At 42.0% G+C, this 72,089-nt stretch overlaps 1 protein-coding gene across 1 annotated transcript; it reads left to right on the top strand.

The window, feature by feature from the left end:
- The first annotated feature begins 29,042 nt into the window (after positions 1-29,042).
- On the top strand, positions 29,043-53,314 carry LOC121605355 (thiamine transporter 1-like). The gene is made up of 7 exons (XM_041935235.1): positions 29,043-29,161; positions 30,283-30,343; positions 39,759-39,881; positions 46,436-47,192; positions 51,326-51,518; positions 52,641-52,782; positions 53,162-53,314. The coding sequence occupies exons 1-7, from the start codon at positions 29,043-29,045 to the stop codon at positions 53,312-53,314; spliced, it is 1,548 nt and encodes a 515-aa protein (XP_041791169.1).
- Positions 53,315-72,089: the final 18,775 nt, after the last annotated feature.

The raw sequence follows: 72,089 nt of genomic DNA, 5'->3' as shown, positions 1-72,089 counted from the left end.
TGTTCGAGATTAACCTTATCAGCCAAATGTGTCACACTGTATGGAAAAGCTCCAATCTCCTCAGATCTTAATCCAATTTATTTGTGTATAAAAAATGGCTGGAAGGAAGTTCAGTATGCATCATATAGATCAGCTGAAGGGGACAGATGGCTTGATTAACATCGCATGTTACTGCCACATCTGTTATCGGACATCGTCTGCGATGGCGAATGATAATGCTATATGAAAAAAATAAGACATGTGACATGATGTAATCCCAACAATGATTGGCTGTAAAGAACATTATCTTTAGATTTTACACACATTCCTCCCTTTAGTACTTAAGGGGGCAGTCAGGGGAGAATTTGAAAGTTACTGGTTTGTGATTCATTGGATAAATGCATAAAGTTTTGTTCTGTGTTATTTTTACATTGTCCAGTTACATCATACTTATTGTATACCTTCAATTCAAAAGCAAAAGTGCTCCAATGAAGCACATTGTTTGTCAAGATTCATTAATTCCAATCTAGCAAAGAACCCCGCTCCACTCCCCAACCACAATCCTAATACTTCCTCATCAAATATTAAGGTTAACCTACAGCTGCATGTTATGATGCATATTTATTGGTTTGAGAACCTACATTCTTTGCTGCACGAGTGTAAAAGCAGATCTAAAGGAAGGTTAGACCTCTACCCCTGCTGATATGGAAAGACGGAGAGCGTATCCTTGCTGGCCAAGGCCTCACTTAGTTTATTCTAAGCAGCAGGGAGCTCTTTTTTTTGTCCAGTGTTTGTGCCCCCTTTATCTCCCTTCCTTTTATGTGCTCATTTGTTGATTCCTATCAAGGACAAGATGAAGAGATAGAAGGTTTTTTTTATTTTTTTCCCCCTCCCTGATAACATATTCTTTGTGCAGAGCTTGTCTTACCCATTTTATTCTATAGAGCGAGCCAGCAATCTGATACAAAGAAATGCATTGCTTCTTTGCAATAATGGGAAGCATGCTTCCTGATATTACTTTTTGACTTTCCAGTACCCTTTTTGCTTGGGTATAAATAGATATCTATTTAACAGTAGATCTCTATACATCCTTTTGCACAGAGACATGTGTAATGCATTATGCTTGAAAAAGAGAGTAAATTTGTATTGCGTCTTTACACTGTCTCTTGCTTGTAATAAAGGAGGGGTAGCAATTACTTGCAATGCCCTTGCCTACAGTTGTCTTCAAATACTTGGGAGTCATTTTTATAGTTGATGGCAGGAAATAGTCTTATTAACATGCCATGTGGGAGTGGCAGTTCTGTGTGCGAGGTTAAAACTGTGATGATGTGCATCAGTTGCCGGCTCTCTCTCCATTTTAAAACTAGGAACCAGAGAGTCACTTTTTGCATAATTGCTCGGAAGTAGAGTTGCTAGACTGTTATTTTCAGCTCGACACTGACTATATTGCTTTGCCCTCTGTCTGTTTTCAGGTCAGTGCAGCAACATGGGAGGCAGCAAAGCCAAGAAGCGACAGAAGACTTTTGAGACGCAGCCAGCGCTTGAGATACTTCACGCGGGGAAGCATCCAGAGGCACCAGGTTGATTGGCGTTGTTTGCGTCGCGCTGGCTTTTACTGAGAGCCTGGTGTGTTGTGCCAGCCAGCTGTGCAGCCACAACCGCCGCCTCAGTAAAATATGCAATCATCAGCCATATCTCTGCCCCCCCGAGCCCTCATTTGATGGTAGCCTTTTAATGAGGAACAAGCCAAACGACTTACACCCGTTGCGTCCTTGCCGCTAACCTTTATGCAGAATAGATGCACTTCTGACATACAGTGTGACTGGAGGATGCAAAGACACAAGGCATTGTGGGAGCTGTGCTCCCTCAAGAGGGGTGTTAAAACACCAAAGGGGTTTGGTCTCACGCCGACAGAAGGCATAGCAGGTGGAGAAAGCAAACCTTTTGACCAGTCAGCACCCCTGTCGTCCTCCCTTCATCCCTCTCAACCTTTCTGTCCCTTTCAGAGCCTTTTTCTGTCTGTCTCCTCTGCATTTCTTCATCTCTTCTCCCTCACATGTAGCCCTCATGGTCTCATGCGGCATACATTAAAGCTCTGCAGACAAGCTTGAACGCTCAACTCACTGAGTGACAAGGACAGATTGCCACCTATTGGTAATGAACGGTCATTGGTGGCAAACAGTAAATGTAAAGGTGGCATATTTCAAACAAACTTGAAATCACATGCAACTGTAAATGTGTGTGTGTGTTTGTGTGCATGGATGTTGGGCGGAGCAGGTTTGCGTTAGGCTACTTGCTGCTGCTGTTTCACTTTGTAATTTAGCAACCTATCTCAGCCGAGACCACACCAAACACAAATTAGCATAACAAATAATTTCTCCTCAAATTGATCCTTTTGTTTGCAAGCGAAGCAGACAGACATCATCGCTCACAGCTCGCTGAAGTGTCATTATATTTCTATATTAAGATTCTCCTCTACCGCAGCAGCTCTCTCTCTCCTCTTCTTACACTTTCAGAAAGTATAGAAATTAAAAACTTAACGGCTCTCCATTTAGCCGTCCTATTTCTCATGGGGCCCTTGAACTAATCTGAAGCCTGGGTGGATTTTTCTACCCTGGAGGAGTGTGTCATTGGACTCTCATTTGAATAATATTACAGTGGATAAAGAAGTGCCATTATGAGCAAAGAGAGCCTTAATAGCACACCACAATCAAATCACAACATTGCAGGAGGCCACAGTTGGCACCGCAGTGCCTGGACTCATTTAGCAGGCCTTTTAACTCGGCTCCTCTCCAGCTTGCCCGCTTTAACCTTCTAAGCCGGTCCGTCCCGCAAATCCTTACTTCCACACATAGTTGTGTTTCGCTATTTTGCCAATTCAGTTGGTGAGCTCAAAACACAATGTCACCTAGTTCCCCCAGTTCCTGTTACACTTTTAATCCTGTCTCACCAAATCATTCACTACAAACAGCTGTAGAGCATGTATCCACCACAGCTCGTGCTGTATATGTGACAGTACAATCCGATTTCTACCTTGTTGTTGTGCACAAAATATCAAAGTGTATTATATGATGACAACTGATTTCAGATGAATAATACAGGACTGATTTGTAACTGCAACTCTGATTGAAACAAACTGCAAAACCTTAATTTGGTAGTTTTATTGTTATAGACAGTGGTGAAAAGTACTTATTTACAGAACTTAAGTGCAGTTTTAAAGTAGCTGTACTTCACTTGAATATCGCCATTTTTCTTCTTTGAAATTATGGCAACATAATTTTCAATTCTTCTCAGGTGGTCAAGAATGAACCCTCTACATCAGGTTTAACACTGTTGCTTTTGTGGTAGAGCGGTGGGCAATAAATGGCAGGACTGGTGGTTTCATCACAGCTCCTACTGGCTATCAGTCAGTGTCATGAGCAAGGCACTAAACCTCGAATTGCTCCTGATGCGTTTAAGGGACAACTGTAACTCACTTTGGACAAAACAATTTGGCAGGTTAATGTGATTGAATGTTATGTAATGCCACTTTTCCTTAAGAGAATGATCTGTGTACTTTTCCACCACCACTACATGGTTAACACAGGAAATATGCACCAGTCGCCACATCCTCACATCTGACATGATGTTAAATTGCTGTAAAATGATCCCCAGAGTGCTGTCACATTTTCAGAAATATATTCCGGACAAATGAGAGAGAGACTCAAAGCGAGACAGAGAGACAGGAAATGTCAAGGATACGAGCTGCACACGGTCCAAACAATCAAGCCACGAGAGGCAATATGCGGGGCAGAGTGAGGCACTAGTTTGAAATAGCTAACAGACGCACTTCACAGCAGACTAGACGTCCAGTCCATGTGCAAGAGACACAAACATAAGTTAGAAAAGAGAAGAGAAGAAAGCACAGCTTGTCATTTTTACATGTTGATTTATTTGTACAAATAAAACATATAAGGTGATGAGTGAGCTTTAGTTGGGTTGTTGGTAGGTGGATCTTGTTACCTTCAGACACAGCCAGGCTAGCTGTTTCTCATATTTAGTGTATGGGCTAGACAGCAGTACTCATTTTTCTGTCTAACTCTTTGCAAGAAAGCATGTAATAGTTCGCAAAATGTCAAACTGTTCTTTTAACAGAACAGAGGGTGCCTCTTGTTTAATTTTCTGATTGTAAGAAGCCCAGTCACACAGAAAGTGCAACAATACTGTTATCAGTTCAGGTGCTAAATTAGGCTGCTATTCCCTGTTAACAGTTTGGTTTTTGGTTGAGAGGGTCACTCAACCCAATGAGGATGAATGCACCTGTTGCAATGTCCATTTAAGAAACAAATCTACCTGCAGACTGTGCGTTGGTTCAACTGACTGAATTATCCAGATCAGTTTTGAGCCAAAGCAGCATGGCTGTCGACGGGTAGGCCGGTCCACCAGTTTGGCCCAGACTGAACTATTGGATTGCCACTTATTTTGCACAGACATTATTGTTTTCCCAGAGGATGGTGATCCTGAGTTTTCCCCAAACACCTCCATGTTGATATGTACGGTATTTAGTGGTATGTCTTGATTGGACTGGATTAAATGTGGTACAGGTCGAGATATCCATGGCGCCCCATCATTGCCATGAATTTAATGATTAGCTCACCTTTCCATCTAATGCCATCAAACTTTATGTTAAGTTATAATTATTCATTTATTCATTAAGATGCTAATACACTAAACCATGGTGGTGAACATGGTGTAGCTGCTACACATCATCATATGTGCATTTTCATTCTGAGCATGTTAGCAAGCTGATGTTAGCATTTCACTCTTGGTCCTGTTAATTTTTTCTCAGTATTTTCACAGAGCCACTGTATGGCTGATGGCACAAGCTGTGGTTGCTAGGAGATGGGTGCTGAAACTGTAAAGCCTGTATAACTATTATTAGAGGGGGAGGGTGTGAGAAGTGGGGGGGCGGCGGGGGCTGAATGTAATCCGTCCTTCATTAATGTCTCCCCCATGCTCACTCACGAGACGCATGTCTCTTTGGTATTTAATAGTAAACAGAGAAAAAAAGACATGCGGGTTGGCCTGTGGGAAATTGGTGTCACTCCCTCAAATTAGCCGGTGCTTTGTGAATATGAAAAGAATAATTTGTGGTTGATCACTTCTGCCAGCAGGTTTGTTCCTTGCATAATTTCCTCCCATCTTTGGACACTCCGCTGGAGTCGTTTGACATTTCTGGGTCACGTCTTGCTGCTGAGGCATTTTTTAGGGTTCACTGGTAAATTGATACATGAAGGCGGCATGTTTCCGCTCGCTTCATAATAGCTCCATGGTTCCCTGGCTGGAATGAGGGAGCAATGTTTTGAATCCAGCATCACATTGTGGAGGTAATATGAAGATGCCCCAGGGCAGCGTCACCTCTCCTCCTCTTTTTCTGCCTCCCTGCTTTTGTTTAAATTTCCTTCTTTTCTTCCACAATACATACCAGGACACCACGCACAGCAAACACAACAGTAAAGCCTGTATCGTCTTTCCTTTATTAAAAATGCAGACAGGACTTTGTCTTGAAGCCTACCTCCCAGTCAAGGATATCCACTGCAAATCCCATCCAGGGACACAGCAGAGACACCACACAGATACACAAACATACACAGGCACCTCTGTCTGTTATGCACAGACTGTCACGGTTTGTGCTAAAATTCAGAACCACAGACGTTTGCAGGGATCTTAGAGTGCGGAGTGACTGGTCGAGCTGCAGTAGATGGGAAAGGCAGAGCAAGCGGTTGCAGAGAGAAGAGGAAAGGTCAATCTGTCTTTAGATTGCTCTTTCTCTACCGTAGCAAGTAATCAAATTGCCTTCGATTATATTGGAAGGACAGAAACAAGTACAGTAAAAGCCTTTTTCTGAGGATCAGAAATGATCAGAGACTTTTACTAAACAACCTGGTGTATATATAATATAAAATCAGAGATGTGTGAATTTGCTCGATAGTATGTGGTCTTGTGGGACCGGACTTCTCCTTTTCCTCAAGAGAGAAAACTTCAAAGCAGCTCATTACAATTTCAGCCTAACTGGGCCAGCGCTAGCCCAAAGGTTAGACAAAGTGTGCCTGTGACCACAAGACTCTCAATTCAGTTCCCATTGTTGGGTGGGGAAAGTCTGGACCATTGCAAAACTATTGAACAAGGCATTTCATTCTGTTGTTCTGAGCTGTTCACTGAAAAAAATGAAAAACATAGTTCCTCTAATTGTTCATTTTCATGCTGTATATGTGTTTGCACCAGATAGATATGTACACAATGAGCTTTGGCTTTATCACATATTCTTGTGTTATTAAAAACATAAATTCAAGAATATAATCTCATAGATATTTTATGAAAGAACTGTGTGGATATAATGTGATTACCAGTAAGGGGATATTCTCACTTCCTCTGTGTCTCAAGAGAGAGACACATGCACGGTGAATCAGACGTCTCCCGTCCCTTATTGTAAGCTTCGCTACCCAAACGTATGGAGTCTGATGCAAGTGCAACTTCCTGCTGTCCGGCCTGGTGAAAACATGCTGACTCATGGGTTACACACCTGTGCTGTCCTTTTCCTTGTCACATCACCCAAGTGAGTAGGATTGTTAGAGGACAGGTGAGCCTGTTTTGACTGTAGAAGAAATCAATGTTTGACTCCACCTCTGGTCATAAACATAGCAGAAGCACTCTGTCATAGGGAGGAATGAGCTCATGCACGAAGACCAACAGTTGTCACAGTCTGTCTCCCCAGTGTTTGTTTTCCCCAGGCCGCTTTATCAACTTTTTTCCTTCCATTCCACCAGATGTATTCAGACTTGACCTCCTTTCCTTATCACCTGACTCGCCCACCCATCCACACACCTGCTCTCACATCTCAATAGTCCTGCAGATTCCTGGGCGACTCCACCCTCTCCTCACCTGCACCTCATTCCCTCATCAACCTTCACTACTTATGCCAGCTCAGACTCTTTGTTCCTCTGTTAGTTTGTCCAAGTTGCTGTTTGTTATTTGTATTGTGTTTTTGCTTCCTGAATGTTCATGTGGACCTACAGCTACCTGTCTGTCAACTTGCCTGCCAATCTGTCTACAAGTATCTGCTTATAAGCTTTTTTTTTCCTCATTAAAGCAGTGAAATCAATTTGGGTTCAATTCTGTATTTGAGCTCTGAGTGTGACAATATGTACTGACCAGTCATGAACCCCGCAGATGCCATTTCTGAACCTCATGACTCGATTTGACTACCTGTGGATGAGGGTTATTAATAAGGATTATATATATATATATATATGCATTTTTGAAAAGGCTTTTTGTGAGGCAGGCCTGTCTTTGGCATGTGGAGTGTCCTCAAAGCCTTATCTAAGGAACTCCTGCATCCCTGTGTGGATCCAGACTCACCTCCAGCCGTCGTTCTCGCCTGCTAGCCTTCAGTCTGCTAACCCTCAGCCAGCTGGGCTCCCGCCCGCTAACCTGCTGGCATCCTGCCCGATAGCTTCCAGTCTACACCTAGGCCTGTTCGCCTACAGCAGGTTAGCACCCAGCCAATTCTCAGCCCGCGATCAGACTCAGGTGTCTGAGCTTGCAGTCTTCCTGCCTTGGGTAAACTCCCAGGTTGCTTTACAGCCAGCTAACCATCTGCCATCTCCAGCTCCTGAGTCGGCTAGCCACGTTGACAAGTCAGCTAGCATGAAACCAGTCAGTTTCCTCCCTGATCCTGCCCTCTTCTGGAAGGAGGGAAGAAGGAAGCATGGCTCCCATCTTTATCTTGCCTCAGCGCTGTCCAGTGCTCCTGCCGACATCTCGAAAGCCCCTGGATCAGCCTCAGCCAAGTCTGCTCCTGTCTTGTGGTTCAGTATTTGGCCTATTTGATTTCTTGCAGAGGGATGCATACTGTAGCGGACGTTTAGATTCAGAAAGGTGAAAAGTGCCAAATTCAGATGAAGCTAAACATTCAATTTTCCCTCTGGGCTAAATTACTGACTTGGAAAAGGGCGACCTGTCAGTATGGATGATAGCAGAAGTGTAAAGAGTGAACACAGAACAGAATTTTCCATCTATTGTTATATATTTGCAGGAGACTGTGTGTGGCCTGTGTGGACAGACCTGCCTAAGCTGGTCTTGCATTTACTTTCAAGCAAGCTGTGTTAAGGCCGGATGGTGTATTAAATTTCACAATGAAAAATCTAAAATCTTTTGAAGAACTTTAAATATTAGTTTGCTTGCACAGCCAATGACCTGGCAGACGGGCAACAGTATATTTTTGCGCTGTATTCAGATGCTGGCAGAAGATTTTCTGCTAATTTCATAATCTGAATAAAGACAAGCACTTTCTTAAACATAACATGTAGATAAAAAAAAACTTAAATGCTTATCAAAATGTGTGGACTACTCCATCACCTAATAATGACTCGATGAGGGATAACTATTTCTGGCACCATCATCATCACCATGTATGATTTTATTCATTTCTTTCACGCCATCTGGCTACTATTCATCTGGACAACATGAGGCAGCCATCAACACGGTTTTGAATTAAAACATTAATATGCGTAAATTACTTGAATTTACATGAGCACATCTCACCCAAAGTGAAATTTAATGTCTATGTTGGGGTGTGAATGATCAGCATTTTAATTTGATGGCTTTTGAAGGTCTGGAATATGAAATAATCAGAATATTCACTTCATGAAAAGAACTCAATTTCAGTGATTATGAATCATCAACCTTGCTTATTCATATTCACAACTTAGTTCAGATTAGTGACTATTATTGCCCAGAAGTGTTATTCTTTTCTTCGTTCCCGTTTCCTCTCAAGAGCCACTTTTCTGAATTTCTTCCAAATACTCTTTTAATTTATCTCCACTCCCCTGTCACATCAGAAAACCAAAACAAAATAAAATTGCTTAAGTCAAAGGGAAACACATGTGAAATGCATACATCTGTGTGCCTCGAGTCAAAGAACCATCTGTAGTGCACTCTCTGTCCTGGACTGCCCTTTGGACACCACTGAGGAGGTATGTGAGAGGAGGATGCTGGCCAAGCTGACATTGATCATGTACAACCCCTCCCACCCCCTGCATGACACAGTGGGGGCCCTTGGCAGGAACAAACTGCTGCATCCAGTGTGTAAGAAGGAACGCTACCGCAGGTCCTTCATTCCATCAGCAGTCAGACTATTCAACTCCAGCATCACCTAGTCAACAGCTCCTCACCTTGGAAGTGGGGAGCTGCCGGGGTGGTGGTCCCTCTATTAAAGGGGGGCCGGAGGGTGTGCTCCAACTACAGGGGGATCACACTCCTCAGCCTCCTTGGCAAAGTCTATTCCAGGAGAGAGGAGAATTCGGCCGATAGTCGAACCTCGGATTCAGGAGGAACAATGCGGTTTTCGTCCTGGTCGTGGAACACTGGACCAGCCCTACATCCTCTGCAGGGTGCTTGAGGGTTAGTGGGAGTGTGCCCAACCAGTCCAAATGTGTTTTGTGGACTTGGAGAAGGCATTCAATCGTGTCCCTAGTGGCATTCTGTGGGAGCTGCTTTGGGAGTATGGAGGACTGGGCCCTCTACTACAGGCCGTCCGGTCTCTGTATGACTGGAGCAGGAGCTTGGTTCGCATTGCTGGCAGTAAGTCAGACCTGTTCCCAGTGCATGTTAGAGTCCAGCAGGGCTGCCCTTTGTCACCGGTTCTGTTCATTATTGCTATGTTCATTATGGGCCGGAGGGAGTCTGGTTTGGGGACCACAGGATCTCATCTCTGCTTTTTGCAGATGATGTTGTCCTGTTGGCTCCTTCGAACTAGGACCTCCAAGTCCGAGGCCATGGTTCTCGACCGGAAAAGGGTGGGGCTTGCCCCCTCTGGGTTGGAGGAGAGCTCCTGCCTCAAGTGGAGGAGTTCAGGTATCTTGGGCTCTTACAAGTGAGGGAAGGATTGTTGTAAGGATGTTGTACCGGTCTGTTGTGGTGAAAAAGGATTGAGCCGAAAGGCAGAGCTCTCGATTTACCAGTCAATCTACGTTCCTACCCTCACCTATGGTCATGAACTTTGGGTCATGACCGAAAGAACGAGATCTCAGATGCAAGCGGCTGAAATGAGTTTCCTCCGCAGGGTGGCAGGGCGCTCCCTTAGAGATATGTGAGGAGCTCTGTCACTCAGGAGGAGCTCAGAGTAGAGCCGCCCTGCGGGAACGCCTTGGGTTCCCCCTAGAAGAGCTGGAGAGAGGGAAGTCTAGGCATCCCTGCTGACACTGCTGCCCCCGCGACCCGGCCCCAGATAAGCAGAAGAAAATGGATGGATGGATTTACAATTTGTGCAATATTGCATTTTTTTTTTAATGTTTTGCATATTTTATTCTTCTGTGCAATAGTATTAACACTATTTATTATTATTATTAATATGAAGGCAGCATGTGTTATGGCTCAGGCAATGAGGACTAGGACCCAGATGCAGAGTGGAAAAGTAACAAGATTTATTCAGAAACAAAGTACAACTAAAGACGCCAAAAACGGGAAAAAGAGTACGATGAACAAAGTATCAACCAAGAGAGATACAAAAACACAAAACGCCAGAAGGGGAATAAGATACTAAACAAAGTCACAACAAAATATCAAGACAGAAAAATACTAGGAATAATTAACTCGGGGAAATACTCGGAAATGCAAAAGCTGGTACGTGGCTAGAATCTTCCTCAGGAGCGAAACAATATGTGCTACGTGCAGGAATAATCTGGCAGCGGAGGAGTGCTTGGACTGGGCCTAAGTAGCCAGTGCTGATTGGGTTGATTACTGTCAGGTGTGGTAGTCAGCGGCGCTCCTGAGGAAGATCAGCCCCACCCCTACTCATGCACCTGTGGGCAGAGGGAGAGAGAGAGTGAGCACAGGATAACAAAATAGATCGTAACATAACAGCATGCATTTTTTTCCACAGTTATTGCAGCAATGCATTTTTTATATATATAGTTTTTCTACATATTTTTTTCTTTCTTTTATATAGTCAAAAAATTCATTTGGTTGTATAATATGTACATATATATAGTCTGCTATTACATGCTGCTGTAGTGCCCAAATTTCCCCAGCTGGGGATAAATAAAGTTTTATCCTATCTTATCTAATCTTATCTTATCGTATTAAGTGTTATCAGCTTTTCTTGTGTGTGGTGCACAGAGTGAGTGAACCATACAAAGAAACTTTGCTTAGTTTCCGTAGGAGTGCACTTCCTTTCACTAACATGATGGCAAAAACACACCACCTATACAGTCCTCTGCTTGGCTTGGCTCAGGTCTCCATCCTGTGCCTTTTAATACAGGGCCCCTTCAGGGTCTGGGAAGTGGGAAGCATTTAGGTGGTTGTGTCAAAGCTGCACATCAACAAAGGTTCACAGCAGGTGTCTGGTTGTTAATACATTGCAGAATAAAAGGTATGGGTCACTTTTGGTTCATGCGAACCTGCTATCTGATGGAAAAATGTAGCCTCTATCGAAGCTATTGCATTTTCAGAATAGTCACCTACAACTGGAAACCCATCAACAGGTGAGTATAAAGCATTTTTATACTTCTGTCAAATTTACAGTGCAAAGTATGATGTGTGATGGAGTTCATGATGTGGCTGCTGAACAGCAATGTTTAATGTAAGATACCTCTGAGTTTATTTCATTATCCATAACCAATTATTAGCTAATTCATTGTAATACATTGTTGGCTATGCTTTCTTGCATTAAATCAATCGGCAACGTTTTATTTTAGACCTTCATTATTTCCTAATAATTTCCTGGAAAAACTACAGAATCTGATATGAATTTTAAGGAAAACTGAGAAGGTTTAGAGGAGCCTGATATTTTAGTTAGAGACTAGCTGTTCTTGATTTTCTGAGAAATGTTACATTGAAAGAATTGCTCCATTTAATCCCAACTACACAAATTGTCCATTTTCTGCTCGTTCAGCTGACCTGCTGCATAGTGACTAACACATCTTATAGGTTACGCTCGCTAAGCAGTTGTGTACCAGTTCAACACTGCCTCTATTTTACCTACAATTACTGACATTTTTAGAACATTATTAGGATTTTACAGCCCTGTAACATAATACATTACAAATTGTTCGTGTGCAATCAAATGCATGTTTTACGTTCTTTGGGACAAAGTTCTCTTTAGTTTTTCTCTATCGCAACAATTTTGTGTGAGTAATGGACGATTTAGTTAACCGTATTTTTAGAGAAGCTTTCACAGCATTGGTTTGTGTAACTGTGTGTGTGTGTGGCCACACACCGAGGGCTGCTTAAACTGCTTTTTTCCTTTTGACTGCTGTGTGGATGGAGGCAGTTTTAAGAACCACAAAGTGGGTTGAATTGAGATATTAAAAGAGCTCCGACCCTCAGGAGGTACGAGTTCAAACAGGAAGCTTGGCCACGCCGGACCCATGTCTAATACAGTGGCAAAATAAAGGTGCTGCCAAGCCTCATGCTTCTTCGGTGCGTCTTTATCAGATGAATTGACAAGGGCAGCGCTGCTTATACTTCACACAAATGTGGCAATGCCTCTAAGTGCTCGTTAAGAATTATTGCAACTCGTGCAGCTCTATCTCTGTCAGATCTATAAATAGTATCTCCTGACAAATTGAGGTTGCTCTTATCAGAAAATTGAGATTTCACTGCTTTGAGGGTGAGATGTGAAGTGACACATCAAAGGGCTTCTGGGCTGGGTTGAGTGGGGTGGTGGGCTGATGGCAGTAGGGGAAGCACGTCTCGCTCAGAAAAAGGAGAGCCAGATGAATATGGAGCTCGGGATGAACTGCTCGCCGTCAGCTGGTGACATGCGATGATGGAAGAAATGTGAGAAGTTGTCAAGGGGGTGTGGCAAGAGAGGCAACGATTCATTGTAGAGCATAAATTATAATACATTAATGTTGCTTGATGGAGTCCAAGTCAGATATTTTATGAGTTACTATCGCAGTTATACATTATAAATGAGCCTGATTTTCTGTTCCTACAACCTTTCTTATTTTACTCAAAATACTGCCATCTGCTACTAATTTATACAAACTAAAATCCAGTTATTGTATTGTTTGTTTTTCGCTTAATTAATGATGGGGCCAAGTACTGTGGTACCTGTTATGTAGCAGGATTGCTTCATTACTGTAGCTAGAACCCCGTAGCATTCGTTTTGACCTGACAGCATTTTACTCAGCGCAGTTCAGGAGATAATTCAGTGATTCTGCTTCATGAGACTGATGACATCTGTCAACACCCAGGTAGGTTGTGTTGACGATTCTGTCCTCACCACTTTCGAGGCTGTGATCCTGTGCCTCTCTGCTCACTAATAAGGTTGCAATGAACATCTCTGATGGCAAATGTCAAGCCTCCAGTGTAGAATGTACAGACTGCAGGCCTCCTTCTGTGGCCCCATTGCAGACACAGCCCTAAACTCAAACCCCCTACCCTCATTAAAAGCAAACCTATAAGAGTAAGCAAAGTCACACAGTTAGACCAAAATCAAAACTCAAAATCAAGAGTGCCTAAGAGGGCTTTACAATTTGGCCAACAGGCGGCCACACTCTATCCTTACATTCTCAGTTGGATGAGAAAATGGGCTACGAGAGCGGTCAGCTGTGAGAATGGTCGGGGAACCTGCAGCCTAAAGTTATTAGCCGTTAAGGAAAGAAGCACGGGTTTCTGACCACTGCAAGTCAATACATCTGCCAGACCGACAAGCAAAACCCCAAAATGTACAGTAATGGGCAAAAATTAGTATAATAAATCTGTATAAAAGCAAGATTAATGCTGAAATAATGTGTCTGCTGCACTTTGGGGAGAGGCTTCTGTAAAGGCAAAGCTGGAATTTCTCATGCTCCACACTGGAAAATTGCGTCAGCAGGATACCGAATTACCAACACCTATTGTTACCATAGAAACCCATGTGGATACTGAACTTAATAATGACTGGACACACAAATCTGACCTGATCACTTATGATTAACAGTGCATACAGTCTGTCTTAAAGATCTGATTTGAGAAACAAATATGATTTGTCTGCAGCCTGAGCAAAGCCAAAGGTCTACAGCCATGTCAGCAGGTCTCTGTCCATCTGAGGCTGACAGGACTGTCATTAGTCATAAAGCAAAGTATTGGGTTGGTGATCACCAAAGGATTGTCAATGTGAGTAAGGAATATTATCCTGTGGGATAGTTTTGTGATGCATGCATGGAACAATGTGTCCACAGAAGTTTTTTTCGTAGTATGCATAATTCTGGTTATGATCTGCTCCATTCGACTGATAAGAGCTGGAAGTCTGTACCTGTGTCAACAGAGGTGCAGTATATCTCTGCTCTACTCTATTCATAGTGGTCAGTGGCTCTCGCCTCTCTGCTGATAGTGGAACAATCTTTAGCCTTCATCTCTCTCTATCTCTGTTGGCCAATCCACCAACTGTATTAAAAACTGCTCAGGCAAAATGTCAGCCAAGGAAGCAGTTGTCAGTAGCCTTAAGCATATGAGAAGTGTGTGTGTGTGTGTGTGTGTGTGTGTGTGTGTTTGCACCAGCGTGTACATCACATATATCTGTGTTCCACAGAATAAAGATCAAAATGTTCTTTTATGTGCTCTGAATTATGTATGAAGAAAGGCAGGCTACACTGTACCATCACTGATAACATGCATGCGCAGAGGTGCTACAAGGGCTGTGTCATCTCGCTAATAATTTCAAATGAGCTTGGTTAACTAACTCGCACTGTAGAAATGAGATCCCTGTGGGTGGTGTACTTCGAACTACTAATGAGAACATGCAGCTAAGGACAAGACAAGTTTTCTATGGACTTTGATTACTTTACAAGGGTTTGCAATCAGAGGCATGTACATGTAAGGGACGACATGCTTGGTGGCTGTATGACATTATGACTATGTGCTCATAGTCACAGTCTACATTAGTGTGCTGCACATCCTCATTTTAACAGTTCACTTGACAGTGGGTAATCTAAAAAGACTTGATTCTGCTAAACATTGGATTGCATTCACAGCCAGTGTTTATTTCCCATATCAATGCATGCATATTGTACAGTGTGTTTTTATTGCTTGATATCTGTAATGTGATTTAGGCTTACAGACTTCGCCTTGCACTAAGTGTGCAGTGGTAATAATGAAATGCATCTCCATAAAATACTAAAGTTACACAGTCCACTTAAAATGCTTAATGATACATAGATGTGGGTTTGTGCCGTAGATTGTTGAAATTTAAATCCCATGAAAAGCACTAGTTTTTCTGTGTACTTATTTTTGTTTATTGAATAAATGAAGTATTGTCACTGCTGGGTCATTTTGCACTGCGAAATATTCTTCTTTTAATAGTTAATTCTGTTGGTTAATACTTGGAGAGGCTGACTCAGCTTCAAATAAGAAAAACAGTAAGTCAGCATGTGTCTTTGTGGGTAGGTTACAAAGATTGTCTGGCCATATGGCAACCAATGAAACAGTGAAGCAATAAAAAGACTTCCTGTAGTAATCACTGCTCAGGTTTTCAACTTGTCATGTAGCCTTGAGGTTGAACTTTGAACTATTAAATGAAAATAGATATATACATGCAATACAGAGAGTTATTATTGTTATTATTATTATTATTCTCAGTGTGAGGGCTGTTGTAGCTCAGAAATACCTTGTAGCTTAGTTATTTCCAAATTAATTTAGTAAATGAGCTGTAACATCATCATCCAGCTTTTAGGGGGATACTAAAAATAAAATAAGAGGTTTTTGTTTGTTTGTTTGTTTGTTTGTTTAATTCTAGTATTTATATTAATGATAATTATGGAAGGAGCCTTCCCTCTATAATTATCTGTCACTGGTGCCGTGAACATGTTGCTTTGGGCTCATGAATATGAATGCAGAGCTTTTGTCCACATTAGGCTCCTGTACAATAAAGACTTGATAATGAGTTTTCTCCAGTGATTTGATTGGTCATTAGGTTAGCGACAGACAGTTTGCAGTTTAGTCCAATCAAGCAACCTGAGTATTTAAGTGCATGTCAACAGGAACTCTTTTAGGACTTAACCCTGCACATATCTCAAGCTAAGACACCTTATGGATGAGGCCTACTGAGTGTTTCTGTGCAGTCAACTTTATAATGCCTTTGAAATATTATGCAATATTTTTTAGAATCCACGCCTTCAGGAATTTCAGGTTGTGCTGGAGGCAAAAGTCAGTCCCTGTTACGCCTTTCTCTGCTCAGACATTTTTGCACATTTTCTCTTTTATTCCAGTCACTAGCCTCTCCTGTCATTTCAGACACCTGCCATTCCCCATCTGCCTTGTAGATGCCCTCAGTGTGTTCCTGTCATTCCAAGTCCCCTGTTCCCCATTCCCTCATTAGCTCTCCTGCATACAACCAGCCATCCATCTCCAGTCATCTCGTGCTTTGTGCAGTTTTTTAGCCTTTCAGCCTGTGCTCCTGGTTCCGACTTCCTGCCCCTTGCTTGCTTTGTTCGCCCTTGCCGACTATTACCTGTTGCCAAACTTCTGACCAAGCAAACAATGGCTTGCTGCCTCTGAGTCCTGCCTTTGATGCCACGTGTGTGTACAGAACAGTTGCATGTCCCACTCAGTTCTCGCTGATGTGCCCAATAACACTGAGTGCAGATCAAGCGTGAGAGGCTGGCACACATGCACACGAACGCATGCTTTCGGGTTGTGTCATTATCGCCGCTCGCAGTCGCTAGCTAAATGCCATAATGTTGGGATCGGCTGCAATTCAGACATTAAAATGCATAGAGTCACTAAATGATCAGCATCATCGGCTGGGTAGATAATGTGCTGTAGAGTCATTGGTGCTCAGTAGCAATCAAAGAGACATGGACCAAAGCCAGACAGGCAGGCAGCTCATGCTGATCCGAATCTGCTTAGACCTCGTTCAAATGGACAGATTAATAATTGTGGGATAAAATGGACTGGCACTACTCTATAAAAGAGCTGAATATTAAAGCAGAGGTAGCAAAATATCCCCTCTCCCTGCCCTTCTGCTCAGCTCCAAACTAGTGTCTCCCTCATAACTGGCTTCATTAGCAGCCGGTGAGAAGCAACATTAGTGCTGCCCCTTCCCTCTAACACTAATAAATGTTCACCGCGTCTGGCTTAACACTTCCCACCCTGCCCTTCTCATCATCTTACAGTATTTTACACCGTTTTCCGAAGCCTCAAACAGGGTCACGCTGTCTAGTGCCCGTGAATGGCCATTTTGCACCCACCTCACATTACCAGAAACAGTGGCGTTGCCATAAACCGACGGCCGTATTCATCATAGTTATGATTCTGTGACAGGGTCGTCTCCCCTGCCTGAGATGCAGGGCTTGTAAAGACTGCCTTGCTGCCAGCAGGCCTCCTGTTATGGAGCCTGTAATTGGCTGATTGGCGGTGAGGAGAATGCGCCGCTGTCTTGTGAATGGATGACCAATAAGACGCGAGTGTGGTCCCTAGGGCAGGCGGGTACCTATTAAGGGCTCCTTTCCAGCTCGACGCCTTATTGTCATTGTTATACACATCGAACCTTTACACACTATTCTTTTTTCCCCTCCCAGTGCCTTTGCCTCTGTCATAGACTAGTAAACTATAACTTCTAAATTGTCTGTTGTTCAAAGAAAGTACATCCTGGCCCAGTTTTCTCTGCTGTGGGATGTTTGATTGCTCGACTCGGCTCTATCGCTTTTCCTGCGAGTAGTTAGACAATGGTCCTCGAAATTGCCCGTGTCCTTAAAAACGTCAGTGTCGAACAGCGGTAATTAAATTCCAGACTCTCTCCGCAGTGGTAATTCACCTCACCATTCATTCTGTCCGTGCACGTCATCTCTATCCGCACAGACTGTACTTGGCAGCAGATGTTTGGCTTTCTGAGGCACAAAAGCTCAAAGACCATTAGACAGAATTGCATGTTATATTTCCAAAGGTTGGTATTTTCAACCAGTCTTTATACACGGCGAGAGTTTTTCCCTGCATTATCATGCAGAATGGTGCGCAGAGGTAGAGGGTAAGGAGGGTAAATACTCTGTCTTCGTGTCAAGATTATCTATGCACCTTTTAGGCAGTGCTGGAAGCTGCTTTTGTTTAATAAAGGGCTGATTAATGAACAGAGCAACGGAGGGAGATAGGAAGATAAGGACAGAGAGAAAGAAAGAGAAACACCCCTGAGCCTGAGCCATCGCACCCCCCTGCATACATATGGATATATGTTAGGTCCCTGTCTGCTTTTGTCTGAATTAAAGCCTGCTTTCTCATCTGTTTATTTATTTATTTTTTCGGACGGGGGGTAGGAGCAGCTCACAAATGCAGCCACACCAGTTTTATGTTGTTGTTCTTTTCAGCATCAAAGGAAACTGGAGCTTTGAGGAAGACTTTTTAATTGAGTAAAATGTGAATGGAGGAATTGTTGCTCCGTGTAGGGCCAGTCATCTGGATCCATTCAGCGTTTTAAACCCATCAGATGAAAGCCGAGCATTCACCGCGAGACAAAAACCTACCTCACACTACTTCTCAATACGTTTTTTTTTTTTTCCTTTATGCTCACTAATTAATAGCACGCTAACCGCCAACATAATTGCACTGTGAAGAGGATGCGAGAATTACTGCATTCCTAGAATAACTGCAACTGTGACTTTTGAGCCCCTGTGTTCGCAGCCTGTGTGTTGGGCCAAAGGCAGGGAGCTATATTAATCTAAACTTCCCAGCCAGATTTTGTTATTCATTCGCTGCGGTTTAAATCCCCAAACCCCTTCCCTTAAACAACTGTAATGTATTTAGCATGCTTTTGTTCCTGTGCCAATACACTTACCATTGATCCAGGGTGAATCTCTACAGTACCGCTGAAACCAGTGGATCCGCTCGAATCTTGACAAAAATAGACCCTGAAAAATGACAGATAGCAGTGCCCAGCTTCCATCCACTTTACAGTTTAGCAGCCCATAATTTCACACTGTATTCTGCTGCCAGCTAATTACCCTGTAATTATGAAAATATGAGATCTGTGATTAAAATGCTTACCAACATATCACATACTGACGGTGAGTGCAGACTTTGAGAGGCTTTAGGAAGTGCTGACGCTGGTAATGAAAGAAGACGGTACAAAGAATGTGCGTGCATCTTCTGTGTTCATGTCGGGTGTGTGTGTGTGTGTGCATGTGTCCAGGTGAGAAGAAAGAGGAAGTTAAACAATTAAAGGCTGTCCCTGTGGAGGCAGCATCTAGGAACAGAGAGGTCACGGCAAATTATACAGCCTTATCGCAGTCACTTTGTGAGTGTGTGTGTGAGAGAAAGAGAAAAGGGGAGAGCAGTGCTTTACTGGTCGTCCTGGCAACCGCTTCCTTCTCTCACCCAAGAGCCAGGAATCAATTACTCATTTCATTGTGTTATTGCATATAATCAGACTCCTGTTCCCTCTTTGCATATACAATCCGAAGGCATGTCTAAATGTTCATGAGTAAAATATGCATTGCTATGGAAACTCTATGGAAGCTCACCAGATGTAATATCTAATACAAGAGTAAAATACCCATGCTGGTCAGTAAGGCTTTATGAGGCAGTTAAATTGTCTTTGCAATCTTATTAGGGGAGTTGTGGATGATTTCTACATGGGATATGCAAATATGATATCAATGATTTAACGTGTGCATGTTTTGCGTGTGTTGCCGTCTGTGTGAGACAGCACATGCATGAGGAATTAAAGCGTGGAAGCAAGAAACAAAGAGTTTGAAATCGAGGCTCGGCGTGGGACTTTGTGGTGTTTTTAAAGGCGTGAGTGTGTGCATGCGTACAGTACCGTGAAGAGTAATTAATTTTCTTTTGCAAAAAAACAGCCATGGACCAAGTTTCTTGGGGTGTGTTTTCTTCGGCTGTGATAAAGGGATAAGAAGCAGAGACTATCTCTCTCTCAAGTCAGCCTGCATGAAGATCCATTGACTGTTGGACAGCTATTATTTATGAGGGCTCCTGTGTTCTTAAACTCACTGGATGCAGCCTCTTAATCTTGGTAGTCCAGCAGATTACTGAATCTTTTATACCTGTCTAGAGCTGGTGCAGTCACTTGTAAATTGTGTAGAGAGTGCATAATCTTGGTGATAAGGCAGTCAGCTGGTATACCTTTTAAATTAATGTCAACACACGAGGTTGCGCTAAAGTTCAGAGCCCGTGTATTTACTGCACTTAAACAAAGTGCTACACATCTGGAATCATTTGTAGTGTTTTTAAGAAAATCATCGATCACATTGCATGATCTTGATCAATGATGAGAAGAGGATTTTTATTTTAAATAACTGAGTGTGTCCGAATATTTCTAAAAGGGGCTTACAGTATAACGTGACCATATTTTACAGGACTGAACAGCCCCTGTTGACTGGTGAGTAACGGTGGAGTGAAGAGAATCACTTGAAAACTGAGTACCAGTATGCTATATCACCAATGTGGGCACCCCTGTCCATATACTTCTGTGTACTTCTAGTCTGGGGCTGTTTTTCATGGCTTGGGCTAGACCCCCTTGTTCCAAATCTTTTGTTTCCAACTTTGTGACAAGAGTTTTGGGCCAGTCTGGTTGTTTGAGCTGGGCCGATCCAACAATAGTGACTGACCTCACTGATGCTCTTGGGGCTGAATGGGAGCAACCCCCTGCATCCAGATTCCAAATAGGGGAGGACCAAAGAGGAGAGATGTCCACATCCTTCCAGGATGACCCGCCACCTACTAGTACCGGGCATTATTCTAAACAGTACTGTGTTATATTTGTGGCGGGGCTGTCAACGAATATTCTAAATTTTAATTGTAAAAAAAAAATCTGCACATTTGTGAAAATTAATAATCAGTTGTGAAAAAATGACGGCAAGATGTGCAGGAGTCACAAAAATAACAATTTTTGGTGGTTGTTAGTTTTTTAACTGGGAGGAATCTGTTGAAATCCAGCATATTTAAATCACTCCGGTCATGATGTCCGGTGGAAATAATTCCCCAGTTGGATGTGAAAATATTCTGGCTCTACAGGCTGTTTTCACTGCTTCTCTGATGTCCAGCCTCTCTCTCTCACTCGTCTCCTGCTTCTGTGAATTAATTAATCATTTCAACCAAACCAGAGTTGGTGATGCGTGGAAATATGATCTAAGAAGGATTTGCCGAGTTTTATTTTGCTTTTGTCGAGTTTGAATTAAGCGTGTTTTACTTCTTTTAAACAAGAGGGTATCTCTGTAGAGGTCCTCTCCGGAATGTTGTCAGACACTTACTATAACAATCCGAGCCTGTCAGTGGCAAAGACAAACACTTTTAGCAGACGTACATTGTGCAAACGCCCAGAGGGATTACATTGCAGCCTGTTTCATGGCAGCCAGCTGCAGTGCTCTCGCTCAATACTGGAGAAACTTGAAAACTGTTGTCTCAATCAGTCAGTTAGACACACAAACGTGGGGAAATAGGATCCATTATCAATGACAATGAGTGATCAGAGTTTAGATGTCTACCTGTTTTTGCTTATATCAATTCTAAACTGTCTCCTAAGCCCTTTGTTATTGAAGGATTGATTAATTTTGTTATAGGGACATTTATTCACAGTGTGGGCACATTAAGGAGTCTGCATACAGCAACATATACAGCAATCAATAATTTATTTTGCCATGCAGCGGGATACGTTAAGAAATCATAGAGTATAAAATCTGTGTCATAGTAGCTGGCCAGCCAACTTAGCAATCAGCCTAATACACCAGACAACGTGTTTTTAAATTTAGCCCGTGGGACATTCAGTCTGAACTAAAGTAAAGCCAGGTTCTTTGACCCTGTGATCCCTCAGTAGTGAACAGGACCTGAGGGGAATCTGAGAGCTGCTCGACTTGCTGAGCTAAATCGCAGCCTGTTGCCAGTCAGGCTCAGAGGAGGGTCAAGGGAGGGTCATGTACACCATCAAGCGCCGACAAGACAACAACGTTCGACCCAGCTTCTTCCGTGTTTGACTTGGGTAAACAACGGCGGATGAACATAAACAAGATGGATGTCAACATGATCCCGACTGCTCAGGAGAGGCGTGTCCACAGGTCAACCCCGAACTAAACTAAACAAACCCGAACAGAGCGTTCGAGATTTTATCAGCCGCTTCTCTGTGGCCTCGTGTTTAATTTGTTCCCCCACGCCTCCCCGCTCCTGCCTCGCCCCCGGCTTCCTCCTATTTGCTTGCTGGGTTTGCTGCCCACTGTGCCATCAGGATGTCGCTCATAGAGAGAGACAGAGCAATTCCAGGGCGACTGGTGTGAAAATAGGGAGTTTAACCAGAGGGGGTTGGAGAAAATGGTTTGTTCTGTCCTGTCTCGTTTGGCCACACTTGGCCTCTCTGGCCTGACCGATCACATAAATACACACACAAAGAGCTTGTCGTTACTGCTGAGTAGAACTGCCGCCCCGTTGTCATTGTCTGGCCGAGTCAATTGCTGCCCGTGGACGGTCACACTTCACGATACAACCTAAAGTGAGGGGTTGTTTGTGTCACGGAGGCAGACAGAAAAACAGCCCAGTGCACATTTAAGACATATGCAATGCAGGAGGTGGTGAAGCCGAACATCAATTTAAAGAAAGCTCGACGTTATGCACAAAATGATGTGAGGACACAGCAAGAGTTATTAAAGGCACCATTTAACAGACAGGTTAACTTTCTGGAACAACTGATGAACAGGTGAACATAAAATGGAAACAATAAAAAAAAGTTACCTCTTGTCACCGAGGCTGGAATTTCGTCTTCTCTGAAGATACACTTGAACGTCTCTGTGAACCAACGTGCAGGATGTTATAGGTAACTCTAGGTCACAGAGGAGCTGACACACACACCGTCCAAATCTCAGCTATGCATTATGCAGACCTGCGCATTAAGGAAGTGGATTCAACTCCTGTCAGGAGGCGGGTCGGAAACAGACCAGCGTAAATGTACAGTATTACATACAACTGAGCGACCCCCGTTCATGTTTTTCTGGGTGAAGCCAGGAGAAGAAGAATCGAGTGTGACCCGCTTTTTAAATCAAGTAGCATTTCTCTCCTTAACTGATATTAGATTTGAATGATACTTCACTTTTGTTTGTTAACATCCCACCTCAACATCAGGTTTGGGAAGGAATGGCATCATTTTAAGAAGCAAAAAGCCTATTTCATGAGGATAGCATGGCTACTTACATGCTGTAAAATGGTAATCAGTAGTAAAACAGACAACACAATGGCTCCTAAAATTTTAAATGTAGTAAAACATATGCAATTTAAAAGACTAGACTAAGGCTAGACTTAACTAACTGATGTTATTTTACCTCTTTTGGGGATTTACTTTTTTCTTCAATGTTATTATAACCAACAAAACAACATTTTCAGATGTAAAAACTGGGTGTAAATGAACAGCCGTAGCTAACTCTCTGCATAAAGTGACATTACAAAGCAGCCCTTATGAGTATTCATGCAAACACACCTCTATTTTTTTTGGAAGTCACATAATGACCCACTAAGCACATTACTGTTACACTTAAACACAACATCTCTGTTCAAAACACAGAAGTGATAAAGAATGTCCTCCCAAACACAAGTACAGACGACACATGTCATTTTCATTGCGATTTCATGTCAACATGAAATGATTTTAGTGTCATTTAAACACTTAAAATAAGACTCAAACCCACAGCCAGAAACAGTGATACATTGTACAATTATATTACTGTAAGCACAGTGTATGTTAAGCAGGGCTGCCAACTTTTCAATGTAGTGTGTATGTTGTGAGTAGGTATGTGTGACATTGCACACCACAGAGGTCAGGGTCAGCACTCCTCAACGCCCAGGACTTTTGTTTAAAACATTCAACAGCTTGTGAATTTGGCTGCAATTATAGATGACGGCGTTGATAATACTTGCCAACATCCCGACATGCCGAGACCAAACCCTAACCAGGGTATCTGGGGATCTTCCCCAGAAAGCTGTTAATTTCAGAGACTGTTTTCCTGCACTCTGGTGAATTTACGGGGTAATTTTGTTGCTAAAATGTGGAGTCAGGAGGAGAGGGGTTAAGGGGACATCTGGAGGGTTGGCAAGTAGCTACATCTACAAATATGAAAAGCAAATGAAAAGTAAAGGAGAAAAACACATCGGTCAAAGACAGTGGATCCCACAGGACAATTTTGTCCAGAAAACAAATTATTTTTTTAAACTAGAAAGCCAGCCATAGGAGAGAAAGAAAGTTCTTAGCTGAACATTTTATTTGGATTTGTCATATTTCTTTTTTTGTATACACTCCATGGATGGTCAGCTGATCATGTATACAAAGGAGCAGCATTGTTTGTAACATCCCTTTAGCAGTTTGGATGCTTACTATAGAAAAACAAGACAAGCAATACAGTGGTTAGATTTAGCTGTGCTTCATTATTTGTATTTTCAAACAGTGTTCTGGCCCCTTTGACTGCTCAAGAATTGGGTTTTTTTATCAGCGTTTTTTAAAAGGAATAAATTCAGAACAATAAACAGGAATAAATGAGAAAAAGGACAGTTTGGGGTAGTGCAAAAGTAAAAATGAACATCCTGACCTCAGCTGATGATTTAAACTCTTTTTGTTAGTGTCTCCTCTGCATTAGAAAATCAGTTTGAAGTAAACTGTTGTCAGCGCTGGTTAAAGGCTGAGCTGGATGCATGCTCTTTAACTCTGAGAATTCGACTTCCAGGCGATGCGTCCGTCCATCCAGGATAGATATTAGAATTTATTTCTATTTTAAATGTAACTAAATACTGTTTTCAGGGCAGCAACACTAAAGTTTAAAGTGGCAAATTCACTTTATCGACTGTATGTCGGTAAAATAAATAATACTCCTGACATTAAAACAGTGATTGAAGTGAATGTGAAGATCACAGACATCAGTCAGAATCAGTCCTTCCTCCTGGCCTCTGTCCTCCCCCCACTGCTGCTGGTGTGATTCACTGCTCGCAGGTACTGCTGGCATGGGGAAGGAGGGAGTGATGCGTCTCAGCCAGTAGCTAACTTCACAACGATTTGCCAGAAACTGAGATAAACAATTTGGCTGCACGTGATCTGCACGTCTGTTGCATTTCCAGGTCAGGAAAGCCATAATTCCACATTAATCCGGAAAAATCACAGCCCTGAATCTGGAAACATCTTGAAACCATATCAAGAATTATATAGAAAAGTTAGGAATATATATGATTCAGGTAACAAATGACCCACTATGTGCACTGGCTCAACTTTGACTTGTTTTCTACTGGCTTACAACACCGCTGCAGGCTGATACATCATGTTTGTAAGGAGGGAGAACGAACGCCTGAGTGAGGGAGACAGTCAATGAAATGCTCCGCGAGACTTTTGGCTAGGAGGTACTGGAAGGTGAAAGAAAGCCGGAGAGTTCAGAGACTGCAGAGTTAGTTAACTGGCAGACGGAGGAGATGGCAGAGATATGAAGGTTGGAAGCCTGAGGGTGCACGATGTCAAGAGGGGGAGGCAGAAACCTTCTGAGCACCGAGGGCCGTTAGACACTCGGATTTAATCAGAGCATCTGCCTCGCAAGTCTATAAAACTTTATGCAAGCACTTTTAATTTCAGGGATGCATTCATTAATACAGGAACCAAAGAGGGTGCACTCTGCAGAGAAAAGATAAGATGTTTGCCCATGGAGATGGATGTATGAGGGAGACAGCATTCATACTGAACTACTGTGTTCAAAAATCAGATTTAGATTCAGCTTTCAATGCCTTTGTTCCCCCATTGATTAATCACATATCGGCACAATATAACTACATTATTATAAAGGTATGGTTAGAGCCAGACACTAAAGAGAGGCAACTGAAACTGGTTGAGGGATAAAGGTGTGGATTATTGGGGTAAAGTCAGGTGTTTAAAACTCTTAAGCTTAAGGCAAAGAGTTTGTTGACCTGCAAAAATGAAAACTGTGCTGATTCAAAACACTGAATTTAGTTCAGTACAAAGATTTGTAGTCACATTTGTAGTCATTACTGAGTGTAATGTCATGCTAAGCTAACATAGCACCATTCAAATGCACATCAGTGGGGGATCGAAGCACGGATCGAATTGACTCTGAGGCACTGCTGATTGTCTTGTTTTTTATGTGAGCTCGGGCCTTCGACAGACGTCTAAAAGCGCTGTTAGTTATCACTTTCTGCAGCCTGTGTGGTCTTTCAGTAAGCCTCTAAGCAGGATGTGGCATAATGTACAGCAGGGGTCACCAACCTTTTTGAAACTAAGAGCTACTTCAAGGGCACTGAGTAATGCAAAGGGCTACCACTTTGATAATACACTTCTGTAATAAGTTACACAGTGTACCTTTAATTTTATATTATTAGTGTCTCTCCACGTTGTGCCGCTTAGCCGTCGCCACAGTCGCACCGCAAATGAGACACACACAGTTTTCTTTCACGGTAGTAAAAAAGAACTCTTCCTCCAATTCACTGTGAAAATGATAAGTTTTCTTCCTTTTTTCTGCTGTTTTTGTGGGTAGAAAACGCGTTGGTCTCCTCATCTTTGCAGCACTCACGAGCTCATCTCAGCAAAGCTGGTTTGTCATGCGCACTAGACTGACCTTCGACATATACTACTTCAGAGTATGTATATTAAACTTTTTTTATGATATACATTTTTTTTACGTTTTTATGTATTTGTTTAAGAATTTACATCGCTGTAAATGTAATTCAAAAAGAATAGCAACACAATTAAATAAAATTTTAGACTAATTCGTGATTAGTGCTATTTTTAGAACTGGCTTACGGGCGACTGATGTGGATGCTGCGGGCGACCTGGTGCCCGAGGGCACCGGGTTGGTGACCCCCGGTGTACATGCTCAGTTGACACTGAGTTTGCTCCAGTGCAACCACCCTTACTTCTCACACGCACAAAACTCCCTGCATGGAATGTAATTCATGCAGCGCAGAATCGCTCAATGCAAATGTATTCCCAGAGAGTAGGTCGGGATGATTACATAACAAATAAGAGAACAAGATCATATAAGATCAAATGACTTCTAAACTTTATGCTGAGCTGGTCAGCAGCAGATTACAACACGGCAGAGACACATCACAGAACAAAAGGTCCCGGTCTGCGGGGACTGCTGCACCTCGCTTAGCTAAAATCCACAGCAGGTAATTGTAGCCTCATGAGTTTGAATGTAATTCGGTTAGTTCAGCCTGGTGCAATTTCCTCCCTTTTACGGCTTACCGACTCACACACACACACACACACATTCCCAAATGTTCACTTCTAACTTATCTCCTCATTCCAATGAGCACACACTAATTCACTTAAGGCTGACAAATCTTACAGCCATGTGCAGCACAAACAGCGCGACCACTGCTGCGTCATTTCCCCCCTACGAGTTCATCAGTTCACCACTCCGAGGGGACCAAACCTCCCCCGTGCATTATGCATGCCCTCATCGACCTAATTGAAACTGAAAATGTTATGTTCCGCTCCGATGCTTTCCTAATAGGCTGGCTCTCAGTAACCAGGCTTGTGAGGCAATTACAAACCAAAGCCATGAGCCTAGATGAATCTTAAAGTGGGGGGGGGGGTGCGCAGTGGGTGTGAGTGACTGTATGTGTTTATACTGGGGGTCTCGGCCAGCTGAGAGCGATGCTGCGGAGAGGTGAAGCCTAACTGACTCGCTAATTATAGATGTCTTTTTTGGCTTTGCCTTTTATGTTTCACACTGTTCAGTCTGGATGAGGGAACGGAGCCCTGGCAGATCAAACGAGACGCTCTGCTTCATTGGCTCAGCTCGAAGGCCTCCAATCAGAAGCAACTGGGCGCCAAGTGAGAGCAGCCAAGGTGGCATCCTTATCCAACGGTTTAAGGGGATGAAATTTAGGGCGCTCTCTGGCTGGCAGTTGCATCTGAATCTGGAAGAGTTTTTTCCTAAAACACTGGTTAATATAAACGCTTTTTTCTGGAACAAGATGGCGGAGGATCGGTTCCAGGCGAGCTGCGGTACACTACATCCAAACTCCCGTGGGAGATGAAGTCATGTCTGCATTTCATAAACAGAAGTGAAAAGTACCCGCACGCTGTTGTCTTGCTGCCTCTCCTTCTTTAATTCTTCATGGACTTGACAACGTTTCAATCACAAACGGTCTTCTGCAGATGAAGCAGAGGGTGTGAACAGTTTTGTGTATATATATATATATATATATAGAGATAACTGTGATGACAGGTCACACATCATTTGCGAAACGGGTAATTAGCAATAACATAAAAAGAAAGTGGCTAATTTTCCCAAGGCTGAATGGTCACACACAACCTATATAAATCTCAGATTAATATTACATTACCAGTACGTAATTAAGTGCATACACACAGAGAGAAGTAAACACATGAACGAATGAGCTTAGAATAGTTGGGATCTAACAAATTAATTAGACCAGTGAAGTGCAAGAAATACTTGGACACATTTTCGCAGACATGGGCATACATGCATTTCATAACAGGATTTTCATTATTAGAAATAGAAGCATTCTGAGCAAGAAAACAGGAGACGAAGTATGAAGCCATACCTTTTTTTCCAGGGAGGGGAGTGGAAATGAGGTAGTTCCACTGATTCCCTTTCTGTCTTTTCTTCCTTGTTGATCTGATTTGATCTGATTAAAGGCTTCAGTGTGCTTTAAACAAAGCACTTACAGGATTGTCAGACAGTGTCTGAAAATTCCTCCTGCCACACTTCTCCGCTGTCAGAATTTGGCTTTGTTAGCTTTCTGTCTCAAGCTCTGTCTTCTCATTCTTTAAACAACCACTTCTGTCAATTTCCATTGGTACAAACGCTTTTTGGACACAGACGCTGTCCTAAAAAGTGTGCATCCCGATCCCTATGATTTTCTCATCCAGTCAGGCTTTTTGCCCCACATTTAAGAGTAGCCATTCTGAACACTTGTCTTCAGAAGTGGTTGGACAGTGCTTTGTAAAACCAGTTCTTTTCACACACACCTCTTCACTGAGGTGTGGTTTCATGTGAGAAAAAAGTTTGGTTCATGCTGGTTATTCACTTTTGGGCAAGGGCGGCGTGCACCTGCCAACAGCTCTGTGGCTCCACCTGCCAAAACAGGCACCAATGTCATTCCTAGGCGACAGCGGTGCACAGCTGCCCTTTGCCGACCAAAGGAGCCAAGCAGACCACCAGATCAGAGCGAAAGTAAAGAAGAGTCAGAGAGCAGACCTGCAGGGTTACAGGTAGGAGTGACAATCGAACTGTGGACTCCAACAAACAAACCTACTGTGAAAGTGGCCATACAGTGAACTTCAGACTTCCTATACCTTCCTCCATCCCCGTGACCTGGGACAGTTCTCTCTGTGTAGGCGATCATCTATTACTGTCTCCTGTAGCCAGAAACGAGAGAGAGAGACAGAGAGAGAGAGAGAGAGCCCGCAGGTGTGAAGCTCCTCAGAGAATTAATTAGAAAAGATGGAAAATGTGGCTGAGGAAGAGCACAGGGCACGGGTCTGTATTCTGGTTCAGAGCTGTTAGCACCACTGTAAGTGGTGCACCAGTTCAAACCAACATTTTACAAGTTCGCAAAGTTCATACCGACTTTCTCTCTCTGCCACAGGAGCACCTCAGTGTTGACTTGTGCTCATGTTCCCAAGTCAAAAAAAAAAATGCCAGAGAAAGTGGATTTTTAAAGTGAGACTTCAATGGAGCTGTGGAGGTATGCAGCCACACACGCATTAAACTGTGACTTAGCATCTCTTCTCTGTCTGGAAAGAACTGAGCTTTAATTGCAGTAAAGGTGACATTTGAGAGGTGGCAAAGCTGAGGGAGGCGCTGTCAGCTTCTGCGGCGCTCTACTGACTGGAGCACATCATAATCGCATATCCAAACGGTGAAATGCCGTTTGTGTTTTTATCCCCATTTTCAAACAACTCTGGCTGTTGAGCTTTCAACATTTCACAGGAGCCATTGGGCTGCCGGGTTTATATCGAGCTCTGAGAGTAAAAGCCATTTAGCCGAGCTTGCTAACATTAGCAAGGATTCCCATTGGGTGTGTAAGGGTGTTCAACACCTGCTGAATGTGTCAAGCAGGGTACACAGAAACAAGAGGGGGACCCAAATGTAGACTACGGAGCTGGAGCAGTTTCATATGATTTATTCCAAAAAAAGGCATCGTACATAAGGCTTGCAGCGAGGTGAGACAGGCAAGGGTCAAAACCAGAAAAGGAAGACCAAACAGGTGAACAAGCCTAAAATCCAAAGGGCCAAAAACTTTGGGAAAACATTGCAAAGGGCTGGAACGCTCCACACGTGACACATGAGGAAGAGAAACTTTCAAAATAAAACCCCAAAACCACAGCAGACTGACTGGATCTGCTACACACTCAGTGGTGTGTTTGTTGCATATTTTAAAAAGGTGGAGGTCTAACTAGCAATAGCTGACACTCTTTTCTGGGTCCAGTTGACCAGCCTGTCAAAACTCACTGCAACGCTCTGTGACTTTAATACTCGATGTGTTACATGACTCAGATCAGGACACAGAATAACATGCAGGGTCATGGAGTAACATGGAGCTCGAGTTATTCACAGGTGGGATTAAACAGCTAACTATTCCAGCCGACCAGCTGGTTAACTGTCAGCTAAATAGAATAAAATAAATAAATGTTTCTGCGAGTTTGAAGTTACTAAAATGCAGTCTTAGACAGGAAACATTGCTATAATTGAACACCATCTAATAAATTATGTATATTTATGTTTGTGTGTGTGTGTGTGTGTTGATTGCTAACTACAATTCACAGAGAATGAGTTGACTGCTATTTTCACACGCCCAGCAATATAGTACAAATTCATAATGAGGCGATCTCGTTAAGAGGGCGCACCAGCATAAGGGTAACTCAATCGGCAAGGTCAGTAAAAAGCAGCATTTGGCACTCCACCTCTCTCAGATAGACGTTTTAATAACATTCAGTATGACTTCCAATACCAAACGTATCTGCAGGTAGCTCGGTTTGACCTCAAAGTGGATTTCCCGCTTTCATTACAATAATTAATGCTTAAATCAAGCATTGGTTGATTATCTCCCCCCCGACTTTTCTTTCTCTTTCTTCTTTAATGTTTCCCATTAACATATAAGGCTTAATAGGAATGACTGCAAATTGCGCTGCCAATTAATAGAAAACACAAAGCGGCACATTTCCTGGGAACACTGCCTGGGGGTTAAAAGTAAAAACTTGCATTTCTGCAGATATCCAATGCTATTAGCATCTGTTTGTGACCTTTTCTCATATGTAAGGACCAAACTGATTGCCTTGTCCGCCTCTATCTATCTATCTTGCTGGCATGATGGAGGTCAAGAGCCCTAAATGTTTGCTTTCTCAACCAATTATGTCAATTATTACCAGGATTCAAATCCTGCCTGAGCCTTTCCGGCTCTCAGATCTCTGCCCAAATGACGAGCACTAAGCACTGTTTCCTGTTCGGATGTGAGCCAAAAATAGAGAGTCCCACAAAAGAAAGCGCTGTAAAGAATATGATTAGTTGATTGCGGAAGGAAGCACCCTGAAGGATCTGGATAAGAGCTGTCAAACGGAAAGCTGAGTGACGCTCGCAACCAAAAAAGCAGCACACCAAATAACTGTTGAGATAATCTCCTCCTCCTCCTCCTCCTAATACTCCTCTTCCTCCTTCTCCTCCTTGTCCTCTGCCATGACTACCCCCATAAATCTGGATCTATTACTTTAAGCAAGATGCAGACAGAATGAAGGGGGGAAATTAAGACGGTAAAGGCTGGAAAGACAAAAAAAAACAAAACAGGAAGACTGGCGCTACAGAGAAAGAGGTAGCGGTAAAGGAGTACTGAAAGTAGAAAGTATTTCATGCACCCACATTCACGCGTGCTTGCACACATGCACACCTCCACACAGGGAGCTAATGAAAGGCAGTCTCTTCACAGCTAGCCCAAGCAGCCGACAGGAATGAGAACTAGACAGAGAAAGAGGGGGAGAAAAGGAGAACAAGAGGTTCTGGATATTGGTTTGGAGCAAAAGAGGACAACTCTGACAAGATGTGGAGAGGATGCTGATATGTCAGCTTTTATTTCTTCCTCCTCCTGCAGCTCTCTCTGTCAGAACAGGACTCGTCTGCGAGGAGGCGAAGGAGGGGAGCCCAGTGAGGGGAACATAAGCCCTCCAGCGCTCAGAAGGCGCTGACACTCATCAGTCTAAGAGCCCTCCAGCTATGGCATGGCACCATCTTAGCAATGACCTTGATTGATTGGTGCCAAAGACCTCCCGTCCTTTCCAAACGAGCCCTAATGAGTTTTAATGCATGGCTTCTAATAGATATGTTGTAACTGGCGTGAATATTGCCATATTGAGTTGTTTTTTTCCAATTCATTTATCTGTTTAGGACTTAATAAAGTCGTATTAAGTCATCCGTGACCTCCACAGGACCAGTAGAAATTGCTCTAAGAACTGCTGAACATGTCTCTTCCTTCACGTCTCCGCCCGTCTTACCACTCTCATCCTCTGGAACTTTGGTAGCTTGTAAAATAGATGAACCATCCTGTGACATTGCACACGGAAAGGCCGTTATTTTCAATGCACTGTCGTTCCATTGTTTTCCCCTCAGGTTTTACAGCCAAATTTCAACTAAAGCTTTGACCTACAAGTACGCTGAACCCCAATGACGTTCTGGCATTGACGGGACGACGGGAACTTATCGTGTCAATTTCACCGCAGGAAAGAAGAAGAAAGAAACGAGAAAGAAGGTTTCTGTTCAAGCCTGCTGAGAACTTGGTAATTGGATAAAAAAAATTCTCTTGCATGACACATGTCAGAGAGAATGAGGATAATATGCATGGAAACATTTTGTTTTTTTGTTTGTTTTTTTTTAGGTTAGCAGTGCTGGTTGGTAGATTTGTCAGCTAGGTCACTTTGGTCATAACTAAAATATCTTGGCAGCTGTAAAATGGATTGGCATTAAAATCTGCACAGACATTCTTGATCCAAAGAGGATGAAGCCTCTCCTTTTTTCTCCTGCAATCATGAGATTGACATGTTTGTTTTTTTCCAAAACGTCTCATCAACTATTGAAGGGATTACCGTTTTTCATCTAGCGCCATCATCCACATTTTTACTTTGGTTTGGTTTATGACCGCATGCCTGCAAACCTAATGACATTCCTTTTTGCATCAGCTGTACTTTGTGTGTAGTGCTAATTAGCAGATGTGAGCATGCTAACACACTCAACTATGATGGTGAGCATGGAAAAACCTGCTAAACATCATCACAAACTGTGCTCAAGCACAGCCTCACAGAGCTGCTAGCATGGCTGTAACTGTTTACTGAGAGCTGTCCCTACTATCCTAAGGAAATGCTTTTGCGTTTATAATTTATTACAATTATGCTTTGGCAATCCACGTGTAAAAAAGATGAGTGAGGTTTGAAATCCAAACTCTTTCTCTCACCCACCTTCCTTAATGTTTCACAAACGTGCGCTGTTCATGGTGTCTCCTTGCCTCGGGAGAACCCCGCTGCTGCAGGCTCTCGCCGCCATGACGATGGGTAATTACCTGGTAAACAAAATGAATGGCCAGAGAGTCAACTTCTGAGTGCAAGAAATTCTAGGTACCGCTACCATCCCTGTCACACATACCTGGAGATATTACTGTTATGTCCGATGGGGCGGTGAAAACCTTCCTCGTTCCCCCTTCTAAATGTCACAGGGTTGGGTTCAGTGCTGACAGCCATAGGTCCACTCAAATGTGAAGTGTTGATCGGAAGCAGCTCCTTGCGAGCTCCACAGTGCCTTTGATGTATTGATATTCAGTGACATTTGAATTCCACAAGTTTCTCTCTCCTGAGTTTTTTTTTTTTTTATCCTTATTATTTGGGTTGATTCCTACAGCCACTGCAACATAATGTTAATATATTCCTTCGTGTGTGTAGCTGTCCACAGTCAGTAATTAGTCAGAGTCTTTGGTATGGCAGTGTTTTCAGTGCAAACTGAGATCACCTTTTTATACATGCCAGAAGAAAATATCTATTATACAGCTGGGCTGCCAAAGACCGACAATGAAAAACAGGAACTTGCCCCTGTGACAAATTGGTTCTACTGTATGAATCATATCTTTTCTGGTATTGATCACAGCAGCGATGTCCAGACGTCCGGAGGTGTCCATCATATTATAGATTCTGGTCGGGGCTGGAAGGATCAAGCCTGTTTTTTTTTTTCTCCACACTACAGTAGGTGAGTACTACAAACAAAATGTAAAAGCATCTTAGCTGTAAGCCAACAACACAGCTCTTTATGTGAGGTTATATCTTCACCACAAGCATGTCAATAGATCAAAACTGTTGTCAGCCACTGCGATGATCTATTGACTGCTTGTACCGCCAGTGTTATTACTAATCATGCTCAATCTATTGCTATTGTATATAAAAGCCCAAAGATAATTCACAACATATGAGGACAAAATATTTAGCAATCAAGCCTGCATTCCAATCAAAGCGCTCATCATCCAATTAAACAGGAAGCAGCAGATGGCCGTGCGGCAAGGACAGCTGGTTTTGAGGTTCTCGCTGTTTGTCTGTCCATCAGCGTGTCAATCATGTGCTGCTCTTCCTGCGCCTCTCACGAGTTAGAGGCTGAGACTGTCAGAATTGTCAGAAATGTGTCATGTGCACCCTGCATCACAGGGATGAGGAGTGGTGTTGCGGGAGTATGATGACGCAAGAGCTCCATCTAGTGATACGGGGTTGTTGATTATGACTGTGTTTTAGTGCCTCTGGCCCACAGGCTTCTTTTAAAAACTTCAGTTGGATGATTACAGCATGATGTTTTAGCGCTCTCAATCAGACCACCAGACGGCACTCATTTGGATGTATATCAATTCAATCATGTACATTGGAATGAAATGCACTCTTATACTCTTATAAATAAGGACTCATTTTTTTAAGACAGTCCATTACTGGTATGCAACTTATCATGGCTGCAGTGTACCTCTGAGTTTTATTTGGTACAATACAGTGAGATGTAGTCTGTGGTGTTCAACTAAGGCAGATTCTGTATTATTATGTAATCAATGTAATCACCTTTATTACTTTACTTATCTTATTTAACACTCAGATGCTAGATATTTATGAATACATTGATGTGGAGACATTGTAAGGGTCCAGCAACAGCAGCAAATTTTTACCCCACAACACTCAAACAGATTAATGTAGTTTGCAGTTTTGTTGACGACTGTGTCAAAATTGCACGCTCCAAATTAAGTGGTGCCATATGTAAATTCTCAGCATTTTAAAGAAAAACAGACTGTGTAAGGTGTTGGATTAAATTGTGTTTGTCTTCATTGTCTAAACCAGAAACTTGCTTCCGCCACCCTATTCTAAGCACAACTCATTGTCCAGTGAAATCAACAAGAGCCATAATGGTGAGGGAAAAAAAAAAAAAAACGCATCGAACTTCCACGTCTTATCAGCTCAGCGCAGTGGGAGTTCTGTTTTGCAGCCAAACCGCTGCACACATATGCTTATCTGAGCCTCACAAACACCTCAATACACACCCTCCCCCAACACACACTCACTGTTTTTTTCAAAGTCAGGCTCCTGACTGCAGCAGCCTCATATGATTTGCCAGCAAGGAACAAAAAAAAAAGGAGATTGTCGGAGGAAGGGTTTGGTCTGTGAAGCGTTGGGAATCAATGCATCTGGGTTGTCTTTGAACACTCGCTGTGTCAGATGCTGCAATTCAGAAGTGATGAGGAAGAAAGGATGAATAGGTTAATTGAAATATTAAGCAAGGGCACCGACAGGATACTGAATAACCCAAGTACAATGGCGTTGACAACAAGTATGTAGAATAAAGATTTCCCTTTACGAGAAGTACTTTTTAAAATCTCACCTTTGCCTGAGGAGGCTCTTATGTTCTCTCTTTGCGGGGCTGTTACAGTGAGGTTTCTGGAAAGGGTTGGCTATGAGGCCAAACTCTGAAGAAACTCCTCATTCATAGCAGGGTCAGCCAGGGCATTTCAGAGCTTACTCCACAGAGTGTCAATCTCAGCCCAAGTTCACCTCAAAATCACATTGCACGCAGTTTCTGCGAAGGGTTTCTTTCTGAGCTGGTGCAGGTGACACACAGCAATATGGCGCTGTGAGCTTCTAGATGTCCTTCAACACGCTGAGCTCAATTTGGCCCTGCTGAGCACAGCAGGCAATTTCAGACATTTACCTGCCATTGCCTCCCAAGGCCCCACTCTGTTCCAGCTAACATATCTTTACACCATCTCTCTCCGTGAACTTACAGATGGAAGGGAAGTGAAATGGAAGACATGTGCTTTCGATCATCGCTTCAGCCTCAGCGCAGACTGCGGAATATTACAGAGAAAAAAAGAAAATGAGGCAGTCCGGCTCCTCAAAATGAGGATGAGGTCCATCTCTCTCTGCTGTAAATTAACGGGAATAAGACTGCAGGTCAGAGATGATTAAGAGGGTAATGAGTTCAGAGAGTAGGATGAGGGTTTAAGATCCGGTGATCTCGGCACATTGCAGTCAGGCTGTGTTAATGTTATGGTCTGGTCTGGTCTGGAGTTTTTGGCATAAAGTATGAAGCTATTCTGTATAAGCTGAGGTCTTGTTTTAATATAAGGAGGAAAATAGATTCTGTATCTTTAAGTATCTAAAAACATATAATAATATTCCACCCACACTCATTGTCTCTGTACTTTATAACGTAATAGACAGGAAAAAAAAAGGAATACTTAAAATATATGTTGATTCATAAGCCACAGTGTAGAAAATGAAGGAGGCAACACGATATGGAGTTGTTTCTTTCTGTTTGGTCCTCCAGCCATACTTTATGAAAATAAACACTTTGCCTGTGCAAAGGGTGAATTAGAGTACGAGAAACAAAAGAGGAGCATTAGAGGAGCCAGACACAAAGCTTCCAATGTCCTGTTGTTGGAAGAAAATTGTGACATAAAATATCTGGTTTAATAAAGTTTCTGTTTACTTTGTACATTTGTTGGTTATATGCACAGAAAAAATGTAGCGGAAAGACAGGAAGAGCAGTGCTGCTACTACTGATACGACTACTGCCAGTGCAGCTACAATTAATAATGCAACTACTACTGTCATTGAGGAGACTGGAATGTTGGCAGAGTGAAAGATTAGATGATGGTGGATTTGAGTAAAGTAAAACAGCTGGTTAAGGCTTTTAATGTGCAGTATCTGAGGCACCGTCATCATGTGTTTGAATATGTTTTTCACTATATTAACATGTATGATTCAAGCAGATCATTTCCAGTGAGGAACATGATGTCTTCACTCAGAGACTGTTTTTCCAGAGGACTGACAGAGAGAGCTTCATCACATGGAGCAACAACAATCACCTGAAGCTCAGTATCAGCAGAACCAATGAGCCTGTGGTGGACGACAACGCTTCAAATGTGGATGCTGCTGCAAAGTTTCAAGGAGGACAGCCAAGATCACCAATTCAGTATCTGACCAAACCAATCTGCCCGCCTGTCCCTGAGTTATGGTGCTGAATAATGTTGTTAATATTATGATGTCACAGTGACCCTTTGGATATAAAATGTCATCACATTGTCATTTTATCCGATGAGACATTTGTGTGAAAATTTGTCATAATGTCTGAATTCTTGAGTTACGGCCAAAAATGTGTTTCATGGGGTCACTGTGACCTTTGACCACCAAATTCATAATCAGTTCACCCTTGAGTGGTGGACGTTTGTGCCAAAATTCGGAGAAATTTCCTCAAGGCGTTCTGAGCTACGGCGTTCTGGAGGATGGGACGGGCAGATGGACGACCTGAAGACACGATGCCTGTGGCAACAGCTGTCGCCAACGCAGAGGCATAGAAAGGATGAATTATGCTACAACCACTCTTAGTTAGTCAGTCAGTTTTTATTTATTCAGGAAGTCTCACTGAGAACAAGTGAGGCACGGCTCCTGGTTATACTCAGCCCTCCTCAGTTCAGAGCTGGTACGGGGGACTTTTAAAAAACACTGCCTCCTACAAAATGTGCACTAATTTGCAACTGCAGATATGTTTTGAAAGACACGTAATGCCACCCAAATTACATGTTTGATCAGGAAACACTGTTAATTTAAGTATCTGGTCAAATAATTTTAGTACTAAACATATCTGTTCACTATTATTAACTATATTATTCACTCTTTTATGGCTATATGAGCACTCACAGCACTTGGCTAATGGACAATCATGGTCTGTTTGTTTCACATTTAACAGAAACTGTTTGTGCTTTGTTTTGCCTAGACCTCACCACACGGAAACAAAAAATGTGAACCAAGTTATCTTTGCCCTGCTCCTTGTACGCCCACCATCCCTCCCCAAGCTTGTCCCTATGGCTCATACACACAGGAAGGCTGCACTGCCTTCACTGGAAATAAACAATGCCAGTGAGCATAATCAAGACAGACATTTTCCGTCACAATGGAACCACCAAATCAGACATAGCTTCACATACCTCAGCAACATCAACCGCATGGATGAAAAGACAGGTATGCTGGTGCCTTGTAGACGGAAGTGATCACCCTCTGACCTTTTCCATTACTGGTCCTACAACATGTACCTCCAACGGGTACATTCCTCAACAGAAAAAAAAAAAAAAACACTACTAAAACTTGCACTACTTATAACATTACTTTGAGAGTGTAAAGGTCGCATTGAGTGTTTTTGTATCTTCTTCCTTCAGCCATAGTCACTGAACAGCGTATACAGTAAATCTGACAATATTAAAATGCCAAATATATGAAAATGAATAATATTTTCTTTGACCTTGATGTTAAGAATTAAGTCATGGAGACAGTCTGACAGTTGGAGCTGAGGCAGAGCTTTCTGTTGACACCCCACTGGTGAGTCATAATTCGCCGTTGGATGTTTTAAATTACAGACTACAGTAATTCTCATCTCGGGAATGATTGCCTTGCTTATTTCTTAGCATTAAGAATTCACTGCCAAGCCACCCTGCAAACTCCAAACTGACTTTGACGTTATGAACTCGTTATTTATGACAACCACAAAGACAAAACGCTGAATGTTAAGATGATCAGATCAGAGGAGCTACTTTGGAAAATTGAGTTTAATCCAGAGCGGAGTGATATTTGTGGATGTGTCCAAGTGTCTACACATAACTCTTATTTTTTTTTTATTTCGCAGCGTGAAGAAGATGCATTTTATATTTTGTAAAAAGATGTTTTTTGTTTTTGTTTTTTTTGAGCAATAAGGTGCTGAAACCTTACATGCATTATTCACATTGTTTTGGACCCTGTTGGCTAATGGTGGCAGAAGCTAAGCAGGCACACAGTATGCACACACTGTATGTGTGTGTGTGTGTGTTGGGCAGCATGGAGCACACACTCACATATATATTCCTCTGCTTGACTTCCACCCCTTCCTCAATATCTGCAGGAATGAGGGTGTTTTGTATAAAGACAGAGGAGGAGACAGTATTTATTATAACCTGCTGGAGCCCCAGGGGCTCACCAACTCATATTTCATCTTAATGTATCCTCAGTCACAGCCTCACGTTTTTTCCTGTCTCACTGCAGCCAGGAAAACTTCTGAGGAGAGAAACAACAGCGGCTAAGCAGGTGACTCGGTGTTCACAGTCAGTCTCACCTTGGCCTTATCTGAGGCGTCCATATCTCAGCAGATTAAACAGCCTAAATTACACTGTGCTCTCGCCGGACACAGCGAGACGTCCCCGGGGACCGGAGAGGAGCGATGGGTTTTTGCTGGAGCGGGGAGTGCGGCAACAGGCCTTGCCGGGCAGGCTATTTTGTGCCCTGCTGTGCTGATTGGGTGGGCCCCACTATGCTGCTCTGCATCTACGGTTTCTTCTCCATGATGAGGCCCATAGAGCCCTTCATGACAGAATTTCTCACGGGAACTTACAAGAATCTCACCACGGAGCAGGTGAGGCACTGAGCCAGGAAATGAGATACAGTGTGTGCAGTGATGGAAGCCTGAGGTGGCTACGTCTGCTCTGTTTTTGCTTTCAAATACTGAACGTAACATGAATAATGTAAATAAATGTAAACAAAGTTATGTAGATATGAATGATATATAATGTATGTTTAGTTCAAAGGTACAGTTGAAATTTACACATTCATATATGTGTTCATGTATACTCAAAACTATGGTAACTAGTTGCTTTAATGCAATAAGAGTCAAATTACAACTTACTCGTCACGAGTTTAATAAGTATAAAATATATGTAAATGTCAGTGTAGCTCTATATCATTATACAGGTCACAATGACTTGTTAACACTATCTCTTCGGTGGCATTCAGGTGGTTGTGCTTTATCGTGACCACTTTAACTTGTGATTATATTTTGAGTAACATTGCTCATCACTGTGTTTACATGTAGGCTACTTTGTCATGGCCATCAGCTTTACTTTTGTCCTGCCCTTGAGCTGTGAGAGGAAAGAAATCAAACGCACGACAGACTATAAATTGGGGTTTTTGGCCATTCCTGTTGACTTAATGCGTCATTGAGCTACACAGAAACATGTGCACGAAGGTCATTTGGGGACATTCACACGACTGTTTTATTTATACTCATATACTTACGTCATGATATTTAGCATAACATTTACTTGTTATGTTTCAAGCTCCTGAGTAGTTAAATCAACCAATCACCTTGATCTTGTGTGACCTTTGGTTACTGATAGCACACTTCTTAGAAAAAACCCACAGAAGCGTTTACATGCATCTTTGGAGAAAATGTCAGAACCATAATCTCAGCCTCACTCTCGTTAAGGTTAAAAATGTGAGCTCTGCATTGCCATTCATTTTTAAGATACTTCTGCTGTGTACTGCTTCATTTCTACATTCTAAAATCCTAAAATAAATTCTGAAAAAGCTTCCCTGTTTAATATTGTTTCAATTATATGGTAATGGTAAATTAATTTCTTGTATGCTAGGTGCCAAAAACAACGCAGACATTGTAGTAGTAGTAATTTATTTTTCAAAGTGTTATGCACCGAAAGGTACCCAGCCTGCAAGGGCTTACAAGACACCACAAAACATAACAAACAATAACAAAAGCATAATGACAGGGAAAAAACAAATATAATACACCGCTATACATGTCGAACAATGCCAAACCAAGTACAAACAATCCTGCTGCTCAGACCTTCCACTATAAAGCAGAACATCTGAGACACAGACTGCGCCTTTGACACATCAAACATAAAGCAGCCTTCCTTCCTTCCCGTTGGTAAGCATTTAACACAAACTGAGCTACAGTCCACATTCATCAGACACAGAAAACAAATCAGCACTTTCTACAGACACAGTAAGGAAAAGGCGATATCTAAGATTTAAGGGATGATGCTCAGTATCAGGAAGTAATGGATGGCCTACCTGGAGTCTGGCCACTAGCCAAGATGAAATTAAGACCATTCATTTATATTTTAATGTTTTGCAATCACAATCCAAATTTTCCCACAAGCTATAATTCAGTTTCCATGGCAACACCTGGAACAATCATTGCCATCCCATAAGATTCTTATGCAATGAAACATGCAATATCACTACTCTGATATAAATCGTGGCAATGGGAGATATTTGTAGTCCGCTCAGCTCAAAGACCCTTTGGCTCAGCTATCAGCCACAAAGTTGATGTTGCACTGCCAAGAATTAAAGTCAAAAACACTGGCATCATGGCTGTAATTACATGTTAACATGTTGCAATAAAGTGTAAAAGGAGGCTTTGACCCTGTCCCTGTTGCTATGGTTACTTATTTTCGGTACAGGCTGATGTAGCCAGCACATTTATTACGAACGGTGAACAGACGGCTTCACTGGAGCTATTTCGTAAATGTCCATTATCAGGAATGAATGGACACACTGCAGCCAGTCAGAATCAAAGATTCACCAGGAACATGGTATAACGTACTATAATGAACAATAGAACAAAAAGTGTATTTTATTTGCAGCCTCTCACAGATCACACAGGTGACGCTTTCTATTCTCCTCTGGAATTGAGTAGAAGCGACTGGTTTTCATCCCCAGAGGCGAGATAGCACATGTCAGCTGACAGACCTCTGAGCTCTGGTCAGCTTCAGGGTGACGCAGTGCTCTGGATGGTAAATGCACTTATCAGACTCTACGCTCTCAAATTTGGTTTACACAAAACTTCTTCTGACCATTTCTTTTGATTTTATTTCTACCGTATTTTTTTTAAAAGAAAGGTGAAAATACAAGAAAGCAGTGGAACAAAATGCATCCATACAAGCGTTATGCTGACGGAAATAAATGTCAGTGCATACAATAACAGATCAGTAATCATCTCATGAGGTTACGCACAAAATCTGCTTTACCAGCACTGTAAAACTGCATCAGTCCTACAGCGAAAGTCAAAGTCGAGTCACTCCATACTGTGAACATTAGCCACAACCTCTGCCCAGTCTTTGTTGAAGGTTCGGTCTGTAATCATTTCCGTGTTATAACTTTATCGCTGGTTGCTAATTATATCTTTAATAGATATTTCTCTAACACCAATTAAAGAGCTGCTATATTGCACAAAGAGATTGCAGAAAAGGAGCAGTTCTGTCACCAAAAGTGCTACCTCCTGCCAGTATGACCGCATGGCTGAGCAGCACCAAAAATATGGAAATGATCTACCACCTGTTCTTCAGCCAGTCTTCCTCCCAAATGACGAGTCCTGATTATCTCTCCTGTTTCAGTCTAATCTTTCAAGCTGAAAGTTTCTTAATGAACTGAATACTTGAGGATGAATTTGAAAGAAGTTTCCTGCTGTCCTTATTTTTATACATGTCAGTAAATATCTCATTTATATTGGTACCACATTCCTCCATAGATTTTATGCGATTGTTAGAATAAGCACTGGCCTCGTCTAAACCGTATGTCAGTATATGTGTGAAATTTTCTGAAAGCTATCCACCTCTCCCTTTGATGAAACTGAACAGTACGAAGTGATTCCATCCACACTGTGTCACTCCTTGCTGCCTTTCAAGTGCATTTAAACCAGATTCTATGAGGAACTTACGTCCATTGATTTTCACTGTTGTAACAGTATATCTAACTGCAAGAAGTCTTTCCACTTTGCTCCATACTCTGGTATATACTGGATTACAGCAGCATGCTCACGATCTGAGTTGTGCCCCTTTATAGTACTATAATCTAGCTCTACAGGGTAATTCATTTATTTATATTATATACTAGTGAACTGCCTTACTAAATATTTTTGCAAGCTCCCTTGCCTGAAAATATTTATTTGAAACATCCCAACAGAAAATTAGTTTGATAAATATGTTATCTGGTATGCTGATTTGTCTATTCCACAGTTGCAACAGTTCCCCCTTATGCCACACTTCACATGGCTCACATCTCATGTGGCGACATCCCCTCCGACCCCTCCAGGGATCTGCATCCTGGTTCAGAAGATTTCGCCCCTGGTGGCCAAGAATATACAAGGACAATTTCTATATATCATCCTATATTAAAGACTAACTGACTAACCAGCATTGCTGTTGCAAAAGGCAGTTGTGTAAAATCCTTGAGGTTGTTAGATTACTCGTGTGAAGCAAAGCAATCGCATGTTGTGTTAATTATTCAACATGCCACCTTAGAGGACGGCTCCGTATTGTAATATTCATTAGGCCTACTTCTTTTTGTTACTCACCAACATGCTATTTTCTCTCAATGCATGAAAGAATAATGCAGAGCCAGAGCAGCCTGACGTAAGCATGAACTCGATTATTAGCAGCGGAGCTGTCCTGTTTACACGCCGCAGAGCGAATTCAATGCTGAAGTTCGGTACGGGCGGAGGAGAGCAGGAGAGCCTCTGCAGGAACTAAATGGGGTCCTTCACACCTCCGCGCTGACAATCACTTTGTGACGCACAGTGCAGGATGAGAGCCGCTTTGTTCACGCAAAATGACGGCAGGTACTCTCAAGGTGTACTCATGTGATGCTCGACAATGTTCGGATGCAAATTACCTTTTCAGCACGTGGTCCTGAGTGGCTTTTGAGATTTGTATTATAGAAATTAAGTTTTGTTTGTGAACAAAGTACAGACTCCACAAATTCCATTTACTGTTCCAACCATACCACAGAAGAATGACTTAAAAATACCAAGATATGCTCAAAGCAGCCCCTTCATTAAAGACTGCTGCCAACCTGACATGCTGCCGTTTTTGCATTAAGATATTACATATTAGAGTTGTCTCCTGTCACTGTAGATGAGTCTGCAGCAGCAGATGAGTCAGAACGTGAGACTGCCTCATCCCCAAGCTCAGGTTGGTGAAGAAGAGGGCTGGTTCGATATAGCTAGTTAGTCCAGCTCAGTGGTTCTCTTATGATTATAGCTATGCAAATCATCAGAGACAGAGAAAGAACTGGAGAGAGCAGCAGCAGAGGAAGGGATGAGGCTGTGAAGATGGATGTTATCAGATGGAGGAAGCACAGAATCCATTGTTCACAGTGCAGTAAATAATACATAGTTGTAGATGGAGACTGATGTACACACAGTCTGTTGCTGCATTGAATATTAGCCTGTAGCTGCCATCCAGTACAGTCAGCCCATACGGAATAATGAGCTTTGAAGACTGTTTAGCCCCTATAGGATGGAATAGTCCATTATTGGTTTGCCTTGTATAGTCTGATACTGGTTGGTGTTTTCAAATACTAAATCAAGTCTATAAAATGATGAGACATTCGGTTAGATTTTGGTTGGCATATGCTGATTGCCTCGTTTTTCTGACCAGAACAAGAGAGGGGAGAAGAGACGAGGAGGAGAGGACAGAGGAGATGAGGAGGGCGACAGACAGACACCAAAGAGAGGTGAAGAAGAGGAGGGGATCAGATGGACAGATAAGACACAGAGCTAGCACAGTTCATTATGTGTTACAGTTCAAAAGGAAGCAGAAGCTATGAGAGCTGGGTCGCATTTTCAAAATGGAACAAGCGTTTTCAACATACAATACAGCGTATGACGGCTGCATCGACGCCAAGGCTCTTACTTTTTCTGAGCGTTTTGTCTCCTGCTGCTGTAGATAAAAATAACAATGAAGCTGATCGAGATCTCAGGGTGCACTCATTTTGTTTATTTGATTCCATGTTGTGAAAGCCAGCAGACTGGAAGCTTCTGCTAGAGCTCACATCTTATATTCATATTACTCTAAAATAACCTAAAAACAGTACGATTATCAGGTGAAAGCTGAAAGACTTCTGGGCTGGGCTAAGCAGTCTAGTGTTTCAAGATTCTCACAACACCTCTGATGAGGCCAAAACAGAAAAAAAGTAACCCCCACGGCCCCTGCAGAGCCAAAGAGCTGGTCGAGAGGGAGGTATGACCGTGTGGTGGCATAAAGAAAATTCAGGGGGACACCATATACATTTCTGGGGGGACAGATGAATTAATATTCATTACAAACTAATAATTGCAATCTGATTTCAAGTCGTTTTCCTAACAATAGACAGGGTGAAGGTTGCCTTGCTGAGTTGGAGGTGTTCAGCCTGTCACCTGCAACTCTTCATCTCTTCTTGTTTCATTACTCCCGACCAAAAAATCCAAATGTTCAGTTTGCATTAGCAGTTATTTAAGAAAGTTAATTGTTTCCTTTGAATCCCTTGTGTTTATAGACAATCTGAATCCTTTGCAGGGATGGTGGACTCCACCATTACCAATGACAACTGTTCTATAGAGAGGTAATGACTGAATGTAAATGAACAGCTATAGAAGAACAATATCAGGGTATGATCAGACAGTGGGTTGTTTTATCTTGAAATGTGGTCCATTGTCCCTCTGTTTTGTCTTTCTGGCTGCTGATTAACCAGGAAGTGGTGAAAAGATAACGACTCGTCATATTCCCATGTTTATACGACTCACCACCTGGAACACAGCAGTATGACTTTTCTTTTGATAAGAGCGTTTGAGCTTCCCACCCTGAGCTTAATGACAGAGATAAGTGGTCGATGTGTGAATATGGTCTATTGAAGAGCAATAACAACGTTTTTTTGAGCCTAAGATAAAGCCTAGCAAAGCTTAAAAAAAACATTTTCATGCACTGGAAGTAATGGTGCACATTTGGAACGCCATCATTTACATACATTGATTTGTGACTCAGGAGCTGAAGGAGACATCGGTTGCAGATTTGAAAGATTTGAAATAATATTTCCATCAAGGCCACAGTGGGACACAAAAAACAACTTCATGACAATTAAAGCACCATATTTTGCTTCAAAGGACCTGGCTTTCAAGCTGCTGCCATTGTGCTTATTTGCATAATATCAAAATGTACCAACTTGTCACATCATGAGCCTCATTCGTGCTCCTTCCTGTTCCATTGTGTGCATGCAGGAGCAATTTTTCACTGACGGTGAATAGAGGTGGAACTGCCTCGCTGTGCTACTGTCATCACATACTCTTGCAAACAGCAGTTAGGCATCATTTTCTAAATTATAATTAGGTCTCTTTTTGCCTTCCTCCATGTCCAGGTGAATAGACAGGTGTATCCTGTGTGGACTTACTCCAGCCTGGTTCTCCTCGTCCCAGTCCTCCTGGTGACCGACTTCCTCAGGTACAAGCCTGTAATCATCCTCCAGGGGCTCACCTATGTCACAATGTATCTGCTGGTACTGTTTGGCTCCGGGGTCCGCTCGGCTCAGTTGGCCTTCTTCTGCTACAGCATCGCCGTGGCAGCAGATGTGGCCTATTTCTCCTACATTTACAGCATGGTCCGGGCCTGCTGTTATCAGAGAGTGACCAGTTACGTCAAAGTGGCCGTACTGCTGGGCTACGCTGCGGGTGCCCTGCTGGCTCAGCTGCTTGTGTCTTTGGCTGGAGTGTCCTTGTACTGCTTAGCTTTTCTAACTCTCATCTCTGTCTCCGTAGCACTGATAACCTCATTTTTCCTGCCCGTGCCTAAGACTAGTTTATTTCTTACGGGAACACACTCCACTCAACAGGGAAACTCAGGTGAGGACACCCCCAAATCTCAAAGCCAGGACTTTTTCCTCAGGGTGAAAAGCATGACGGCTGCCAAGCATGTCGGAAGGATGCTCAGAAGGCTCGCATTGGACTGTAAGAAATGCTATTCTTCTATGGCCGTGGTCTCCTTCTGCATATGGGCAGCTACAGGGAGATGCTGCTTTTATCAGGTCACAAGCTACGTCCAGCTCCTCTGGGTAAATATGCAGCCCCATAACTTCACAGCCTACAATGGAGTAGTGGACGCCGTCAGCACATTGTCAGGTAGGTAACGCACCACTGATTTGTATTGCTCAACTATTTCAGTTGTTATGTTTTATATCTTTTTCTCCCAGCAGTAGAAAGTGACGGTGCACAGTTGCTTTAAGCTGTATGAATTTACAAATCTGCATATTATCAAAAATGTCGAACTATTGCTCCGAATCCGAGGATCTGAATACTTCTTCCTCCGCTGATTGTCCTCAGTGTTTAGTTTTTTTTCACTGTCACTCCGAACCCAACAAGAATTACGAAGTGATTAATTCTGAATGGCAACCGCTGCATAGCCGGCTTAACAGAACTGGTTCAGGCTCTTGTAAAGTCCAAACATTTTCATTAAAGCTTATGGGTGTTACACACATTTCGCTACAAAAAATAATTGAATAAATAGACAGAAAGAAAACACAATCCCCTTCTACTATCAGTATTTCACAATCCCCATGGCACAGAAGACAATAGTAACAGCATTAATTAGACTATTTAATTGCCTGCTCTCATCCCCAGATGGGTATAGCAGCTGCTGCCATCCAGCCAGTGCACTTTTATTGATTATAGTACTGATACATTCCTGTATTCCCCAGAAACCAAAGGCAATTACTCTGTGTAAACCACATCCAGCTGTATGCCTTTCACTTGTAAATGGTTCTGCCCAACATGCAGTCAAGCTGTAGGGCCCATGTCAGATATTTCCCCAAAGATTCTTGTTGTATTCTCTCTGTTCCACACTTAGAAAACATCCCTGAGGAAAAAACCTGGTAGAAACCGATAGGGAAAATATGCATATGGATTACCGACATGATAAAATATGGCACAAAAGAACAACACCATTTTCATATTCAGCATATTAATAACTGTATGTCCTGGGGCTTGAAAACAAGTAGCTCATTAATATTAAGATAAAACCAAATGTGCATGCAGAACAAACTGAGTTTTGTTCAGTTATATTGTTTTCTACAGTGTGATGTTCAAGGAGAAGGAGTTACAGGGAACCTCGACCCAACTATTCCTGTGTGCTCTAAAGCAGCTTCAACAAGTCATTTACACTTCAAACATATTTACAGGAAGTCAATGGATAATGTATTTAGAACATCATTTCAGTCAGGACATTCTCCTCCCCAGGTCAGGGGTGTCCGCGCTTTTTTTCCCATTTAATCTGGCATGAGACTGCATGCTGAATATATTTCCGTCCGGATTCGGGCCACACACTGGAGCTCAAAGTGTGCAAATTCAATTTCTACTCCCTCACATGCAGAGTGATGTTATCTGAGCAACGTGGACAACCCAGCAGCATGAAGTCACATATTTTTCCCCACCTGCGCCACACGTGTTGCAAAACAGTTCAGTGTGACCGGCATGCAGCCTGTTTTTGAGTCTTCAAAACTACAGACACGATGAAACTACTGATGTCACAGCGAAAACGACATCGGGGTTAATTTGATTTGGGCTTGAAGAATACAAATTTTTAATAGAAAGCCGATGTTACAAACCATGGATGGAGTTTGAAAGATGGGGGCATTTAGAGGAAGTCTTAACCAGAGGTGATTGAAATTGGTATTCAAATAGATCATCTGAAATAGGAGCTTTAAGCTTGAGCCACGCTAGGGACTGAAAGCCAGCACATCTTGGCCTCTGCTGCATTCATTCTTTCAGCGCCGTTAGCTGTGTGGCTCTGCGGATGTCAGTCTGTCCACTTCTTTGGTCCAGACTTAAATATCCCAGTTGATCTTCTGACTTTCCTCCAGCACCACCATGAGGTTAACATTTGTTGTTTTGAGTGAAATGTCTTAACAGCTGTTAGATGGATTGGCATTCAATTTGGTACACACATTAAGATTCCCCTCAGGATGAATTAGCACCATCACCAGGTCAAAATTTCAATTTGTCCCCCACTTTTGTTTCTAACTAAGTACTTCCAGAGCTAATGGCACTCCATCAGCCAAAGCACCGCTGCGCTAAGTACAGCCTCACAGCGTGGCTGGTGACTCTTATTAATCTGTCCCTCGCAAGCATCCCAACTTCATGAAAGTTCAACACAAAATCTCCGCAATACCCCTTTAATCAAAACTCTGTTGAAAACAACAACACTGTATCATAAGAACAGATACTGAAGGAAATACGATATTAATTGTATATTGTATAAGTGTATGTATTGTAGACACTCTTTTGATGAACGACAGCGGTGCAAAGCTAAAGCAGTAAAGTATTTCTGCAGTTAAATGTTTTTAATGTGAAGACGCAGCAGTAGGAAATGTGCAGTTAGCATTAACAGTAACTTAAAAAAGCAGTGTCACAACAACCAGTTTGTAAAACTGCAAATATATAAATATTACAATACTTTCATCAGTCGACCAAAGGCTCAGTCACCTTCGTGTTACCGCCTTCGGCGATACATAGTGGCATGAATTTAAAGGAAAATCTTTGACATTATAACTTTAAGGTCCAGTGCAGGAATGGCATCCATACTGAATGATTCTGCACCTTACAGTTTATTTATGTCATTTTTAGGGGACAGGATTTTGATGTTATAATGCCTACTTCCAAGATCCCTTTAAGTTCATCTTGCTGAAATTATACAAACATTTAACCAATTAAACTGAGATATGAGCACTCCTGCTGTTTGAACATACTGTAGAGCCCAGCTGCATTATTGATCCCTCTCTATGAAGCTGTACAGATGGCTCCTGCTGACCCCGCTAAGCCTCCAGTTGACACTGCTGTGGAATTTGGTCTAATTATTCAGTCTCCATTTGACCCCCCTCTGCTAGTCGGAGTCAGGGGCATTGATTAAGAACATGTTAAATACACAGACTGGCCCGGGTGGTGTCCATGTTGTACGATTAGTACTCACGTACCGTGGAATCAGAGGAAATGTACACATTTAAAAGAGCGAAGTAATTAAAGTGAACCTCTCTTTATAATCCAGTGGATAAAGAGCTCTGTGGAAATGGATCCATGACTCTGGGGAGTCTGGGATTTCCCTGTTTACACTCACCTCATTAAATGCGACTCAGATTTTATTTTTTATTTAACCATCAGCAATTACAAGAAAGGCTTGACATGGCAGCAGGAGTTATGGAGAAAATGTGATGCATATGTGAGTTAATTTATGTGAGAGGAAGTGACGGAGACCAAGGGGACAAAACCAGGAGGAATGCCAAAGGACAAAAAGAGGAAGAAAAAAGGGACAAGGGTCCTAAAATAATCAACGCTCCAGAGTCACAGTCCCCGACTTTATACCCATCCACAGGGAGAACGGCTCACATGTGGTGAAAGGAGCCATGTCAGTATCAGGGCTGCACTGTGCCACCTTGTGGCTGAAACGAGAATCATCACTTTCCAAAATGATAGTTACCTGCTCAGAGATCAACCTGGAATTTTATCTATAGTGTGTTTTCCTGCTATTAAAGATCATATCACAATGATGATGATTAATTATGAAATGTTCCTTTACTCTTTGAGTGACTATGTGATGGATGAACTGTGAAACAAAATTTAATTTAATTTCAATAATGAATTACTTAAAATTACTTTTTAAAATTTCTCGCAGATAACAAAAACCAGCAAAAACACGATATGCATAACATACCAACCATGTGAGCAGCTATCTTACCTTCTCCTTCATAAAGTCTGTGTGTCCAAGTTGTTTTCTGCCGTTGAACAGATGGAAGTCTGGACAGTTAATATTTATGAGAGTGACCATTTCAGAACCTCTTGACCAAGGCAAAGCCTGCCAACCACCACAGCCGTGCCGTGCAAGCTGAAGTCGCTTTGTTCATTTTCTTTAATCCATATCTATCTATATGAACTAAAATCTATGTTTTATTTGGTCTGATCATTCACTAACATGTTATTTTTCTGTCGTCACCCAGGTATAATGTAATTATATGTTTTGTAGTAATGTGCTGAATTCGGAATTTGTCTCAAAATTGACGCAAGAATAAGAAGCATCAGGGAGATACAGTGAATTGTTTTTGATACTGTTTTGTGTTGTGCCTAAATGAAAAAATTGGACCAATAATTACACATCAGCCCGGCGGTGTATTTAATGGTCTCCGAGGTCCCTCTTTGCCATGTTTTGCTCCTCCTCAGCTACCCCGCAGTGATGCACTAACCCACAGGGCGACTGTGTTCTCCTTTAGGAGCTGCAGCCACTGCTGCTGTGGGACACGTGTCTCTGGAGTGGTCTTTGTGGGGGGAACTGCTCCTGGGGGGTTTCACATTCCTGATCACTGGGGCTATATTCCTAATGGATCTGACTGACAACATCTGGATCAGCTACACATGCTTCTTCCTCTTCAAAGCAGTTTACTTGCAGCTCACCACCATCTGCACGTAAGAATGCACACATGGGGACCACAGTTGAATAATCCCGAAATACTTGGTGTGAACACATGCATGAATTTACTGGGTAGAGCTTCTAGATGTGTCCCTGTTATGCATTATGGGCTGTTATGTTTCTGATGCGAAAGGAGAGCATTCCAAAAGCCTCCAAATATCCAAACCCTGTTTAATGTTGTCGCACAGCTAATGACAACTTTGATTTACTGACTCTTTGAGCCGGTTCGTTTAGCTTTTTATTTGGACTTTTTCGGTTAATTTGGGCTCCAGCCGTGCTTCGTAACGAGCTCGTGTAAAGATTTCCACCCTGAGCATGATCAATCACATCAGTTACACCCACCACTACCACCAAACGTTAAAGGAATAATTCCATCTGTCAATCTGGGCTGTTTTTCTTCAGTCTCATCATTCTGACACTCACATCTATCTTATCCACGCTGTCTAGGACTAAATTCCATACTTTCAGTCAAATCATTTTTACCTAGAGATAGCAACGCCACTGAAATATCTCAACAACCATTGGATAGACTGCCGTCATGGTCCCTGGAGGATGAAGCCTACTGACATCATTGATTACTGATCGTCTGACTTTTTCTCTCCATGAGGTTGACATTTTTATTTTAATGTGAGCCATCTTTCCAACCTCTTCATGGATTGCCATGAAATTTACATTGACAGATATCCATGTCCCCGCGGGATGAACCCTTTAACTTTGACCATCCACTGACTGTTCTTTTTGTGCCAGAAGAAGGTCAAAGTTTTGCCATATCCAAAGAAATATTTGAACATCTAACTGATGGACTGGCACTAAATGTAGTTCAGACTTGAATCGCTCCAGACGATGTATTCTGCTAATTTTGGTGATCCCTTAACTTTTTCTTAAGTGCCACCATGAGGGTTAAATTTGTGGTTTTGAGTGAAATGCCTCTGTTGACAGGAAATGCAGGCATTCGTGTCCACCTCAGGATGAATAGAAGTGACTTTGGTGATCCACTAATGCTTCATTTGCCCTGTCATCAGCTCAAAATTTAAATTTGTCCAATGACCAAATAGCTGCAACACTAACGGCACCCCCCTTCATCTTACTGGGGAGCATCTCTTACATGCATATCCCAGATTTCAGATAGCCAAGATGCTGAACAGGAGGCGCTACGCACTGGTATACGGCATGAATAATTTTGTGGGCACATTGCTCCAGAGTGTCCTCACCGCCATCATCATCAACACAAAGTCTCTAACGCTCACCATCACCTCGCAGGTACTGTACGATACGTCTGTGCATATAACATGTTTAATATCTTTATATTGTATTTGTTAATACAGTGTTAGTTAAGGATTGAGACGGGTGAACTTTTTAAAACTGAGCTTACAAAGTGTTTTTTACAGTAAGTAAGAAATTGAGGAATATTAATACAAAGGAGAAGGAAAGAAACTACTCATGAATAAGGAAATTGAATAAAGAAAATGAAAAGTGCTGATAAAAAGCCTCAGAACAAAACGATGCTGTCTGGAGGGCATTCACTGAATTTACAGAGAGAGACAGACCACAAGAGACGAAAGAGAATAATTGGATGAACAAATTCATTAATTTATAAGCCATCATCCACAGTGCAAGTAATCCTCACATTTCATTTCAGTTTCTTATCTACGCCTCGTACTTTGCTGCCATTTCCCTGCTGTTCACAGTCAGAGGTGTGTACACTGTGCTCCGCCTGAAACGTCCCGCTGGAGGAAACCACGCAGAGAGAGCCACCAACCTGCCAGGAGCCTCACATCCTCTGACCCTCTGAGACACAGAGGAGCATGAGGACTTTCATCATAGCTGGAATAAGTTATTACAGCAGCAGCAATCAGCGGCAATCAGCAGCAATCAGCAGCAACGTGAAAAAAAAATATTTGGAGACACTGTACATACATGTTCATCTGTGGTTGAGTTATTTATCAGGGTGTCATCAGTAGGATTCAACTAATTGATTCTACACAGGTGCTGTGGCTCAAATCGTGAACACGCAATCCCTATATCCAAACACTAGAGGGCAGTACCTCAACAATATAAAACAAGGATAAGGCTACATGGCAGCTTGTCATGGTTTAATCTGAACACACAAATGACAGACCATCAATCTGTATGTATGTCAGAATAGGTTTATTACAAGTTTTGGACTGTTTGAGGCTTTACAGTTAATGTGCTGAAATGCTGAAATCTATTTTGTTTCTACTATGCAGTGGCATATCAGCAAGTATCATTCTTAATCAATAATTCAAAATGTATTCAATTACAAATCTGAAATGTTTTATTAAATAATGTATGTAAGTTAATGATGTGATATTTTCATTCAGTGCATTAATTGCATTCAGTCATGAGCCTGATCCACCGTGGGTCGAATGCTGTTGTTGGTTGTTGATTGATGAAAGAAATATCCAAACACGGTCGACGCTGAAGCAGAACCGGCAGGCTGGCATGGTAATGTACTGTATGTAAGCTCTGTGCTGGGGAGGCTGTGCAGCATTTGTCACAAACAACCTGTTCTCATTACATCCAGTGAGCATCATCCCTGGTCTTTCTCGAAAACACAGTCTGTGTTGTCACTTGAAGGCATGATTCCTGCTTTTGTAACAGCATCCCAAAACTCTCTAAACGCCTGTCAGCTCGGTGTTGATGTTTTGATGCTCGGTCAACAATAAGTTAGGGGTAAATCCGGTGAGGTAGGGGCGCTGTGAGGTGCAATAACAAAGTGCTGGAGCATATCTTTAAGCAGCATGTTGTTGCCAGGTAACAGACTGGTTTGTTTTTTAGGGACTGTTCACAAAGATCTGATTCTGTCAGCTGATGTTTGTGTGTGTAAAATCACTCTTAGGGGCATGCTCGCACAAATGTACCGTATATTTCCAGGAAGTAACACTAAAGAAGGAGACTAATCATGTGCTGAAGTCAAGCGGCCATGTTAAAACCAGTTCAGAGCTGCGATTGTCAGCAGGCAGTCTAAAGACCTGATGCTGTAATTCTGCATGTTTGTATTCGCCTGTTATCAATTTCAGCCCTCATTCATAAACACTGTAGAGCAGACAGAAAAAATGGAAATGACCCTGTATAAGCGGTCAGATGATGCATGTGTCATCACGTCTGACCTACAATTCCTAATTATAATAGTAAGTTAATTAAGTTTCCAAGATGGATAACAGGGGCAGCTATTAGCAGGAATGAGCTGGCATATAGTATGTGTCGCACATGCTAATTAATCATATCTTGATGATGACATGTCCCTTGGTTTCGTCTGGTGTTGTCATTAAGACTCTTATTAAACATGTTGTGGAGCAGCTGCTTCTTTGCCACTCAAAACTAGGGCTGAGAAATTAAAAAATATCGAATAGCAATTGGCCGAACATTACCAAGTTCACTTAAGTATGATATAAGCAATATATCACCAATATAAGCAATATATCACCGTAATGTTTTTATGTAGTCGGTAAGTACATCAGTCAGCTTTAACAAATGCACTGTTATTTTTCTTGCTTATGTTATTGCGGGTCACCTGCTCATTAAATAAAAGTGAAATCAGGTGTGCATTTGATTGGAGGAAGGGTCGGTTTGCTCTAAAGCAGATGACATTATGTTGAAATTAATGAATTTGTGTCTGCACTTGTGTGGGTGTCCATAGTTACATTTTGGTATCAGCAATACTAAGTACAGCATCCAAGTGTCTGTTGTGTCTTGTGTCTAGTGTGTTTTCTTTTCTTTGTGTGGTAGCACCCCTGTGCATACCTCAGCGGATGGTAGGTTCCATGTTTTGGTGAGACTGTATTCAAAACCACTTTATATACTAGCAATACTGTCTGATTTGGCCAAAATGTAGCATGTAGTATGCAAACAAAGGCAAAACCTGCACAATGCCAAAAACACCTGCATGTCGTACTGATTCAGCAAAAGTCTCCAGTATGCGTCGGACCAGTCTACCTCACCTACTGTGTCCCACGGTGAAGTGCTGGAGAGGTCATAACAACCAGCCGGGCCAACAACGGGATGTTTTTTTAATCAATAAATTCACCTCTGAGAATTTTTGATATTGGCCATTTTTTTTACAAAATTTGATGAAGAATCGAAAAAATGTTCCATTAATTAGAAGCTCCATAAGCACCTGCTGGCTAGCCCCGCTCACAAAGCCCATTTACCCCCACAGTCGCAGCAGACTTTGTAACTTTGTAGACTTTGTAATGAATGTAACTTCATTACATTCACTCTGGTGTGTTTTATTGGAATAATGCAGCTGTTGCCAAAGGGTAAATGTTCCCAATATGAACAAACCAGCAAGGACATTAACACCAACAAAAACACCATCAACCAACAAGTTTCATGAGAAGACACACAGTTTGACTGAAGCACATCAAGGATGACATTATGGTTCCAGGAGGAATAACGTTCGCTCCAACTCGCGCTACATTTGCAGTGAAGTGCATTCCACAAATTTATGTGAGATCAGGTAATCAAGTGATGTGAGTAATGCGTTTGCCATGAGTCCTGTAATTGTTATTTCCAAAACGGGAAACTGGCTGAGCCTGGCCTTCATGCTGCGTACTGCTCCAAAAACAGCATGCAGTATGTGCTGCGTACTGCATGCTGCTTACCGCGTTCATCAGTAGTACATAGCAGATGGTTCCAAACACAGCATCTATCAGAACATCGGTCACGGGTCTGTAGAAGGACAGTTGGTGGTGTCATGCTGTGAGGTGACGGGTTTTATTTTCAGCCATTTTTAGCCAGTGTTAGCTTAGTGTCTCGACCGGTCCACCACTTTGGTCTGACTGAAACATCTTAACAACCAATCAATTAACATTTCGTCTGGCACCAGCATCATTTATTGCTTTTTTCCATTATAATTTAATGTTGTTAAAATTACTCCTATTTTGCAGCAGTCTTTGCATTGTGTCCTTGTCCCTTTAAAAGTTTTCTAGTGCAAAACAATATCTATTGTGTTGTTGGGTGAACTGGTTCTTAAAGACATTTTATTGACACAATGGAAACAGCTGGCAGTTGTCTGGCTTGACAGAGGGGTCAGAATGCAGAGGTCACTGCTACACAGTCCAACACTCCCATGACACAAACCCCACCGCCACGAATCCTGCTTTGGCAAAGGCCAGTCATACCTTCGCCATGTTAGCATTCACAATGTAGCAGTAGGACCTCTAGTTGCAGGTAACCTCCTGGAAATAGCTTTTCCAGGCTTCTGATTGGTCAAAATCACTTTAGAGTTGGGGTTATATCACCGCTTGTTGGCTTGGCATGCTTGTGCTTGTGTTTTTGCGTTCATGTGGACTGAGATTTTTTTTTTTTTAAAACAGTGCTTGTGTGGACATGATTTGTTTGAGAATGAAGGAGGGAAAATCCTGTTAAATCAAACCCATGTGTGTGTGGACAAATCATCAGTAAGCCATGTCAGTGTGACAGAGAGTCAGCATATGCAATACCATGAGCCCAAAACTGAGACTGATGAACACATTCAGTCACCACCCATTTTAGTATTCACACTTGTGTGTTTCCTGCTGTGACATGTCACAGTGTCTTCTGTGGAAAAAGGCCAACTGGGATAATGTGGCTCCCTTTCAGAACCACTTCCTGGTGTTATTTTGAGGTCAACTTAACTGCAGCTTGCAAAAAGTGACCCGTTGCAGCTGTCAGACAGAGGTTGGAATAAGAATGTCTAGAAGGTGTAACGTTCATACTTTCAAGGAAACAGTTTATGCCTCCTCAAGGAGCATTTCAGGGAAAAGAGGCTTATTCATGTGAATTAAAATTTCCATATAAACCCGCAGGCTCTCTGTCAGAGGAAGACACTGAATAAACAGTGTCATCAGAAAAACAAGGAAACAGGTTCATACTATTATCAGCTCAGTATTATCAGCCATTCCCTCTTCTCTGACAACAGAAAATTAGCTGCAGTTCACTTGGGATGAATTTATTGAATGAGAGGCAGACACACAAAAGATAGACGCAATTAATGACCTTCATATCTTAATACTTTGGTGACGCACGGGTTTTCACTCCCTCGTACATGTTAAAATCCTCATGGACCCGACCGGTTATATGCAGGGTAATAATGCTTTAATTTTGCCACTGCTATCACTGAAAACATAATAGATTTGTTTTTTCATAGGACTCTAGTTCAAAAGTAAGGAGGTCCTGATCACAAAGTCAGAACTTGTGTGGATGCACGTACTTAAAAGGACGTACTTTACATTTTTTGTAGGTACTTTTGTTTGACATTTGTTTTTGCACTACTCTTTGTACCTTGTCTACAAATACAAACCACATAAAGTGTACCATTCGTGCACTGTCAGTGTGACGTGCATCTATCTGTCTATCTATCTATCTATCTATCTGGTAAATGGACATTTCATCTGCACTCCACTTCTTTTAGCAATATATCAAGGTTTTTAGGAAAAGGTACATTCATTACATTATGTTTTCTGGGTTTTTTATATTTGCAACTTTTTACTGCTGCAGGAGGGTCCTTCTTACAATAGAATAAGCTTTTGCTGATGAAAACAGAAGCGTGCCAATGGTTTCACATATTCCTGAAAATCTGTAAAAGTAATTGGGAACATCCTTGAATTAGAGAAGTTTTGCATTGCATGGTCAGACTCAGATAAACTCAGATATTCACCCACACAATGTCAATCTTGGTTTTTAACTGACTGACTCTTTAAAAATTAAAAAGAAATACTGGTGAATGTGCTGCATGAACAGAAGCTCTTGCTACACTAACACATGAGCTGAATAAGTTGTTTTATGGCCTCTGTTTTCACCAAATACATGAACATTTTCTCCTCAGAAGAACTGTTTTACTGCTCAGTGACCATCAGCCTTTCGTAGTAATGTAGTCTCTTATCATCCACCACCATCCTTTTCCTTCTGCAGAATCAGTTTGTAGAATTTTCCACTGTACCCCCCCCCCCCCCCCCCCCCCCCCCCCCACACACACACACACAAAACCAGTGTTTTTGTTTTGTTTTCCTATTCAGCTGTGGAGCTTGGAGCTGCCAGAGTGCTTCTTTGTCGCACTTGTTAGATGCTAGTGGCATTACTTTTATTTAGCTACTGTGCTTTTAGAAATAACAGACCTGAACAATAATTTTGTTCATTTCACAGCTGAAGCCACGCATGGGCGCTCCAGAAGCTCAGGCAGCGGTCAGGAATGATAGCCAGGGCACATCCCTTAATAGAGCTCTTGGTCAACACTACTGTCTCCAGGCGTTGTCCTTATTATTTATGATTTTTTTATTGAAGCTTCTTGCTTGTCACTCCCACTGAGCACCCCCAAATATTCCATCAGCCACTGAAGAGGCTTTTCTATCTGGTCCAACACATCTGTCTTTGATGGATCAATTGAACATTCTTCAGCATCTTGTTTTCTGATATCCTTGAAGGAAATGTAACTTCTGTGTCACCACCTATTTCTATTTCTGAGCACAGTTTGATCTTCGCTGACAACCAACGACATGTTAGTGCAAACACCTGGTGTCACATGATGAATACGCCCGCGGCCTTCTGGTGTTGTAGAGGGAAGCCCTGCAGTATTCTCACTCCCTGATCAAACAGCGATCAAACACCACCTTTACACTCTGCCTTGCATTACTCAAGAGCTTCTTATGCATCACTTTGACATGTTGGTCTTCCCTCTTCTCGCCAACATGACACTGTGCTCTTACTGACACAGGATGGTCTCGCTGTGGGTTTCTGTGGAATTCTGCAATCCTCCAGGACAGGCCAGAATGACTGCGGAGGTTGTCACATGGCAGGCACGTGGGTTAACACTAATGATTCACTGGTATGTGAGAAGAGCAGAGGGAAGTGAGCTATGACTTGTGATGTGTTGCTAAACATATGATCCATCTGGGGGAGTCCTACGCCCAAACCGCAAATATAGCAGGATTTCCAAAACTTAGCCTCTCCATCTTGCACCCTCCAAAGTCATCTCCACCCATGCTCTCTGGAGGAGATGGATGGATGGTGTTTAATTAGTCTGTTTAATTATGCACTGTATGTTGCCAACATCTCTCCAAACCTTATGCATCAGTCTATAAGCATGCCATCCTTAATTTTGGTGAGCGTGAAATGCACTGGCAAACTGCGAGAGCCATACTCGCAAAGGTAAGGTGGGACTGCAACATGCATTTGAGATGCAGCTGGCGTAACCTCTGTTTCCTATACATGCCAGCACATCACTTTTTGATGCTTAAAAATATTACTTTTTCAGTGGATGTTTGCCAACATTGCGTAGCAGATATGTGAGAGTAGAATAAAATGAGCTGAGCTGCTTGCTTGACATTCTTGACCTACATAATATTAAACTATTCAATATAAATACATTGTTGCATTAAAAAATGACTTTGATTGTGAGGCCCCACCCAAAAGGACCAAATGTCTGGTCATTTACTTTCCCCAGGCACAAAGTGACGTGTCTTTATGAACCTTTATAAAGCCAAAGTTAGATCTGATGAACTTTTTTCATGACTTAAAATGGTTTACCTCTCTCTGATCAGGCACAATTTATACACTTTTGAGTCTCATTAAGTCCGAGATTAGAGTATTGTAAATAACATGGTGCACAAAAATGGGCTCAAACGTAGGTCCCCATCTCAAAAACCAATGGGGGTAAAGGGGAGAAGGACTAACATAGAAGCTGTAAAACTGAATCTGACAGCCTGAGATAATCATGGAGGCAGAGACGACAACAATGACTAGACTGGTGAAGCTATTTAAAAGTAGGGACACTAATGTAGGAATGTATATGTGTACCAGGGGTATTATTATATCCCTCAAACCTGTTTTAGCCATTCTGTAAGCCTCCTCCTTATGTAAGCCATAATGGCTCTCTTCATTCAGCCATAATAATAAAGATGAAGGTCATAAACACCAAACGGGAAGCGCTGGAACATCAACTGATGGGATTTGACACCAAAATAAGCATCCAATAAATCTACCACACAGTACTCTCTGTGTGACAGCAGAAAGTTAATAGTCAACAAAGGCATAATGTATTTTTGGAAGTCACAAAGTATTTCTTTTATTACATTACACATGCTCAGGGATTTCACATGACAAAATGGAACAGTTACATCACACTGATCTGATGTAAAGCAGAGTTGTCTATGTGTGTGTGTGTTCATACACACTTACACACACTGTATACACACACACACACACACACACACACATTTCATGGCTATGAAGGAACACATACTGAATTATATGTTAGATTTGTGGAAGTAGCCCCCTTTTGCTTTGATGGCAGCTTTGCACACTCTCTGCATTTACTCAATCAGCTTCATGAGGCAGTCACCTGAAAGGGTTTTCAGTTAACAGGTTTGTCATGTCAAGAGTTCATTTCTTTTCTTCTTAATGTGTGTGAGACCATCAGTTGTGTTGTGCAGAAGTAGGGTTGATACACAGTTAACAGCCCCATTTGACTACTGTTATAATCCATATTATGGCAAGAACCACTCAGCTGAGTAAAGAGAAACGATAGTCAGTCATTACTCGAAGACATGAAGGTCAGTCGATCGGGAAGATTTCAAGAACTTTGAATGTTTCCTCAAGTGCAGTTTCAAAAACCATCAAACGCTTTGATGAAACTGGCTCCCATGAGGACCGCCCCAGGAAAGGAAGACCAAAAGTCCCCTCTGCTGCAGAGGATAAGTTTATCAGAGCAGCTCAGATTAGAGCCCACACAGCAGGCACATCTCAACATCTACTGTTCAGAGGAGACGTGAATCAGGCCTCCATGGTGGAATAGCTGCAAAGAAACCATGACTGAGGAAGAACAACAAGAAAAAGAGATTTGTTTCGGCCAAGAAACACAAGGGATGGACATTAGACCAGTGGAGGTCTGCACTTTGGTCTGATGAGTCCGTGTCTTTGCGAAACACAGAAAAGGTGAGCGGATTGTGTCCACATGTCTGGTTCCCACCGTGAAGCATGGAGTAGGAGGTGTGAAGGTGTGGGGGGGCTTTGCTGGTGACACTGTTGTTGATTTATTCAAAATTCAAGGCACACTTAACCAGCATGGCTACCACAGCACCCTACAGCAACACGGCATCCCATCTGGTTTGCGCTTAGTCGGACCATCATTTGGTTTTGAACATGACAATGACCTTAAACACATCTCCAGACTCTGTGAGGGCTGTTTGACCAAGAAGGAGAGTGATGGAGTGCTGCGGCAGATCACCTGACCTAAACCCAGCTGAGAACGTTGGGATGAGTTGGACCTTCAGAGTGAAGGCAAAAACAGCCAACAAGTGCTCAGCACCTCTGGGAGCTCCTTCAAAACCCTTTCAGGTGACTGCCTCATGAAGCTGATTGAGAGAATACAGAGAGTGTGCAAAGCTGCCATCAAAGCAAACTGGGGGTACTGCCACAAATCTAAAATATAAAACATATTCTGGTTTGTTTTTTGTTTACTACATAATTCCATATGTGTTCCTTCATAGTTTTGATGTCTTCAGTATGAATCTACAATGTAGAAAGCAATAAAAATAAAGAAAAACCATTGAGTGAGAAGGTGTTGAGTGACTGGTAGCGTACATATTAAGATAGCATCAAAATCCGACCTTTACACTGGAAGAGTTCACCACAATGGAATGTTCTTTTGGAAAGAAAGATATATTTTACCTTTTGCAACCATTCCCATTAAATGTGGTGTTCATTTTTTCATGTCAATTTAGCAAAACGGATACTTCACTACGACTACTTATATTTAAATTATGACAAATATATATATATATATATATATTGTTTTTGGGTCTAGGGAAAGAAAAAATATTTGAAAATAGGCCACTATTACATTACTACATACATTATTGGAATGTATGGCACTATGAATTGTCTTATTGACTTATAGACTTAGTCTAGAGTCTAGAGCCAAGCTAGTGAGCCTCTGCTGTCCAGCACGGTGGCGTTAAATGCTTTGATTAATGCTAATGCTAATGCCTACAATGGCAATGTTAACATGATGAGGGTTAGCAGGTATAATATTTACCATGCTCACTATCTTATTTTATCGTGCAAAAACGACAGAAAGAATGAGCTACCTTGTATGTTGTACCACCGTAATGAAACAATGACATAACCGTGAAAATAACTGCTTTAGAGCCCATGGCAAAAACAATGGAGCAAAAGCTTATCTATATACTATTGCATAAAACACAACTCTGTAAGATTATTTTGAATACTTTGAAAAAAAAAATTGTAGAGGAAGCAGGAAGCAAGTTATTTTGTCTTCCAGGTTCTTAACAGGTGGCATTTGAAATGTGTAAAATGACAAACAGAGCTGAGAGGATGTGCATGTCAGATGATATGAAAGACGAATGTTTGATGAAATAATGACGCGCAAAGTGTTTCCGGGAGAGGATTTCTGATTAGTCACCCAGAGAGACGGAGAGAGACGAAGACGGCGTCTTACTGGGAAAACCTACGATACAAGTTCTCCAGCTGCAGCGTCATGAAGGTCACACATCCCTGGTCAGCTGTGTGGGCGAACATTTTTCATCGCTCTCTCTTTGTGGCCTTCTTCCTCGCATTTGAAAAGGGGCTTTGAATTACGCATACTTTGAGTTTGTGCTCACTGTAATGTTTGCCACTGCCGGATGACATTTGCAGACAAAAAAAGAAAAAAAAAAAACAGAGCTCATATGTGAACACAGTTTCCTCTCTCAGCTGTGAAGGTGCATAATCAAAGGCATTCGCCATTTTTAGACCACATAATGGGTGATTCAGGGGATGGATTTGTCATAATTGCCAGCTGCGACTGGGAAAGGAGACTTAATTAAGAAACCTTTCTTTCCTGCAGCTGTGTCACTCCTGACCGGAAGTGCACTAACTGTTTTTAGATCGGATTTGCTTTCATTAGCTCTTTGCACAACTACAGTATGTGTTATCTAATGTGCAATTTAGTTAGAAACACTCTTTCTTTTTTATGTATTGTGTACTTCTGGGTGGTTTGTCCCATGTTATTACTATAAATCCTGTATTATCTACAGCTGGCAGCAGCTGGTCATCACCCATGTACTGGTTGAGAGCTTCTGTTTTCTCTTGACACATTCTCAGGCTGCTCCGGTGTTTTCTGTAAAGATGGCCGTCGCTGTTTCCGGCTGCGAGCATTCACAAAATCCTGATGAGAGGTTAATGCCACATTGCTGTAAATCTAATCTTTTTAAATCAGTCTTGTCTCATCTTTTCATGTCTGCATTCTCAGCTCTTCTCCGGATTTTTAAATTGCTTGTTTTAACATTTAAATTCACACTGTTTAACAAAATGACACTGAAGTTTTTAAGGTTTGTTTTTCCTTGTTGATTGGTTTACTTTGGTTAAGCATAGCTGGTCAGGGCCTGTAGAGGACTTTTATAGACGATGTGTAATTCTGACTTTTTGATATATGTCGAGTCACTCTGCACTGTTAGTAAAAAGATGCCACAGTTTCTATTGGACTAATCTTCTTTAATCGATGCCAACGTGCCAAGAGAGTAAGCCCATTCTCTCTGAAGTCATATCAGACATCCCTGTTAGGGCCTCTGGATGCTTTAAACGAAGAGCTTCTCAAATTGTCTAACAGCATCTGAAAATATTCATAACTCTCTGAAACAGACGTCCACTTTACACAGCAATTGGCCAGCTGTGGTGAGGTCAGAAAGTTAACAATGGTTTGAACTTCTCTCTCAAGCTGAAGTTTGTGTTCAGCATTCTTCACACAGCTACTTAGATTATAACGCCATGTCCAAACAATTTGTAACGCTGTGTAAAATGTAAAAAGAAACATCAATGTGATGATTTGGAAAACACTGAAAATAGCACAAAGCGAACATATCAAATGTTGAAACTGAGAAATTTCAAAATGAATTTGAAATTTGAAAATGATTTCCTCATTTAGAATTTGATTGCAGCAACAAGTTGCAGCAAAAAAGTTGTGACAGTGACAACAAAAGACTGGAAAAGCTGTGAAATGCTAAAAGAAAACACCTGGTGGAAAATCTCACAGTTAATGAGGTTACCTTCATTGGCTTTGAATAATTCTTCACTTTTATCACTTTCACTAAAGAAGACGGCAGTGTTGTAATTTTGTATCGTCAGTGAATGGAACAGAGGCAAGACCAATCAGAGAGGGTTTACAGGAAAATATATGGGAACACTTGTGTCTTATTGGCAGACAGGTCAGTTCTTCAGTTGATGAGGATTCTATGCCAAATGCTCGCCCACACAGTCAGTCAGTGTGAGGAAAAATGGATGTACGAAGATATTTTTAACCGGTTCAAGGGTTGAAGCTGAATCAGTGGCACAAACATCCATTTATGCTGAGCCAGAAAAATGAAGTGTGAAAACGTCTGTATGAGTTCCAAGTTATGTGAACATGGTACAAGCCAAGCATAAGTTACATACAGCTAAAATACTGAACTGCAGCTTCCATAAAATAAGGCCACTAGCTGAGCTGAAAATATTATTTTAAAAAATGTGTCAGATTAAACTAGGAAATAAACACTGAATCGAAATGATTTATGAGTCACACACATTACTGTAGGTCAGTGTTAACATAAATGCATTTTTCCAATAAATGTTTGATATCAGCAGTTGTGAAGATTTCTGTTTTTACTCTATAGCTTACTAACACTAATTACAAACAACAGTTTTTAACATCACAGCTCATAATTAAGATGGAAAGAACTTATAGTTTTGTGGTACACAGTACAATTTTTCAATGATTAAGAATTAAGACATGTAGGCCTACTTTGAATGCAGGTGCCAGAACACATTTAAAAAAAAGCATAATAGAGCTTGTTTCTTAAAAAAAAAAAAACCTCATATCTGATGAACGCCTCTGCCCATTTGTACAAAACATACACATCTGCACTGCAAAAACATGCAAACGGCACAGAGTTATTGGAGCGAGATCAAGGAAGCAGTGTGATGAAGTCAGAACGAGGCTGTGGTTGGATGACATGTACAATCTGGTTTGTATCAAGCATACTAAACCCTGTGCACTCACAGCTGCCCCTTTACAGCAAGAACAGGTAGGAAGAAAGGTTACCCTGACGAGAGGGCACACGGTAAACCTAAATGTTATGAATAGTGTAAATCTCTCTGAAGAGGGATTGTGACTGTTGGTGCTGGTGCATGTTAACGTAGGATAAGCTGCCAGAGAAATGTCGTCAGTGAGAGCTGAAGTGATCATACCTGCATGTGCACAAACACATATGCATGCAAATGCATATCCAGCACATAAATAATGGATGGTGTTAATTAAGGGCCGTGATTAAAATCCTGATCGTATTTAAGCAAATTGTTCTTTCCTTTCCTGAGATTTTGTTGCAGACTCGTTTAACATTGTGTTTATTTTTGTAAAATGATTTCAGATTAGATTTACTTTCCCAATAGTAATGGTGTAAATTGCTGAAGTGGGTCAATCATTTTACCACCCCGCCCTTTAAATGTGTGTGTGTGTGTGTGTGTGTGTGTGTGTGTGTGTGTGTGTGTTGGAAACTGAGGAGGAGAGAGACAGAAGGACAGAGAATCAGAACATGTTTGTGTAGGCAGTGCCTTTGCATGGCTTCGTCTGTGTGTGTCTATGTGTGTGTGTGTGTGTGTGTGATTTTATGTAACACTTGGTGTCTGTTCAGTGGCAAGAATTGTGTAGCCGCCTCCTCCATACTCTCAGCTCCTTGCAGATCATATCTTCCCCTTCAGATTGCAATGAGATAAATGTTCTCCCCTCTCTCTTCATTCTGTTTTGTCACATACCAGCTTCCATATGGTTTTATGCACAAGCAAATAAAGGTGCAAACCTAATTCCTGTCTGCTTTATGTTAGGTGATTTTTAAAATACTGAAGACAAATGAGAGACATTGTGACAGAAACAATTAGCTTGCTGCTGATTACCAGAAATATCACATACCACATGAATGTGATTTTCATGCCGCTGCACACTGTCCATGCTGTGTCACATAACATCTTTCCTGTGCACGCACGCCACACGCTGGTGACACTTCAAGTGAAAGCCTTTAACCTGACAGAATTCTTTACATTGATTGCATGGGGGCTTCGCGTAGAGGCTTCACTCACAAAACACGTTCATTTCTGCATGACGTTTGCGCTGAAACTCAACATTTATGTAAAATATTTTAGCAGGGTGCGTGTTTTCAGTGCAGCATGCAGCTATGTCCGAATGTAAAGCATCTGTTGTGGTCTGTGCTTCCAGCAGAGTACACAGAGTTTCTCATAATCTGTGTGTCCAATAATTAACTGCCCTCTCTAGGTTTTAATCCTCTCATCATACTTCCCTTTATCTTTCTCTGTCTTATGTTCTAACAGTTTTTTTATGTCAATTAATTAATTTTTTTAATTCATAGTTAAATATAATAGGAAAACAAGTTCTGAGAGCCAATTTAACATCTGCAAATAACTTGTTTTATCTATGCAAGAGTGATGCTTTGCTCAATGGAAGATTTTTCAATTGCAAAACTGTCAAAAAACAAATGGCAATCAATTCAGCACTAAATAATAGCAAATGTGTTATTCGAATCCCTTTAGTTTAAAGCCTTCAGTCGTCTAATTCCAGACGTCTACACCAACCCCCAGCTCCCCTCCTGCATTGCATTTATGTTTCTACCTCTCCATCCACAACATCACTGAACAATGCTTGTCCACTTCACAGATGTCCTCGGGTTGTCCTTGGAGAGTTCCCTGTGCAAAAAAAAGAAAAAAAAAAAAAAGCCCTTTTCCCCCTCCGTCTCCCTCTGATTCCACCCCCTCTGCCTCTCCCTCTATCCATCTCGGCTGCTCTCTCTCCCCACGATTTCACACCATTGAGCATGCCGCGTGTAGCTCCCACTCGCTGGCATTAGAAACACAAGACATCTTCAGCTCTGAGCTGTGCAGATTCGTACAAATACACACCAGCATTGGCTAGACGGAGGGTGCATTCTGCCAAAACGCACACTGGGGTGAGGCAGTGATTAAAAAGAAGGGGAGAAAGAGTCCAGCAGCTCTCGCACACACCAGGCTCAAGGTAAAGGATCCATATTCATTTATTGAAGTGAAGTGTTATGTAATTCTGCTGTGGACACAGAGCTCTAGGCATTATGTGGGTCTTTTTTCATCGTTAATGGTTCATTGGGCTGATTATTATCTGCTGCTTTGAATGGAGACTTATTATTAAATCAGGGGCAACACTGCTGATGGAGTGATGTAGATGTAACAGTAAAGTATTGCAGCAGAGAAATCAGCTAATTTCATGGGTGTTTGTGCACCATTCCTGTGGCTGCATGTCCAATTTTCTACCTAACTGATCCACGCATGCTTTCAGTAGCATTTCCTCTGAGCACTATTGAAAACCAGTTCACACCCTCCCACCCTCCTTCTCTTGATGCTGAATGCTCTGAGGGCTTTTTAGTCCAGTAAATGCCACTCATCAGAGCTATCAAAGATGGAGTAGGTCTTTGAAGCCCACACAAGTGCCGCCTCAGGGTGAGGTGTATCCAAACCCCTCTATGACACTCAGGTGTTTCAGTTTTGAACCCCTCTACTCCTACCTGCCCGGTGTTTGTACGTCATTGACCGTGATACTCATCATATCTCAAGAGTAAATTAGCGAGCATTAAGCAGATTTTGTTACCTTTTAACAGCCAGGCTAGCTGTTTCCCTCTGCTTCCGGTCTTTATGCTAAGCTAAGATAGACTTCTTTGACAAAGTGCTTTAAGTCCCCTAAACAGACCAATCAGATGTTAATCATGCACAGGTCATGCAAACAAATGAAATATAATGACAGTGAATGTTTTACAGACATGTTTAATAGGAACATTTTGCATTGGTAGTGAGCAGTTTGCAGACACATTAATATAAATGTTACCTGATCATGCTGAAAGCGTAATCCAGTGACATCACTGTGCCCTGTGGTCCGAGGTGCATACCATATAATCTCAATGTAGGGGGATTTCAAGGTCCTCTGCTGGAATTTAATTCCAGCAATGGACCTTGAAATCCCCATCTATTCTACCTATCCCTGCTGGAAAAACATTTTTTGATTTTTAAAAGTAACCCAACAACATGACATTTCCCACAAATGTATTCGCTAATGCACAGTTATTATACAACTCTGATTCCCCAAAAGTTGGGACACTGTGTAAAAAGTGTAGAATGTGATCATTTGCTAATCTTTTTTTTAACATATATTCAATTGAAAACAGCACAAAGACAATAAATTTAATGTTTCACCTCATCAGCCTCATTAATTTTGTAAATACCTGCTTATTCTGAATTGGATGCAGCAACAAGTTTCAAACAAAAGACTGGAAAAATAAACTGTTTGGATCATTCCACAGGTAAACAGGTTGATTGGTAACAGGTCATTATGATCAGGTATGAAAGGGGCTTCCTATCCGACAGGCTCAGTTGTTCACGAGCAAGGATTGAGCTAGCTTCACCACTTTGTGAACACATGATTGTATAAAGGAGATTAATACATGGACTCATGAACAGTTTGTAGAACTGCTGTCAGTAAACAGGGTTCATTTGCAAATTATTGCATTCAGTTTTTATATATATTTTACACAGTGTCACAATGTTTTTGGAGTCGGGGTTATACATGAATGTGATTCTTGTGGTAGCATGCACACAAAAACAATGAAGCTAAATGTCATTTTGTTAATCTGCAGAACATGCTGTCAGTTCTATCAGTTCTTTTTTCATTGATATCTTTTGTTTGGTTGAAAGTCCTTCAAATGAAAACTGTGAATTATCCAGAGTAACCAGAACGCTGATCCTGGAGAGACAATTTGCTGTTGATTTTTTTAAATGTAATTTTTTAATGCTGTGAGCACCACAAACAAAAGTCCATTCACTTCCATTGTATTCAGGTGGCAGCAGAAATCTCAGTTGTAGATATTGAAAAAAAGGCACAAAATAAACCCAAAACTGTCTGCATGCTGAGACACCGCTAGATGTAAGTGATCAAGATCACCCAAATTCTGCTGCGAAGTGCTGAACTGTCACGGTGAGCTGCAGCATTTTCACCACATGTGGCGGTTCAAGCAAGTGAGCGAGCGCGCCACTGCAGCTCAACACTACAAGTCAGTGTGTGCTTGCTACGCATATGACAGCACAGCTTCAAATCCTACTCAAGAGCAATGCTTTTAGTCGACAGAGCTGCGGGCCTGGGAGTGGAGTCGCTTTCTGTAATGCGAAATAAATCCCTGGAACAAAGTGATTACATAAATGGCTGGCAGGATGAGCGATAAGACATGGACTCAGTCTGTAGCACTGAAAGGAACAAAAGCGCAGGTCCAGATTAGAAAAAAACACTGGAGCTCTGTACACATGCATCACATGGTTTGCTGCATCCTGGTGGTGAGGGTGACTGGATATTAACAGTGGATTAACACATCCAACCTGAGTGTTTACAAACACATGACAGCCATTTTGCTTCAGTCAGCCACAGGATTGAGGCTTCCAGGCTTCCTGTACCTTAATATAACTCCATCAGTGCTCTATATTTCTCCTCTGAGCTGCACTGGATGTTTGCAGCTTGTTAGCCAAACCTGACTAAAGCACAAATCATTTGGCAGTAGTCAGTTCTTAACTCTCCCTCTCCTCACACTAACCCAAGCAAAAACAATCAGAAGGGCCATTCAAAAGCCCGTTCATTCCAGTCATATCTCATCATGTGTGGATATGGCCTACAGTAGATTGTGAGCTCTAATTTTAACAGCAAGCAAAATGTTCTCCAGGAGCAGTGGTGTGCCCTTATCATCCAGAGCACCCCTGGCACACATGTGCTTTAAATACTCCTGTACAACAAGTGACAGGCTGGCTTGTCTGACACAGCTCGCAGTCAAATACGTTGCTAAAGATTGGGAAGCCTTGTTTTCCCTTGTTTAACCTCTAGAGTGAGTGAGAGTGGTAAGAGCTCCAAACACAGTCAGTTTTGAGATTTGTCTGAGGTGAAAGAAAAGATGCATCATGGACATCTTATACGGAATGGAAAGATTTCAAGAGGCATGTGACGACACTGTGCTGAATGAAAGACGATCATTTTGTCATTCATTCCGGCTGAGTTTAGCTCATTGGCTCACCTGAAATTTAAAGCTGCATGGTTTAGGTTTTTTTTTTTTACTGGATGGCCCACTCTTACCGCTCTCACTCCACCAGCTGCAACAGGCAGCTGTTTTCAGTGCAAAAAGTAATAAACCACATGAATGCTACCTGCTCATCAACAAGCAGCACGCAGATGAAGTTAGAGGCTGGCTTGCATGTGCCTCCTTCAAATTAATGCTGATTTTGCTATGTGCATGCAGGATGTCTAAATAGTCAATTTCTCGCTCATGCTTTTGCTTTGAGTCCATTATGTGCTGCGCTGTCTATTGTCTTCCTATTGACGTATTGATGTGTGCCCAGTGGCTAATGCATTCGCTGCCGGGCCAGTCATGATGCTTTTGCTAATGATTGGTGGTAGTGTCAGCCTCAAGATGAAATAGCCTTCAGACTGGAAAGCCAGCTAGCAAATCTGCTGAACTGAGCTGCATGGTTCTGAAGCAGCTAGGGCTCAGCATTTACCAAGTAGCTTAAGTTTATTTTAAAGTTTTAAAAAAATCAAGTAGGGGTCTAAAACCTTACTGACTCTCCTTCAAGAAGAAATAAGCTGCAATTTGCAAATACCATATGATGTCATAGCTTGGCTTTGCTTATCACATTGTGTTGTGTTGTTAATGAGCAAAACCTCATTTAATCTTCATGAGCAGAAGCCATTTGTTTATTAAGAATTATGATTTATTAATATGTCCCAGGTGCCCAAAACTTGCGTGCTGTTCCCAAAGCAGCTGGGCTGAGCCCAAAAGATGGCAGCTGTCTCTACTCTTTAACTGATGCAAATGGTGATGATAAAACAAGCATGCATAACCCACACAGAGTAACATAAAATTAAAAAATAATAAATAAAAAATCTTAATTTGGTCCGCTATTGCCTTCATGCTCGTCATCATCACTACTGATATGTCCAGGTGCAGTTTAACTTCGCTTCTGTGTGAAGTTTCAAAAAATGACCATGAAAGGAATTATCCTGTAATACATTAAAGGATAACTTTCGTTGTTTACAACCTGGACTTTATTTGTAGCATTAATTACGACCATTTAGACACCCCGACAACCTTGGTGGCATTTGGAGTCGTTTTGAAGAAATTAGCCCCAGAGGAGCGGCGCGTATATCCGTATAATGCGAGTTATCGGGGCACCCGTGCGTAGCCTCTATAAACGCATAATCTGCGGCGAAACTCGTTCATATTCCAATATTTTGTTATGATATGCTGGCGCTATTCCCCTCTGAGCCCGTGGTGGCATGTTATCAACATCCAGTGTCTCTAGACAACTACTTCTGACGTGGATGACGTCATTTTCGAGCGCCGCGCGCTGCGAGCAGCCAGCCACAACACGGCTAACTCTGCGGCGGTCGGCTAGTTTAGCTGTAGTTCGCGACTGTTATTTTTCACAAAATGGATGAATATTTTTCCGACTCTGAGGTGGTGGACGATGAC

Source organism: Chelmon rostratus, chromosome 4 (genome assembly GCF_017976325.1).
Source record: "Chelmon rostratus isolate fCheRos1 chromosome 4, fCheRos1.pri, whole genome shotgun sequence".
NCBI lineage: Eukaryota > Metazoa > Chordata > Actinopteri > Chaetodontiformes > Chaetodontidae > Chelmon > Chelmon rostratus.
Note: the sequence above shows the minus strand (reverse complement) of the source record. Positions and strands in the feature narration are given on the sequence as shown.

What these genes read in the sequence shown, in the direction of transcription:
- LOC121605355 (XM_041935235.1), top strand. Translation starts at nt 29,043, where the DNA reads ATGTCATTCCTAGGCGACAGCGGTGCACAGCTGCCCTTTGCCGACCAA. An exon ending in GCAGACCTGCAGGGTTACAG is followed by an intron (nt 29,162 to 30,282) that starts GTAGGAGTGACA and finishes AAACCACAGCAG; the next exon opens with ACTGACTGGATCTGCTACAC. An exon ending in CAGCTCACCACCATCTGCAC is followed by an intron (nt 51,519 to 52,640) that starts GTAAGAATGCAC and finishes TGCATATCCCAG; the next exon opens with ATTTCAGATAGCCAAGATGC.